Source organism: Dipodomys spectabilis, unplaced genomic scaffold, assembly GCF_019054845.1.
Source record: "Dipodomys spectabilis isolate Male_0828 unplaced genomic scaffold, ASM1905484v1 ptg000091l, whole genome shotgun sequence".
Classification (NCBI taxonomy): domain Eukaryota; kingdom Metazoa; phylum Chordata; class Mammalia; order Rodentia; family Heteromyidae; genus Dipodomys; species Dipodomys spectabilis.
This window is the reverse complement of record NW_024870768.1, coordinates 871,797-942,759: the sequence shown is the minus strand read 5'-3', so window position 1 is coordinate 942,759 and position 70,963 is coordinate 871,797. Positions and strand designations below refer to the sequence as shown.

At 44.1% G+C, this 70,963-nt stretch overlaps 2 protein-coding genes and 1 non-coding gene across 6 annotated transcripts; 2 read left to right on the top strand and 1 right to left on the bottom strand.

Moving 5' to 3' along the window:
* Positions 1–14,636: 14,636 nt before the first annotated feature.
* Positions 14,637–49,498, bottom strand: Itih6 (inter-alpha-trypsin inhibitor heavy chain family member 6). The gene is given in 14 exon segments (XM_042684905.1): positions 14,637–14,848; positions 15,695–16,072; positions 17,387–17,500; positions 17,798–17,833; positions 18,488–18,580; positions 20,894–21,053; positions 21,055–22,934; positions 24,432–24,603; positions 30,091–30,207; positions 35,349–35,518; positions 37,826–38,073; positions 38,883–38,993; positions 46,678–46,832; positions 49,397–49,498. Coding segments are annotated over 14 exon segments (3,948 nt in total).
* Positions 49,499–60,182: 10,684 nt separating this feature from the next.
* On the top strand, positions 60,183–68,476 carry Maged2 (MAGE family member D2). 4 transcript variants are annotated; one of them, XM_042684889.1, is made up of 13 exons: positions 60,183–60,262; positions 61,731–61,817; positions 62,175–62,666; positions 63,456–63,764; positions 63,882–63,945; positions 64,186–64,265; positions 64,744–64,838; positions 65,566–65,645; positions 65,739–65,781; positions 66,101–66,163; positions 67,236–67,350; positions 67,721–68,161; positions 68,338–68,476. In XM_042684889.1, exons 2-12 carry the CDS (start codon positions 61,773–61,775, stop codon positions 68,153–68,155), a joined length of 1,821 nt encoding a protein of 606 aa, XP_042540823.1. In that variant the 5' UTR covers positions 60,183–60,262; positions 61,731–61,772; the 3' UTR covers positions 68,156–68,161; positions 68,338–68,476. The 4 variants fall into 4 exon arrangements, with proteins under 4 accessions (XP_042540823.1, XP_042540825.1, XP_042540824.1 ...); XM_042684891.1 differs by having other exon boundaries at positions 60,186–60,262; positions 61,744–61,817; XM_042684890.1 differs by lacking the exon at positions 60,183–60,262 and adding an exon at positions 60,810–60,885.
* On the top strand, positions 66,914–67,043 carry LOC122112079. Its single transcript, XR_006148089.1, has one exon. It is a non-coding gene; the product is annotated as a small nucleolar RNA SNORA11 (small nucleolar RNA).
* Positions 68,477–70,963: the final 2,487 nt, after the last annotated feature.

Below are 70,963 nucleotides of genomic sequence, written 5' to 3'. Positions count from 1 at the left end.
TTATTAGCTAGTCATGAATTGTTCCAGCCTTTGGTTATCCTTTGAAGTGTTTTTATTTTGCTATTTTTGATAAAATTGTATTTTTGAAATCTCTGCATTTTGAATAAACCATTCTTCTGGCCTTCACATTGTTTCTAATAAGAAGATAATTATTAATACTGACTCTCTACTGTGTATATTTTTTCTTCCTGCTATTACAACTTATTCTTTGTTATTGGCCTTCAGAAATTTGGCAGTAATTTGTGATTTTCTACATTTATCCTGCCTTCTTGAATCGGTAAGTAATTTTAGAAACATTTGGAATGTTTTTATTTATTTATTTATTTATTTATTTAGGTCGTGGGGCCTGAACTCTGGGCCTGGGCACTATCCCTCAGCTCTTCAGCTCAAGGCTCTTCAGCTCTACCACTTGAGCCATAGCATCACTTCTGGCTTTTTTTTTCTGCTTATGTGGTGTGAGGAATCGAACCCAGAGCCTCATGCATTCAAGGCAAGCACTCTACTACTGAGCCACCTTCCTAGCCCTGTTTTCGTTTATTTATCCAAGTATTTTTCTGCCACTTTTTCCACCTCCTTCTTTTCTTTGAATGATTGATGTGGAACCATACATTTTTGAAGATTTGTTCATTTGCCTTCAGTCTTTTCTTTTGTCTTTCAAATTGTAGTTTTTTAAATTTAATTTTTATTGTTATTACAAAGGTGATATACAGAAGAGTTACCATTATGTAAGTCAGGTAGAGTGCATTTTTTTTTGGACAATGTCACCCCTTCCCTGGTTCTCTCCCAGTTTTTCCCTCCTGTTCCTACTCACAAGTGGTATAGTTCATTTTTAACATAGTGTCTAGTACCACTGTTGCATAAGTTTACCCTCAAATTGAAGTTTTGTTCACCTATCCTTGGGTTTGCTGATCCTTTAATGTGCACTTCTTGTTGAATCCTTCTAGTGAAGTTTTCTTTATAGTTATTATCATATTCAAGTTGAGTATCCACTTGTTCTTTAACAAAGTATTTTATAACAATTCTGAAGTATGATAATTTTTTCCTCCCTGCAGAGTGTTAGTTTTTCAAGTTTATTTCTTTGTTCAGTACCTCCCCTCTTCCTCTTTCATGACACAGAACCACCAATGTCTATGTTGTTTTCTTTTTTAAAATAAAACATTGGCTTCCTAGCAATTGTTCTTGTTTCTGCATAGCTTATTGGTAAACCAGTGATTTGAGAGAGGTTGTGCTCAGTTACATTGAGCCATAAGTCTTCTTTCCCAATGTGAATCTACGTGAATCTAAAGTTTAAACTTTTTCAAAATCTATTCAAGTCTTTACTTTCTCATTTGAGCCTCAAGGTGCATTATGAGCACAATCTCAGAGTTGGAAAAGTAGTTTGTGGCCCCTCAGGCTCTACCCAGGAATATGTTTGTCCCAAACATGACTATAACCTCAAGATAACAGAGTCTGATAGCTGGGTACCAGTGGCTCACACCTATAATTCTAGCTACTCAGAAGGCTGAGATCTGAGGATTGCTTTTCAAAGCCAGCCTGGTCAGGAAAATCCGTGGGACTCTTATCTCCAATAAACTGCTCAGAGAAAGCCAGAAGTGGCATTGCCACTCAAGTGGTAGAGTGCTAGCCTTGAGTAAAAGAAGCTTAGGAGCAGCACCCAGGCCTAGAGTTCAGGCCCCAGGACTGCCAAAAAAAGATAGCAGAGTGACTTGTTAGGCTCTGTTAAGTAGTCCCTTCTACTGGCAGTACTGAACATGGTCATTATCTTCTGTTCCAATTGAGTGAGATCCCTTATACAGTGAGTGGTAGAGAAATCGTCAGTGCTTATGGCCTATCCCACCCAGGCAGAATTCTACCTTATTCTAGCTGAAGAGTAGGGGAGAAATATAAGGCCAGAATGCCATAGATTTCCTATGTTCTTATTCCAAGTGCATTAGTTTAAATACTATACACACTTCTTTGGCTGTGTGTGTGTGTGTGTGTGTGTGTGTGTGTGTGTGTGTGTGTGTGTGTGTGTGTGTGAGCGCACCAATCCTGAGGCTTAAACTCAGGGCGTGGGTGCTGTCCCTGAATTTTTGTGCTTAAGGCTTGTGCTCTACCACTTGATCCATAATGCCCTTTCCAGTTTTAAGGTAGTTAATTTAAGATAAGGGCATCACAGACATTCCTTCCCCAGCTGGCTTTGAACCATAATCCTCAGATCTCAGCCTCCTGAGTAGCTAGAATTACATGTGTGACCCACCAACTCCTGGCTAGTATATATACTTCTTAAAGTATTATATGCCTTTAGTCTGAAAAATTGTTTTTTTAATCACATTTTCTCATCTTTATAGTGCCTTTTGTGGGAAGATTTGCTGATCTTCTCATTTAGTTGAAGCTGGAAAATTCTCAGAATTATTTTGGTCATACTTTACATAAAATGGAGAAACTTTAAACATATTAAGGAACATCATTTTCATTCAATTTAATGTAGCATGCATATAGAGAAGTTGGTGGAGTTTGTATTGAGGGGAAGCTAATATCCTCCAAAGCTGATTTTTAGTTTCCTTATTACATGGCACAGATGAACATCTCTTTTTATTCATTTCCAGTTGTTTTTATATCCATCTCTTCTTAACTCATGGAATGTTTCAGGACTAGGGGTCAGGTCTAAGGTCTCTCTTGTCCTCAAACTTGCCTAGTAAGAGTTTTTTTTTGTGAATGATAGATGACTAAATTTACCAACTAATAAAGATAGGCTAAATGCCCATTGGACCCACTGACTTTACCTCCACAGTGTGGATTGTTCCCAGCATGAATTAGCTAGACAGAGTGAAAACTAGCCTTGGTTAAGGACTTGGCAAGGGTGGCTTCTGGTTCTTTTTCTTTCTTTCTTTTTTTGTCGGTCGTGAGGCTTGAACTCTGGGCCTGGGCGCTGTCCCTCAGCTCTTCAGCTCAAAGCGAGCGCTCTACCACTTGAGCTACAGCGCCACTTCCGGTTTTCTGGCGGTTTATTGGAGATAGGAGTCTCACGGTCTCTCCTGCCCGGGCTGGCTTTGAACTGTGATCCTCAGATCTCAGCCTCCTGAGTAGCTAGGATTACAGGCGTGAGCCACCAGCTCCGGGCTTTCTGGTTCTTTTTCTATTACAACTTACTGTGAGAGCTTAAGTAAAGATTTTTTTTTATTCTTCCTGGGTCTCAGCTACTGTATGTGAAAGAGGAGATTGTTGAAGTAAATAGTCTTTAAGGATCCTCGTAGCTCCAAGTTTCTGAAAGGAATAATAACATTAAACCCTATTTATATGCTAGACCTTGAGCTGGGCACTATAAATATGTCAATGTGCACGTAAATACATATATTTCATCCTTATAACCTTGAAAAATAGATCTGATTTTTCTCTCTTTCACAAAGCACTTTGATACTTGAGGAAAGGAATGATCAGAGGTAACACAAAAGTGAAGGAAATGGTGTGTGTCCCCACTCATTAAAATGGGTGACAGTGTCAGAGACTACTGCTGGACCCTCTGCTCTACTATGTGTCTGTTTGCAGTTGGCCCCAGAATGGCTCTTGGGATCTAGTCCTGGAACCCTGGCAGTATTCATTTTACTATCCTTTAGACATTCTCGACAGTTTTCCAGTTCCAACATGAACATTTTTCTTAGATAGCCAGTGACCAGGTAGGGATCAGATAAGAAAAGTTAAGGATAAAGACTACAATGCAATATGTTCTTCCTCTCCTTTTTCTTTCTGAAGTCTACTTATCTTCTAAGGTCCAGAGCAAAGCTTCACTTCCTCGGGAAGCCTTCCTAGTCTTAAACCTTGTTCCAGATCTTCAGTGCTGGGTGGGTAAAACACTCTAAACAGCCTGGGAGAAAGAAATGGAGGATATCCTTTTTCTAACACTCATAATTCCTTTCTAGTGTTACTAGCTTCCCATACTTGGGAAATGCTTTCTGAACAACTAACTTCAGAGTGTGTTATACTACTGTAGAAGTCCTGAGTAGTAAGCCATATATAATGGGTATTTATTACTATTTCTGGTTATCAAATCCTTCTCTGTGCTTAATAATCCACTAGCTTCTGAGAAGAATTCCACCTGATACCCCAGAAAGCTGAAAAGGCTGAAATATAACTACTTACCCAGTCTCCTTTGAAAGTGGGGTCTGAGCACATGAGTAAGCTTCCATCAGTTAGATTAACATTTCTTTTTGAGTCAGGAGTTCATGTCTATGGGAAAAAAGTGAGTTGTATAAAATTGATTCTACATCTGTCTCCAGAGATATAAGTGTTCACTCTCAATGATGTGGTCATTGCAAATATAGTTTCCAGGGGTGTCAGGAGCAACATTTCCTCTAGGAAACTTGAGGTGGATTTGGGGCATCGTTTTTTTGTGTGTTGTTGTTATTTTCCCTCTGTTTCTGATTCTCCAGCCCTTTCAGACTCTGTGAGTATCTAACACCTGTTGAGCAAATTGCTTCTGCCTAAATCAGCCTGAGTGTAGTCTAGTCTTGGCTTAGTCTCAGAATTCTAGTATTGTCTTTGCTATTGACTTATTTTGCCCTCCAAGGAAGTCATGTATAGTCTCTTGGCCTCATTTTATCCTCTGTGAATAGAGGCATTGCCCAATTGTAGGTTTTGCTTGGTTTTCACAAAAGATGGAAGGAATGTAACTACGTGACTATAGTCATTGATTGCCATTAAAAGGATCAACTTTAGAGTCATCATTATGTTGTCACAAGTTATGTTTCTGCCTTGGCTAGCTTCAAGCAGTCATCCTCAGATCTCAGCCTCCTGAGTAACTAAGATTACAAGTAAGAGCCTCTGGCGCCTGACTTTTTTTTAAAAAAACTAGTCCTAGATCTTTTTTTTTGGCCAGTCCTGGGGCTTGAACTCAGGGCCTGGGCACTATCCCTAAGCTTCTTTTGCTCAAGGCCAGTACTCTACCACTTGAGCCACAGTGTCACCTCTGGCTTTTTCTGTTTATGTGGTACTGAGGAATCGAACCCAGGGCTTCATGCATGCTAGGCAAACACTCTACTACTAAGCCACATTCCCAGCCCCTAGCCTTGGATTTTAACTCTTCTGAGAAGTCCACTCTGACTCCCAGGCTAGAATCTGTGAGCACTGGGGTCCCCAGATCTCTGTGCTCCCCAATATCCTAGCATTGGTCCTACTGTACCATCACTATCTATTTCAATGTCTATATCCCCAGTGGGATAATGGAACCCAGGGGACTAGGTTATGTTACCTGTTTTATTCTTAGGATCCAGCACAGAGTCAGGAACAAAAGAAGACTGTGATGAATATTTTGAATGAGTGAGTGAGTGAATGAATGAATGAATGGTATGTATGTGAGCTAGAGATGGAACCTTTGTGTTTGCTTATTCCAATCCACTTACACTTCAACAAGACCTGCTTTCTTTTCTCTATTCTCCTCTCTTTTGCTGGGCTTTCAACAGCCCTTTCTGTTGTCTCAGGCTGTGCTGATTCTACTGCCTCAACAGAAAGCTTACCTTTGTCAAGCATGCTCCCTTCTTCTTCAACACTTTCCTTCTGCCACTCGCCTCCCTATCCAGTCACCACTCTCCCAGAGCACTATCATGCCTTCTCCTGTCTCAGGATTCAGGATGAGACCCCTACTTCTTTCTTTCCTTCTCTTTTAACATTTTGTTTATTATCTTTCAGGAGTTGTATAAAAGGGGTTCAATTCAACATATCAGTTTATAAGTACGATGTATCTTAATCAATGTTTCCCCTATTTCTCCCAACCCCACCCTTAACCTCAAGTAACCTAGTTCCATTTTCACTTATGTGCATCAAATGCAATGACTATATTTTCCCACACTTCTTCTCTCCATTCATCTGCTCCATCTCCCCCAGCCCCCTAAAATGTCTCATGGAAAGCACTCAGTTCTTTAAGACTTAGAATCAAGAGCAGTTCAGAATCTCTGTATCCTATTGTCTGTGTCCCCTACTGCCTGTATGCCCCATTGTCTGTGCTCCAATGTCTGTTCCAGTGACCGTGTGTCCAATTGTTCCATGTTTTCAGTTCTGTGCATTCTGGTGTCTTTAAATCCTAGTGGTTTTGCATTCAAGTACCTCAGTTTTCCAGCAAATATATGTTCTAGCTTTGCTCTCAGTTTTTCCCTCCCAACTGCCCCCTACAAGTTGAATAGTTCATTTTCATGTCTAAGTGTCGATGCATCTTAGAGTTAGGGTTCATATATCCATGCATCTGTATTTATGTCTTGGTGTATATGCCAGTGTTTTGGCTCCTCAGTATTTGCATATCCTAGAGACTATGTTGGACAGTATGTGTCTCAAAGTCTGTCTAGCTCTCCATGTCTTTTTTTCTCTCTTTCTTTTTCTTTGTCAGTTGTGAGGCCTGAACTCTGAGCCTATGTGCTGTCCCTCAGCTCTTAAGCTCAAGGCTAGTGCTCTACCATTTGAGCCACAGAGCCACTTCTGGGTTTTTTTCTTATGTGGTGCTGAGGAATCGAACCCAGGGCCTCATGCATGTGAGGGAAGCACTCTACCACTGAGCCACCTTCTCAGCCGTTTTTCCTCTTTCAATATCTACCAGTGACTGTGCCTCTCAATGTCTTTGCTTCCTAGAGTCTGTATGTCACAAAGTCTGAGTTTGTCCCCCAAACTATTTGGCTGTGTCTGCATGTTCTAGTGTTCATGTGTTACAGTGTCTCTGTGGCAACATGTGCTTGGGTTTATGTGTCCCAATTTATGTGTCTCATTGTCTGTATACTCCAAGGTCAGCTCCTTATCAATTGTCTATATATCTTAGAGGTGTGATTTTCCCCAAAACTCGTGTGTGTGTGTGTGTGTGTGTGTGTGTGTGTGTGTGTGTGTGTGTAACTTTGTGAATCCATGTATGTGTGTGTGCAAGTATTTATCAGTTTCTGTGTCTCAGTTTCTGTGTGTCTCACTGTGTGTCAGTGTTTGTACATCCCATGTACTCATGTTTCCTGTTGTCTCTGTGTCCCAGCATCTTTATCCTCGAGTCTGTGTATCCTGATATGTGTGTGCTAGTGTTTCAGAATATGTGTGTCTAAAAGAATATATATTCCTGTACCTATATTTCGTTTAAAAATTTTCTTGTAAAGGTAATGTACAGAGGGGTTACAGTTACATAAGTCAGATAATGAATTCCTTTTTTTTTTTTTTGGGTCTGGTCGTGGGGCCTGAACTCTGGGCCTGAGCACTGTCCCTCAGCTCTTCAGCTCAAGGCTAGTGCTCTACCACTTGAGCCACAGCACCACTTCCGGCTTTTTTTTCTTTTTGCTTATGTGGTGCTGAGGAATCGAACCCAGGGCCTCAGGCATGGAAGGCAAGCGCTCTACCACTGAGCCACCTTCCCAGCCCCAATGAATTCATTTTTGAACAGTGTTACACCTCCCCTCACTTTCTCCCAGTTTTCCCTCCTGTCTCCTCCCACAAGTTGTATAGCTCATTTTCATCATAGTGTCTAGTGAGTATCACTGCCGAATTAGTTTACCCTTTGTCCCACCCCTTCTGTGTCCCCCCCCAAATCAGATAAACTTACATAAAAGACAAAGACAAAAGGTACAGAAACAAAAACAGTGACAAAGGAGAAAAACAAAAAAATACCAAAATAACAAAAAATCCTCTCGTTTGTTTCCATTTCTTGGAGTTCATTTTGGTAAGTATCATTTTACATGATCACATCCTGTGACTGTATTTCTTGGTGTATTTTCGTCAAACTGTCTACTTCCCCAAATTATGTGCGTAAGAGTGCCTGTGCATGTACCTCAGCGTGAGTATGGCCCAGTGTTTGTATGTCTGGCTAGAATCACACTGAATATTTTTCACGGAACATTTGTGCTGGGTGTGCAGCAGTACCTATGTCTCTGGATGTCTATACCATGTCTTTGATGATTTGCATCATCAATGTTCTGAGTGCCAGCATGTTGCAGTGTGTCTTTCAGCTTTAGTTTCTATAAGTCTGTACTTCTGCAACTTAGGGTCTGTGTGTATGCCATCTGTCTGCCTGTCTGCCTATGTCCTCGATGTGTGTTTTACAAGCTCTGCACATCCTGTTTCCTATTCCCTTGAGTTCCTGTACATCCCAGTACGTCTGTGTTCCAGTGATACTGTCACTGTAAGCACACAGTAGTACGTTTGTGCTTTGCATGCCTTGGTTTCTGTACCTCAGTTTGTGTGTGCTTGTGTTGTATATCCTAGTGGGTTTTTTAAATTTGGTGCTAGTATTGTGTTTAAAGCCAGCATCTCTCTCTCTCTCTGTCTCACTCTCTGTCTGTCTGTCTCTCTGTCTCTGTCTGTCTCTCTCTCTCTGACTTGACTTTTTCACTCAAGGCTGGTGATCTATCACTTGAGCTACACCTCCACTAATTATTTTTTTTGCTGGTTAATTGGAGATAAGAGTCTCATAGATTTTCCTGCCTGGCCTGGTTTTGAACCTTGATCCTCAGATCTCAACCTGCTTAGTAGCTAAAATTACAAGTGAGAGTCACCCACACCCAGCTTCTATGTCCTAAATTTGTGTAGTATCCCAGTGTCGGTGTGTTCCTGTCGATCCCAGTGTGTGGCTATTTTCTTTTCCCTCTGTTCCAGTTTCTGCATAGCCATTGTTTGTGTGGTCCCATATCTGTATATCGCATATCTCTATAAGTCAGCATGTGTAGCTCAGTGCTTGTGTCCCAGTCTTTCTGAGCACCAGAGCCTTCGTTTCTCAGTGTCTGTCTATCTTAACAACTGTATCCTCTAATTTCTCTGTACACCCAACAGTCCATATGCTAGGACTGTAATCCTGTGTTTATCAATGTTTTCATGCCCCAGTATCTGTGTATCTCAATATCGATGAGTTTCAATGTCTGTCTTTACTGGGCACCAACATCGATGTGTACCAGTGACTCTGGGTTCTGGTTTCTGATTACTGTGTGTCACAATGTCTATGTATTTCCCAGTTGGTATAGAGCATAGCCTAATCTAATGCCTAGATGTCTTAGTAGCTGTTTCTATGCTAATGTCTGTATATTTCAACATTTGCATACTTGGTGTCTGTGTAGGTCCAGTACTTAAGCTCTTCAATGTTTGAGTGTGCCAGTGTCTGCATGCTCTGGTGCATGTGCTGTGGTTTTTGTTGTTGTTGTTTGGTTATGGGCTTGAACTCAGGACCTGGGTGCTGTCTGTGAGCTTTTTTGCTCTAGAGCACTACCATTTTGTGCTATAGCACCAGTTTTCTGGTGGTTATTTGGACTTTCCTGCCAAGGCTGGCTTTGGAGATGATCCTTAGATCTCAGCCTCCTGAGTAGCCAAGATTACAGGCATGAGCTACCAGTACATAGTGCTCTGTTCATTTATATATATGTGTGTGTGTGTGTGTGTGTGTGTGTGTGTGTGTGTGTGTACTACCTTTCAGTGTTTTCACAAAGGAGTTGCCATTCAACAAACCAGTTTATAAATAAAGTGCATCTTGATCCATGTCACCACCCTTTTCAACATTCTGTTGATTGTCTCTGTTTTAGCCATTTCTTTGTACGTCTGTATCCATGTGTCACAATGTCTTCATGATCTAGTTCTATGGCATTCCATGCCTGCATGTGTCTACCTCATTGATGGTATGCCCCAGAATATGTGTCCTGCTTTTACGTATATCAGTTCCAGCAACCTCAGTGTTTGTATATCCCTGTTTGCTTGTTTGTGAATCTCATCATCTCTATGTATCACTATTCCTGTGTCCATGTGCCTCAGTGTCTATTTGTTCTAGTGTTAGCATGTTGCTGTATTTTTGGCCTCTAGGGCTGTGTGTGTGTGTGTGTGTGTGTGTGTGTGTGTGTGTGTGTGTGTGTGTGTGTTGGTATTGGGACTTAAATCAGGACCAAGGTTCTTTCCCTTAGCTTTTTTACTCAAGGCTGATACTCTACCACTGGAGCCACATCTCCACTTTCAGCTTTTTGCTGATTAATTGGAGATAAGAGTCTCATGAACTTTTTTACTCAGGTGTAATCCTCACATCTCAGCCTCCTAAATAGTTAGGATTATAGGTGTGAGCCACCAGGGCCTGGCTGTCCTTTCCCTTTTGTATGCTTCTGTTTCTGTGCTGTAGTTTGTTGTGTTCCAGGGGCATATGTGTCACAGGTAATATGAGTCCCTCTGTTTGTATATCTCAGTGTCTGTGTGTCTGTGTGCCTATGTACCAATGTCTATGTGTGCCAATGTCTCAGTGTGTGCCAGTGTCTGACAACTGTTATGATGTCTGTGTGTTAAGTGTTTGTCCAGCCAGTGTGTCTGTGTGCTCTAGTATCTGCCTATGTTTTCCATTGGCTATGAATCTTAGTATGTGAATGGCAAGGTCTGGCTGGGATCCAGTGTCTACATAATTTATTTTCCCAAGATATTTATGTGTCCCAGTGTTACTATGTTGTAGTGATTGTGGTTGTATTGTTTATTTTGGCCCAGTATCCGTATCTTTTGGGTTCTGTGGAAGTCTGAATTTCATTTTTTCATTCTTCTTGTTTTGTGGTACTGGGGATCCAACCCAGCCAGTACTTTATATATGGTAGGCAAGAGCTCTATCACTCGAGCCATGCCTTTAGTCCTTGTGTCCCATTCTTTATATCATAAATCCTACTTGTCTCTGTGTTTCTTTTTCTTTTCTTTTTTCTTTCTTCTTTTTTTTTTTTTGGTCGGTTGTGGGGCTTGAACTCTGGGCTTGGGCACTGTCCCTGAGCTCTTCAGCTCAAGGCAAGCGCTCTGTCGCTTGAGCTACAGCACCACTTCTGGTTTTCTAGTGGTTTATTGGAGATAAGAGTCTCACAGACTTTCCTGCCCGGGCTGGCTTTGAACCATGATCCTCAGATCTCAGCCTCCTGAGTAGCTAGGATTACAGGCATAAGCCACTGGCACCCAGCTTGTCTCTGTGTTTCATTGTCTGTATATCCCTATCTCTGGGTGTCCCTGAGTCTCTGATTCTTTACTTCTGTCCTTGACTCTGTGTCTCTTATCTGTGTGTTTTAGTGTCTGTGCATTCTTGTCCTTGAATGTCCTGGAGCCTTTGTTCTGTCTAGTGTGTCCATGTTCCCTGTCTCTGTGTGTCTATAGATCTGTGTCTCAGTGGCTGGTCATTCAGTGAACCTATGTGTTAGAGAGAAAGTGAGAGAAAGTCACTTTTTTCAATACATAACTGTGGGCTTTTGGTGTCTATTTCTGATTATTTACCTGTATGTGATTCTTTTCATACCCCCAACTCTCCATGTTCATGAATGTTTGTGTGTCCTTAAACTTTTGCATATTACCCTGTGTGTCCCTGAATCTTCACATGTCCTTGTATATTTACCTGTGACTTGCTGGCTATAGATCTTTGTGTTTAAGTGCTCATAAAACTTGGTATTACACTTTGTATTTGTTCCTGTCTTTGAGCATCCCTAAGTTTTCATGTGTCTCTGAAACTTTGTAATATAGCATGTGTGCGTTTCTGATTCTCTATATTTTCATGTCTAGGAGTCTCCAAGCCTCCGTGTTGCTTAGAGGGTCTGCATATTTTTCATTCCATTTGCTCAATTTTGATTAGTCACTGAGCCTATGCATTCCTACAGCTTTGTTCTCCATGTCCATGTCTCTGTCTGTGTTTTGGTATCTGTCTTCTTTTCAGCCAATTTATCTCATATTTTGTCAATGTCTGTGTATTATTGTTTCTTCATGTTACTGTGGATATGTCAAATGATTTTTACTATTGATGTCTCTCTTAGTCCTAGGTCTTTTTCTCCGAATCCCCACAACTGTGAGGACTCGATTCTCTGGGTTTATTTGTCTGGGTATTGCTCTGGAACTGTTTCTCTTTCTATCTCACTCTGTCCCTAGTTTTGTTTTGATCTGACTCATCACCTCTGTGTCCCTGCCTCTCTGTTTGTGTCTAGTGTCTGGATTCATGCTTTTTAATCTGTGAGCAACTATATTTATGTTCTTGGGATGAATTTACTGGCCTTATCCCTTCATTTGTAGCTTTGGTTGCCCATTTGTGTGTCACTGTTTCTGGTCTCGGATTTATCTTGATTCTGTGTCCTTGTACTCTTATCTCTCTGGATAGTGTTTTCTTTTGCCACTGTTCTGCTCATTAGGGTATATTTTGTATGTTTAGATTTCTTTGTCCCTATGTCTATTTTTTCAAACTCTTCTGTGTTTCTGTCCAGAATCTAACCTGTATCCATGTGAGTATTTGATGTTCACATTCCCGTCTGCTTGTTCTAGGGTCTCTGGTTTTGAATTCTTTTTTTTTTTTTTTTGTCAGTTGTGGGGGCTGAACTCTCTGCCTGGGCGCTGTCCCTCAGCTCTTCAGCTCAAGGCTAGTGCTCTACCACTTGAGCCACAGCGCCACTTCTGGATTTTTCCTGCTTATGTGGTGCTGAGGAATCAAACCCAGGGCCTCATTCATGTGAGGCAAGCACTCTACCACTGAGCCACCTTATAACCTTTCCTTCCACTATGTCAAAATGTCACCACTATACTTGGGTCTCACCTTGTCTATCTTTATGTCTGCATTATCTAGTCCAATTTCTATCTGTTTAATGGTGCTTGCCACTATTTAGGTGTCTAGAACTCCTTGTCTTTGTGATCTTGCCTCACTCATTTGTGTGAGTGTGCTGATCCTCAGGCTTGAACTGAGATTTTTTTGTTCAAGGCTAGCACTCTACCACTTAAGCCACAGCTCTACTTCAGCCTTTTTTGTAGTTTCCTGGAGATAAGAGTCTCATGGCTTTTTTTCTGCCCAGGCTCAGCCTCCTTAGTGGCTAGAATTATAGGTGTGAGCCACTGGCATCCAGCTTTGCTTCACTCTTAATATGTTCCTTTGTGCATACCTATGTGTCTAAATCTCTGACACCAAGTCCAGATCTTTGTACTACCTACTTGTACACTTTGTATGTCTCTGGCATTGTTTCTTTATATTCTCTCATCTCTCCCCATGTCTGCAATTCAGAATGTCAGTGTTTCTGCCTTTCTACCCTTGGTTAGAGTTTTAGACTATGGTTCTGACCGGTGTCACCCTGGTTGCTTTTGTGTCCCTATATCTTTGGTGTCTTGATCTCTGCTCCTGAATCTGGATCTCTGTGTGATGCTATCTCTTAGTTTCTATGTTGCTTTATATCAGTGTCCATTTTTGTTCAGGTCTTGGGTCTTAAACTTGAGATCTAGGATCTGTCCCAGAGCCTTTTCACTCAAGGCTAACACTATCACTTGAACCACAGCTCTACTTCCAGGTCTTTTGGTAGTTAATTGGAGATAAGTGTGGACTTTCCTGCCTGGGCTGCCTTCAAATCTTGATCCTCAGATCTCAACCTCCTGAGTAGCTAGGATTACAAGCATGGGCCACTGGTGCCTGGAGGTTTCAGTGTCATTATATTACTTATTATGTTTGTTTCTGAGTTACCTTGTTTTTGTTTCCTTTCCATTTTGTGACTGGGGCAGTCAATCAAGACCATAGGAGTGTGGAGGTCCAACAAAAGAGCATGTTTCTGTTTGTCTAGGTTTATGTCTTTGGTGATGTTATTTTGGACTCTGTCTCCTTAATTGAGTGTCTTTGTGTCCTTATGACCATATATCTTTGAATTTTCTGTGCTTTGTGTTTCCTTCTCTATCTCTATGTTTCTATGTGTGAGTCTTTCTTGCTGTCTTTCTTTGTGTGTCCTGTGTCATTGGTCGAATGTATATATGTGTGTCTATTGCTATTTATGGCTATTTTTGTTCATTCATTCATTTATTCATTTTGAAAATATTTACTAAGCCTCAGTGGAGCTTCATAGATGATTCAGAAAAGGTCCTTTCTCTGACAGAGCTTACAGTCTTAGGGATGTAGTTGAGTAAGTAGATGATTGGAGCATCATATGATGAGTGCTGTGAGCCTAGAGGGGACAAAGAGGAGGGGACCAAACTCAGTCTAGGTGAGGAGCCAAGGAAGGCATAGGTGGTAATAACTAAGCCTCAAAATATGAACTAAATTTACCCATATGGGGCAAAGGAAGAATGTCATGCTGAAGGAAGTAGTCATGCAAAGATCTTGTGGCCGGACAGAATATGACTTATTAGATAATCTCCAGGACCCTTAAATACACCATGAGAGTCAAGGAAAGTTGTGAGCTGGTCTAGTGACACAATCCATTTTTTAAACCATGTCTCTTCCAGTGATGATATGGAATATGAAGTAAACACTGGACATAGGAGAGGCCTTGAGAAGACAAGAGTCTCGCCGGGCGCTGGTGGCTCACGCCTGTAATCCTAGCTACTCAGGAGGCTGAGATCTGAGGATCGCGGTTCAAAGCCAGCCCGGGCAGGAGAGACCGTGAGACTCCTATCTCCAATAAACCACCAGAAAACCGGAAGTGGCGCTGTAGCTCAAGTGGTAGAGTGCTGGCCTTGAGCTGAAGAGCTGAGGGACAGCGCCCAGGCCCAGAGTTCAAGCCCCACGACCGACCAAAAAAAAAAAAAAAAAAGAGAAGAGAAGAGTCTCTAATATTCTAGGTTTATAGGCCTGCATGACTTTATGTGTCCTGGTATATATGTCTTTATGTGTGTCCAGGTCCCCAGGTCTTTTTGTCTTTGGCTCACCCCATGCCCCAACCCCTTGATCTCCCTAATTCAGTTCTCCTGGCTCTGGAGTTTAGGACCCATCACAGGACATAGGCGAGGTAGGGCTGGCCAAGCAACTGTTCTACATGAGAACGCATCACCAGCCAGCAGGAAGTCCAGCGAGGCAAGAGTCTTGGTGAGTCCTTCAGCAGCCTTTTGCCTAGAACCACAGGCACATCTGGGCTGTGTTGCCTCTTCAGGTAAGATCCATTTGGCCCTGTCATCAGGCGGATGTCTATGTGCTGGAACTGCCCTGAAGAAGAAAGATGTAGTGGCCAGTTAGGGCAGTGTCTAGACTCCCTGCACAGAGCTCAAGGAAGAGCCTTAAGGAGGAAATCAAGAAGGAAAAGCAGGAGGGTACAGGGGCAGTAAAGACCCAGAGGAGGGAAAAGGCTGGGTGGGCATCGTGGGAAGCATTGAGAAGCTACATGGGATAGGAGTGTAGGCTAGAAATAGAGGGCCAAGGCAGATGATATAGCAGAGGAAGGAGGAGATGCAGGAATGGAGGAGAAGATAAGGCAGATTGAAAGGAAGAAGAGATAGAAGGAGCCCAGAGGAGGGAAAACTATTTAGTCCACTATCACAGCCCCCAAACTCTGGCATGGGCAGCTGTTCCTAGATTCTGCCAGTGTCTTTTAGCCTACAGTCTGAAGTTCTATGGTTCCATTTCATAAAGGGATAAATATTTAGAGGGAAGTTTATAATATATGACTCCTTTTTGCCTTCAGGATAAATTCAAAGCCTTTATTCTGACAATCATCTCTGATCACTAGTTCTAGCTCCTCCATTGTCCAGTCCTTTCAACTTTCCAGATGGGTAAGTCTTTCTTTAACTACAAGGCTCAAAGAGATCCCAACCTTAGGTCTTCTAGCCTCCTGGGCTGCTTCTTATCTAACAAAGATCACTTCCTGTGATCACTACCCATGTCTGGCTCATTCCTTTCCCCAGATCAGGAGTTTCCTAAGAGCAGAGCCTAGTTCTGATTTCCTCTTTGTAGCTGAGGGTACCAGGTGCTGGAGGAGCATCTACCCTTCCACCCTGACAAAGATCTCTGGTAGGCTAGTAATCTCTGGCTTCTCTTAGCCCGGACAGCACTTACCCATCAGGCCACGGGCCAAAGAGCTGAGGCCTGAGCCATTGACCACATAGAACCCCAGGTGGGGTAGTTGCAAGTTGCTGGGCTGTCTGTAGTGGTGTCGGAGAATCAGGAATTCCAGGTAGGGCCCAAGGCGGAGAGTGAGACGGGCAGCAGAAGTCACATGGAGCTGCAACTTGGGCTTCTTCACCAGGGCAGTTTGGTGCCAGGATAAGTGCAAGGTGCCTTCTCCTCTCACAGATATGGAACTGCGGGTGATGGTGATGGTATAGGCCCGAGGCTTGTCTGTAGTGACTGTGATGATCTGGAAGTATGTGCGTGTCTGGTCCTCATGGCCTGGTCTTGGTGGTGCCCCAAGCAGCTTCCCACTCACATGTAGCCCTAGAAGGTGAGAGTGTGGGCCCAGAGTACAGGCTTTCATATGGTCAACCACAACATAGGCAGAGATGGGATGTCTTGGGGCTCACGGTTTAGTTGAGCCAGTACAGATTTGTTACTGGTAGGTTGGTTTCTGAGAAAATGCTTCTGACATAATCCTTCCTGAGCAATGTGTAAAGATGAGGAGGACATGTATGTGTGTGTGCACTCACTTTTGTGTGGTTATTGGTATGTGTATGTGTGTGTTTGCCTTTGAGTGGCTTGGTTATATTCAGATAAGCATTTCTAAGTACATTAGTGCATTTGCATATGTGAAGAAAGTGACATGTTGAAGTATGTATTTTGAGAGAGTACCAGTCCTGGGGCTTGAACTCAAAGCTGGGACACTGTCCCTGAGCTTTTTTGCTCAAAACTACTGCTCTACCACTTGAGGTACAGCTCCACTTCTGACTTTTTGGAAGTTTATTGGAGATAAGAAACTCATAGACCTTCCTGCCCAGGTTGGCTTCAAACCACGATCACCAGATCTCAGCCTCCTAAGTAACTAGGATTACAGGTATAAGCCACCAGCACCCAGATGGAGTATGTATTTTTGATGGTGTGTTCATGTGTGCCTCTTGACATGTTAGTGTTCTATGTCTTAGTGCAATGGAGTATGTTGTGGATGTCAGGGTGTGTGCTGTATATACTGCCATGCATGTGGAGTGTCAGTATGTGTGCAGGTGGGCATTTCTGTGCACCAGTGATTTTCAGGCCTAGAGCAGCAAAGAATGTGTGCTACCTGTGTGTGCTCAATTCCTGGAAACTGGGATTCATCTGGGGCTATCAATACTTGTGTGCCTGAGTGTGTTGATTTGCAAGCCATTGTCTCTATTTTGACATGTGCTACATGTTCCTATGTGTCTGGGTGCATGCTGGCATATCTGTGGGTGTAGGAATCCAAAAGAATTTACTGTCTGTCACGATGCTTATCTTTGTGTTTGTCCATGTTTTTTTGAGCACTCTTGTATGTTACTGCATGTAACTGAGTTACTAAATATCTTGAGTTGTTAACAGGAATACATCTATCTTTTTTTTGGCCAGTCTAGGGGCTTGAACTCAGGGCCTGGACACTGTCCCTGAGGTTCTTTTGCTCAAGGATAGCACTCTACTACTTGAGCCACAGGGCTATTTCTGGCTTTTTCTAAGTATGTGGTACCGAGGAGTTAAACCCAGAGCTTCATGCATGCTAGGTGAGCACTCTATCACTAAGCCACATTCCCAGCCAAATACACCAATCTTTAATGTGTGTGTGGATGAAGCTCTTGGGGCTCTCACCTGCCTTTGGGTCCTCTATGAGCTGCAGTAGGTCGCCTGGACGCCCATCCACTGTAAAGCATATCTTGTCTTCTGAGTGTGGGATGTGGATCACAAAATGGGGATCTCCATCCACTGTAAGGCAGGAGATGTAACTCTTGAAGTATGTGCTTTGAACGAATAGCAGGGAGAAGAGGGAAGAGAAAGGAGGGGAAGGCCATGCCTATTTCAGGAGGGAGGGAGAGAGAGGGGAGAAGGAGGAGGGAGGGAAGGAGGGAGGGAGAGAGAGAGGAGAAGGAGGAGGGAGGGAAGGAGGGAGGGAGAGAGGAGGCAGAGGAAGAAGGAGAGGGAGAGGGAGAGAAAAAGGGAAGAGCAGAGGAAGAGCTCAGTCCCCGTACTCAGGCAGGAGGGTCCTGGAGATGGCTGGCTTACCGGAAGATGAGAAGGTAAAGATGCTTGGCAATGTGCCTGTAAAGGAGAGAGGGCTTGTGTTGTTGAGGGACTGATCTAACACATTCCTAGCAACCCTGGGATCTTTGAGTCACCTCCTTCCAGGCAAGGTCCAAATTCTTGAATTCAGTATTTAAGGCTTTTCTGGAATTTAGCTCTACTTTTCAATCTTTTCTTGTTTTCATTCCAGTACTGGAGCTTGAACTCAGGGCCTCATGCTCTTGCTTGGCTTTTCTTGCTTAAGGCTGGCCCTCAACTACTCGAACCATACCTCTACTTCTTCAGTCATTCCTTTATGCTCCAACCAAGTGGAACTGACTGGTTTTGGCTTTTTGAGATACTATGTAGCCCAAGCTGGCTTTGAACTTGCAGCCTTCTTGTCACAGCTTCCAGAATGTTGGGATTGCTGGCATGAACTACCATGCCAGGCTCTTGCCTTCTCTTGCTAGTGACCCTTTGTTGCTGTTTTTCCTGCCATCTGGAGTGTGTTCCTTTCCTCTAGCAAGGATCAATTTCTAGCTCTCCTTAAAGGCCAGCTTAATTAGTGGATCTATCAAAAAAGTGACTTTGCCAGGCGTCAGTGGCTCATATGTATAATCCTAGCTACTCAGGAGGTTGAGATCTGAGGATCATGGTTCAAAGTCAGCCAGGGTAGAGGAATTTTTTGCTCACCTTTTGCTAGCTCCACAACACTTTCCTGTGATTCTATGCTGCCTTCACCTACTCCCAGAGTCTCCTCAGAATCATCACCCCCATGTGGACTTCCTGTCAATTACAAAAAAAAAATAAAATAAATAAGTGGAATTGTTCACCCTCTATGGCAAAGATGCCTTGTACCCTCCAAAGGGCCTACCTAGCTTCTAAAGTGACTTACCTCTCTCCGGGACTGGGACCTTATGCTCATCCCAGACTCTTAGTCTCTGACTCATTCAGGTAGTCATTCAGGCATTGCTTAAGCACCAGGATATAGTGGTAAAAAATGCAGACATTTTTTCTTTTTTTTGATGTGTGCCAGTACTAGGGCTTGAATTCAAGACCTTACACGTTTTCTTGTTAGTTTTCACTCAAGGCTGGCGCTCTGCTCTACCACTTCAGCCAAGCCTCCACTTTCCTCTTCTTCTCACTTTTTACTTGTTAATTGGAGAATAGTCTCACAGACTTTTCTGCCTGAGCTGGTTTTGAACTTCAGTCCTCAGATCTCAGCTTCCTGAGTAGCTAGGATTATAGGTATCAACCACTAGCACTCAGATAGTTTGTCACCTGGTAAAGCTCATAGGTCAGTGAAGAAGTCAGGCATTCATAATTACCAATGATGATAAATGCTGTAAAAAAAAACTAGCAGACAGACTAAAGAAGTAATAGAGGTCTAAAGTGGTCTTCAAGGGGGAGTAGGTAAGGAGATCTGACCTAAAGCACAGGCTGGAGTTTTAGGGGCAAAGAAAGAGATGAAGGTGCTAGGAAGAGGCAGGACAAGGCAGGCAAGGCAATTGATTATCAAGCAGAGAGAGTAGATTGAAAGATGTCCCTGAATGAACATCAAGGAATGACCAATGGGAAGAATAGTAGAGAGATTAGAGGTGCTGGGGTTCAGAAAATGGATCAAGGGTGGAAGATTAGACAAGAATGGTATAGGAGTATCTCATTCAGGGCCTTGCAGGGTGATGAAAAGGACTTTAGACTTCATGACAGGTGTGATGAGAAATCCTTGAGGGAGATTAAGTAGGGAAGGGACAATGAGTGGTTTATGCTTTTAAAAGACATCTTTTAGAGCTGGGCACTGGTGGCTCCAAGTCCCAGCTACGCAGAAGGCAGAGATTTGAAGATTTCAGTTCAAAGCCAGCACAGGTAGGAAAGTCCATGAGACTCTTATCTCCAATTAGTTAGCATAAAGCCAGAAGTGGAGGTGTGGCTCAAGTGGTAGATTACCAGCTTTGGGGGAAAAAGCTAAGGGACATTGCCTAGGCATTGAGTTCAAATCCAGGCACTGAGTTCCAGCCCTGGCACTGGCACATACACACACACACACACACACACACACACACACACACACACACACACACACACACACACCTTTTGGCTATAGAGAGAAAACAGCTTGCAGCAGGACAGGAGAACAAATGGAGACACTAGTGAGGAGTGTGGAACAGTTTCATGGATGAGATGCAATGGTGCTCTGCACCCTCACTTGTTCCCTAAGGAAGGCAGAATAGTGGAGTGGTGAAGTACATTTACTTTGGGACCAGATTGTATGGGTTCAAATCTCTAAGTAGCCATGTGACATACTAGAAGTTATTTTACTTCTCTGTGTTTTAGTTATAAATGCATATATCAATAGTTTTCTTATGTAGCTTGAATAAAAGATTATGAGTACATGATATAGAAAAGTACTAACTATAGGAAGAGTTCAAAACTGTTATTTCAAGATCTTTATGACATTTGAATGTAATTACAAAAGATCAGAAGAAATAAAAATAATAAAGGGGGGCTAGGAATGTGGCTTAGTGGTAGAGTGCTTGTCTAGGATGCATGAAGTCCTGGGTCCAACCCCTCTGTACAGTATATATATAAAGCCAGAAGTGGTGCCCTGGCTCAAGTGGTAGAGCACTGGGACAGTGCCCAGGCCCTGAGTTCAAACCCCAGGACTGGCAATAATAATAATAAATATAAAAATAAAGGTAATTACCATTATCTTTCAAATTTTTCACCTCTCTCCTAGTAAGCAGGGCTGTTCAGAGAGCACAGAAAAACCAATCCAAGCTTCCTTGGCCAGTGATACTGTAATTTACACTCCCAAGTTCCTCCCTTGCTTGGGAATCATCAGCATCATGTCCAACAAAGCAAATGGCAACACTATTGTCTGACCTGTTTATTTCTGTTCAGCCTTCCCAGTCTTATCTCCCAAGGCCTCTGATTTTGCACCTAGCTACTGAGATCCAGAGATGTTAAGCAACTAATCCACAGTCCCAAAACAAACAAGAAAGGACGAGCATATCTGCACAGGCTTTTAGACTCCCAGCACCTGGTGTTCTTCATTCAGAACTCCTCACCATGGCTTGTCCCTTTGCCTGTGGTACTCACCGTTTTTATCAGGAGTGAGGAAGGTATAGAAAGCTGGCGGGTTCAAGGACTCCACAAACTTGGACTCCATCATTGATTCAGACAGCAGCTCTAACTCTTCTGGGAGATGAAGCAGACTGATGGTTTCAGGGAGAGTACTAGAAGGTAGCAAGATTGGCAGGATTGGGGAGTCTGTCTTTGGGCAGATGACTAAAACTGTTGAGTAGGGCTATTATTGAGAGTCTTGGCACAGATGGCCTCAATACTTGCCTGGTGCTCTGGGGTCCTATCAGCAGGTCTTGTTGATGCCAGAGCCTTCCAGTGGGCAGCAAAGAAGGCAGAATGGGGGTAAAAGGAGTAGCGAGGGGTTCTCCAAGAACAGAGATGGTCATGGTACTGCTAGAACCTGTGGTGCTTAAGACAGTGTTTGAGAATGTGCTAAGGCTCTGAGGAGGGGGAGGCCTGGGTTTGGCAGGTCTAGGAGGTAGCAGCATTTGTGGTGTATGGGGAATTGGGGTTCCAGGCTTAGAAAGTGATAAACTTGTGGGAGTCTGGTGAGGTGGAGTGCTAGGTTTAAGAAGTGGAGGGATTTTAGGGGACTTGGGTAAGAGGATTCCAGGTCTAGGGTGTGGTGGATTTTTGGAGATCTTGGGAGCAGGAACTTTAGGTCTGGTATGTGGTGAAGGTTTAGAGATCTGAAGTGTGGAGGTAGGTCTGGGCTGTGGTGTGTGTTTGGGGAATTGTGATATGAATACCTCAGAATGGGGATGTGCTAGGGCATCTGATTTAGGTTGTGATGTAGTACCGGGCTTGTAATGCTGTTTCATAGTGCCAGCTTTGGGTTGGGTTGGGATGCCAAGATTCAGAGGTGGGATTTGGGTCTTAGAATTCATGGGTGCTACAATAGAAGGATTCTGCCGTGATGGAGCAGTAGGTTTTTGTGGCAACAGAGCAGTAGAATTTGTAGGCATGAGGGCAACAGGTTTCATCTTGACAGTTGACTGTGCAAAGGTGCCAGAATCTTGTGCTACAGTTTTGGGCTTTGAGTGTGTTGATGTTGATAGACTACTAGAGCTCTGACCCAATGGCTCCCCCTCCTTGGAACTGAGAGTCTTTTTCATAGAGAAAGTGGTAGGTAAGGTTGGTTTCACAAGTCTTGATTTGGGGGAGACCTTGGGCACCAAAGTTGGTCGAGCTGGACCTGTTCCTAGACCATGACTGTTCTTACATGAGGGTGTGACTGTACCTGGTACATCTGTGATAGATGGCTGCCTTGTGGCCTCCTCTCTGGCCTCCTTGAGGTGCACCATTACCAGTGAGGTCAGAGGTGTGACAAAGTTGTATTCAAGGGATAGGTTGAGAGCTTTGGCAGCCAACAGATTGCGAGTGGTGGTGTCACGGGCTTGGAAGCGCGCCTCCAGCAGCTCTCCAATAGTAACATAGGCCCAGAGGCGGCGGATAAAGCCAGCCACATTGAGGGAAGGCTCTCCTGAGCAACCAAAAGTCTTCTGGCTGTTGTTGGTGGCTTCTTCACTGTGACGTGCCACCAGCAGCTGACCCTTGGGGCCACGGGCTGCTAGGTGGATGCCTAGCTCCTGCTTGCCTGGCTGCACCTGGCCAGCCACCACGAGTTCTGAGCCACCAAAGTAGTTGGAGAATAGAGCCCAAGGGGAAGACCCCACCAAACCACCTAGGTAGTCCAGACGCACATCCGCCAGCAGAGGCATGGAGATTTCCTCGTAGATGCCCTCTAGCTGCAAAGCTGCATCTGCGTCCTCATATATTCGTCGGGCTGCTCCTCGATTCTCCAGGGACAGGCGACGAAGCAAAGGGAAATCTGCATCATCCCCAAAGGCCAAGCTGAAAAGGGCTACCCTGTGTCCCAGTGCCTGACGGACATTGGAGAGGATCACACTGGGAGTTGTCACGCCAGCTGTGGGCTCTCCATCTGTCAGGAACATGATAAGAGGTATCCTCCCCACACTAGGGCCCTTTCCAGGCTCCTGGTTACTATGGTTCAGTACTGAAGCAGCGGCCAGCAGAGCTGCATTGATGTCAGTCCCTAATTGGAGAGCAGCAGATTGTGAGACCACCTTCTCTGGTCACTCCCCACCCCCACCCCCGCCCTTTTTAGCTTCCTTTGTAGCTAGGATTTACAGGCCAGAGCCATTGGCACCTGGCTAAGTGCTTTAAGGGAGAAGAAGCTCGGGCCCGAAGAGAAATGTGCTCTAAGATACATGGAAAATCAATTATGCTCTTCCCACAAGAACAGAGAATTGGGAAGGAAATCCAGAGAATATAGGGACATGTTTGTGTAAAATATGTAATAGTGAATTGCACACATATTAGAAGCCACACCAACCTCCCAGACTCAGTCACATCTCTTTTCTCAGGCTGTTTGGGATGCTTATCTTTCCCATTCCTCCACCCACACCCAGGCTTCCCAAGATCTGACAGTGAGGCCCACATGTCCTTGGCTTTTAACAGCTCCCAAACTTAGGACAGTTTTTTACTTGTTTCCTAATGTGTGTGTGTGTGTGTGTCCTTCATCAGATTGGCAGCTACCCAAGGATAGCACCCCTACCTTCTTGCTACAGTGGAAGAAAGGGATGAAATGGCAGGAGGTGGTGGTGGTGGGGACATCAGTGATCCACTGAGAGGAGGTTGATCAAAAGCTAGAATCAGGGCAGCAACTTGATAAAAAGTTTGGAAATAAATATTTAGATTATTAAGATGTGTGCCAGCGACTCACACCTTTAATACTACCTACTCAGGAGGCTGAGATGTGAGGATCATGGTTCAAAATCAGCCTGAGGCAGGTAAGTCCCTGAGACTCTTATCTCCAATAAACTACTTAGGAAAAGCTAGAAGTGGTGCTATGGTTCATGTGGTAGAGAGCTACCCTTGAGCTGAAAAAGTTCAAGCATAGCACCTAGGTCCTGAGTTCAAGCCCCAGGAATAGCATATACACACACACACAACACACACACACATATACAATGTAGATTATTGAATTTAAAAGTTTCAGCAAATTCTTTTGTTTTTGCTTTTGTGGGTATGTGTTTGTGTGCCAGTAATGAGGCTTGATCTCAGGGCTTTGTATTCTCAGCAGTTTACTTTTCTCTAGTCAAGGTTGGAACTCTACCACTTGAGCCATATCTCTACTAGCTTTTTGCTAGTAAATTGGAGATGAGTCTCTTCATATTTGTCTTACCCTGCTGGCTTCAAACCATCATCCTCAGATCTTAGCCAGTTTGTAGCTAGGATTTACAGACCAGAGCCGCTGGTATCCAGCTAAGTGCTTTAAGGAAGAGGAAACTCAGGCCCAAAGAGAAATGTGCTCTAATATACATGGAGAATCAATCATGCTCTTCCCACAGGACAAAGAATTGGGAAGGAAATCCAGAGGATATAGGGACATGTTTGTGTAAAATCTGTAATAGTGACATTTCTGGCCAGGTGAGAAGTGAGGAGGCTGGGGAAAATGAAGAAAAGATTCTGGGAACTTCCCCCAATTCCCCACACCCTGCCCATATGGCTAAATAGGGCTAACACTTACAACCATCTGCTTCCATGTGACTCAGGTGGTCTTTGGCACTGTGAATATTCTGGGTAGTGGCCTGGATAGAGCCTCCGGCTTTCCAGACATTAACTGTGTCAGAAAAGGAGATGATGTTGAAGTAATCATTGGCTCGCAGTTCGCTGAGGATCACATTCATGGCTTTTTTAGTCTGTGGGGGAATTGATGAGGTAAAGAAGATGAGACAAGACTTGAGGTCTATGAGTTTGAAAAGCTCCTTCCATTCAAAGCACTAAGGTCTGTTTGATGGCTTTAAGACTATCTAACTCCATCATTCTGAGTCTAGAATAGCAAATCCAAATACCCTGGATTTCTTTGGTCCAAAGACTAAAACTACACCACTCAACATGGCAGTCATTAGCCGCATGTAGCTATTTAAATTGAAATGTAAATTAGTGAAAGAAAAATTTGAAAATTCTCTTCTTCACATTTAAGTGTTCAATAGTTTGAGGTCAGTGGCTGCTGTAGTAGATGACACATAATTTGAGAACATTGTAATCATCAAGGAAATTCTAGTAGAATGTTTGAAATTCTTTCAAAATAAACAGAAGAATAGAGGTGTGGTTTCAAATGCCTGTAATCCTAGCATTCAGGAAGCTGAGGCTACAGTACCAGGAGTTTAGGCCAGACTGGATTATATATTGAAACTGTTTCAAAAATAACAAAATAATAAGGCATCGGTAGCTCATGTCTGTAACACTAGCTAGTCAGGAGGCTGAGATATGAGGATCAATGCTTAAAACCAGCTAAGGCAAGAAAGTCCATGAGACTCATCTCTAATAAGCCACCAGAAAGCCAGAAGTTGGAACTATGGCTCAAGTGGCAAAACACTAATCTTGAGCACAAAAAGCTTAAGGACAGCGCCCAGGCTCTGGAAACAAAAAGGGTTAGGAGAAAAAATTAAGTGTAATCCATTTAATTGTGTGTGTGTGTGTGTGTGTGTGTGTGTGTGTGTGCAAGACTGAGTTTTGTGACTGTGACATAGAACATTATTGTAAAAAAGTAACAACTGTAATCCCCAAAGTTGAAGCAGATTAATAAAAAACTTCTTAAATATGAAAGCAAATAGAAAGTTGTACTAAAGATGGGTGTGGTGGCACCTACCTGTAAGTAATTCTAGCATAGGGGAGGCTGAAGCAGAAGGATCATGAGTTGTAGGCCAGCCTGGGCTACCATGTCTTAAAAAAGAAAAAAAGAAAGAGGAAAGTTCTTCTGTACAGAAGTAGTCTATATCTATGTTTATTTGAACTAAAGAGTGCTGTGTTTTATGGGTCCAGACCCAATTGCTTAGGATTCAAGAATTTCAAGACCTTAAAGTTTGAGTGTCTTATGATTCCAGGTCTCTGTAGCTGCCTCACAATAACTTGGCATGCTTTGGTTCTCCTCTAACTTACTTTTTATCCTCATATTGCTTCTTCCAGGAGAATATTCTCACCAGCTCTCAGATAACCAAGATTCCACTTTACCTCTACAACTTCAATCTTGTGCCATTTTAATATAATACTCTCTCACTTTAAAAATATGTATCTTCATGGGGTTGGAGACATGGCTCAGGTAGTAGAGCATTTATCTCTGTCTACCTTCAGCTCTCTCTCTATATATATGTATAGATACATATATATCTAGAGAAAGAGAGATATAGTTATATCTATATATAGATACATAGATATATAGCTAGAGATAGATATATAACTATATCTATTACGATCTCCCTATCTATCTATCTATCTATCTATCTATCTATCTATCTATCTATCTATCTATCTATCTATCATCTATCTCTTCCTTAAGTTTCCTATTCTCATCCTTCTCACCCAGACATCCCTTGTCCCAGACTGTTTACTGACTGTCTTGTGTGGAATATTTTCACTATGTAGCCATATATCAAGGCCTCTGAGAACAGGACTTAGAATAAGTCTTCTTCTTATCTTCCTTCTCCATGACACTGCTTAGAAAAGGGAATCAGGTTTGTAAATTCTAGTATTAGGTAGAATTTATGGAACACTTGCTATGTTCCAAATACTGTACTAAATACTTTAGACGTATCAGCACAATTAATCCTTACAGAAACACAACAAAGTCACTAATATCCTTATTTATAGGCAATAAAACAGGGTCTCACAAAGGTGGTGTAATGTGCTCAGATTCACATAGCTGACAGATAATAAATTAGAGACTAAAATCCAGAGACTAAAATTTAAAACGTTTTAAATCCAGTGATAGTTATTTGTACAGTGTTTTACTTTCAGTCATTTTGAAAGGTATGGATTTCAGAGACTGTAGGACATTTGAAACTCACTTTCTCTATACCTTAAATTGGTAAGCAATGCCTGAATGCTTCGAAGGTGATCTGAGTCTTTCTTGTCATAGGAAAAAATCTATCCTGGAATCGAGAGCTGTGTACCATACTCTTATTTCCATTGAGAGGTCTGAGACTTAAGAGAATGGTTTTTCCTTAGAGCAGAAGTACAAAAGTGGGAGTCATGGGAGTCTACAAGTCAGACATGATGTCAAGATGTCAACCAGGGATACGTTATGTTTTTAGAACTATGTGGTTTAATTTTTTAAAATTTCCAATTGCTTTTAAAATTTCCAAGGTATCTTTATGTTACTGATTTCTAGTTTAATTCTACTTAGTCTGAGAGTACACTTTGCATGACTTACGCTGTTTTAGATTTGTTAAGGTGCACTGATGGTTAATCTGATTGATTAGATTGAGAGACAACTAGGAGATTAGTAAAACACGTCTCTGAGTGTGTCTGTGAGGTGCTAGCAGAATAGATTAGCACTGAGTAGACTGTTGAGTACAAGTGGCTCAGGCCTGTAATCCTTTACCATTCAGGAGGTTGAGATCTGAGGATTGCAGTTAAAGTAAGCCTGGGCAGGAAAGTCTATGAAACTCTTATATTCAATTAACCATCAAAAAGCTAGAAGTGGAGCTGTGGCTCAAGTAGTAGATCTCTAGCCTCAAGCAGAATAGTCAAGCTATAGCACAAGAACTGGAGTTCAGGTGGCAGTACTGGCACACCAGTTTACTAAAACAATATTTTAGTAGACTATTGACAGGTTGTGAAGCTGTGGAAGGTGGGACTTCACTGGAGGAAGTAGGTCACTGGGATGGACTCATGAAGGGTACAACTTGTCCTTGGGCCCTTCTATCTTCTCTTTGCTTCTGGGATGTCATGAGGTATTATGTTCTTCCTCTATGATATTTCTATTTGCCACAGGCCTAAAAACAGTGGAGCAACCTGACCATCGTCTGAAACCTATAAAACTGTGACTCAGAATATATCCTTCCTCGTTTTTCAATTGTTTCTTTTAAGTACTTGTCAGAGTAATGAAAAACTTGCACAGGTGTAGATTGTGATCCCCAATGCAGTTTGTTGGTAAATGTTCTAGGTGGGCTTGAGAAGAATGTGTATGCTGTTGTTGATAGGCGAAGCATTCTACAAATGTCAATTCAGTCCTGGTGGTTGAAGGTTATATTTAGGTCAACTATGTATTACTGATTATCTGCCTATAGGATCTGACAACAGAGCTACTTTCATTTGTTGCCATTATTTACTGGTAGAGGGGTACTGAAGTCTCCAGTTATAATCTTGGGTTTGTGTATGTCTCCTTTCCATTCTACCAATTTTACCTCAGGAATTTTGGTATTGTTATTAAGTGCATACAGATGAATGTTTATTATGTCTTTTTGGAGAACTGAACTCTTTGACAAAATATTGTGAATGTGATTTCTAATAATTTCCTTCCATGAAGTATATTTTATCAAAAATACCCCCTTAAGCTTTGTTTTGATTTGGGTTTACATAGTATAATATTCAGTGAACCTCTATGTTTATTCTATCTTGTCTTTATATTTATATATGTGTGTATTATATATAACTTACATTATATGTATATTTCATAGACACAACATATGAATGGGGTTTATTTTATTACTTTTAAAATAGTATTTATTAATTAATTAATTTATTGTGCCAGTAATGGGCCTTGGGACCTTGCACTCACACTTGACTTTTTTGCTTAAGGCTGATGCTCTGCTACTTGAGCCTCATAACCAGTTCTTGAGGTTTGTATTATTATCAGTGCTAAAACTGTCTTTTAATTGGCATATCGAAGACAGTCATATTTAAAATGATTACTGATATTGATGGATCAATATTTGTAATATTTAAAACTACTTGTTGCTCTTATTTTTTTATTTCCACTCCCTTTCTGAATTCTCTAAGTTTAATTGAGCATTTCATATGACTACATGCTTTCTTATCTCAGCGTGTCCACTATGCTTAGAGAAAAACATTTAGTGGTTCAAATCAAGTTTACAATGTGGGTTTACAACGTGTCCAAGTCTGCTTTAAAATACCACTTGATTCACGGGGTGAATATATTATAAAAGCGTATTTTCCCCTTTCCTCTCTTAAAACACCATTCTTGTGAGTTGAATTTATTCCTAAACTATGTTTGCTGAAAACATCATTATTACTATCTTCAGGATTTATGTCACATAAGATAACAAAAATCTAATTTTTGTTTTAGATTCAATTATTCAGTTTCTAAAAGTTTCATTAAATTATATATATACATGTGCTGGATAAGCAGGTAATTATACCTGCTTGCTGAAGAAATAATAATATTTATTGGAAATATAGCTACTGGTGATAATTCCCTAATTTTTTGTCTTAAACTTCACTAAGCTGTATCTTCCACATACCGTGAAGGAGCTAGGCTGGCATAGTGTTAAAGACTAGGGGAGAGAAAGCATTCTGCAGTTCTGAGGCTGGGGCTCAGGCCCTCATCCAGCTAGTATTCCTGTGAGATGAGCTATACCAGGGATCCTGACCCCTACACACCTGAGTAAGTTGGAAAGACTGCAAAGGGCTTGAGTCGGATCTGGCCCTCCCATTGCACTCAAGCTCATTTGAGACACTTCCTGTGAGACCACACGTTGGTTGAGTCATAAAAAAAAAAAAAGCTTAGTTAGCCTAAGCTCTCCAGGGCTGAGAGCATTCTGGATGGAAATGCAGCTTCCAGAACTCCATGACTGACACACAAGGGGCAGGGAAACTAGTGACCAAGGCTCAGGGATAGGAGTGTTGCAAGGAGAAAATACATGGCCCCAGAACTGCAGGAGTTCAAATGCTACAATTTCAGCATTCTAGAAGATCAGGGCTTTAGATTTAAAAATACAATTAACATAAACCCTAGGGGATAGGGCATCCAGAAGAATCAGTCATCATTCCTAAAGGTCACATTGGATCAGGATTCTATGATCACAGGGCTCTCTGTCTTGAAGGTTCAATGAACTGGGGACACATCAAGTCCTGGAAAAGTGGGACTGAAACTCTTAGTGCTTTCAAGCCCCAAAGATCCATGTCTCAATGTTCCTCTGATTCTGTAGCTCCAGGAAGTGTGGCTGCCATGAGGTAGGGCACTAGGTCCCTAGGGAGAGCCCAGTTCATGAGCTCTGAGAGGCTGAGAGAGGCTGAGGTGTCTGGTTCAGGGTGAGGGTGGGGTCTCTGGTCCCATTCATTGTGCCACCTCTCTGTCTCTGTCTGTCCTTCTCTGTCTCTTTGCTTTGTGGGCCTGGGAATATAACGGCAGGACTTAGGAAGGCCCCCAGGGTCATTGGTACCTGCTTCATCTTGGTTCCAAACATGGAGCCGCTCACGTCAATAACAAACACCACGTTCTTCTCCACAGGCTGGAGGCCCCTGGGGGCAAAGTAGTGAATGAAATAGCCCCCATAAATCTGGACAAACAGAAGGGAAACCAAGAGGAAGAAGAAGGGTGAGAGACAATGTAAACCAGACCCTCTGCCTCTCGCCCATAAGAGCCTGCACTTTCCTTCCCAGGACGCATCCCTGCTTCTAGTTCAGTGGCCATGTGTGTGGAGGTTTGCCTCATGTCTGTTTCCCACACCAGAGCTGTGTCTCTGCTGGCGGTTCAGCCCTCCATCCCAGGCCTTGCCCAGAGCTGTGGAGTGAAGAAGACTGGCTTGTGGCCCAGGGCTCCAAGGACCAGGATCTCTGTAATATGTGAGTTCCTGTCCGTGAGAGAGCTGGGCTTACACAGTCTTGAGGGTCCCCCAGGGACGTTTGCCTGGGCTCCAGGAACTCCAAGTATTGTTTTAACCTCCCTCCATAGAATGAGCCTGGGGCCCAGCTCCTTGCTGCCAAGGGCTGGGAGTCTGCAGGGCCTCCCTCTCCCCCTCAAACCTCCTTTCTGCTGTTGCTGGGCAGAGCAGGGAGAGGAGGAGGCAGCAGAGGCCAATTGAGCTGTCTGTACAGAGGGGATTGGTTGCACCAGGTACAGATGCCTGGGGCTGTCCTGGATGTGATTGGCTGCTGGCCCCCTGCCCCCTCCACCTCTCCCTCTCCCTCTCCCTCTGCAAAGCCTGGGGGCTGGGCCAGCTGAGGGAAGGGAAGGGGGCTGGGAGGCCCCTCAGGACCAGAGTCAGCTCAGCCCACTGATGTCTGGGCTTGCTGAGGCCCTGGGCTCCCCTGAAGCCTGTGCCTGAAGCCTGAAGGAACTGCAGCAGTTCTCTCTGCCCAGGGAAACAGTTCATCCTCCTCTCTGCCCTTGGGCCAGCTGAGATCACCAGAGGAGGTGGAAGCACATGGTGGCTTCTTGCTTCCTCTGACTCCCAAGTAATGGGCTGTGGATGGGAGGTCTGTGCTTCCACCCAATCCTAGCACTCTTTCCCAGTTCCCCAAGGCCTCTACCAGTCAGCCTGCCATTGCCCGGGCCATGAGCAGCATCCAACTGGCAGCCTGTGTGCCTGTCAGACCTGGGTGTGTGGCAACTGGGGAAGCCCTGCCACGCGGCCCTGCCCCTGCTCTCTCCAGACCCAGCTCCTCTGTGAGCCCATTCCTCTGGGGCAAGGACACACTGGCCAGCCCTCCTCAGTGTGCTCATCCCATCCACACCCTGCCAGGGGGAAGGTGAAAGGTGTAGATCCTCCCATGGGCGCAAAACCCACCCTGAACTTGGGTAGGGTAGCCATTTCCATAGCCTTTTCCCTCTGGTTAGTGCCAGGCAGCTCCACAAGTGCCTTCTGCCCTCCCCATCGGGCGGCATGCTCTGCCTCCTGTCTCCCACTCAGCACCTCCACAGCACCCACCCATAGGATGCTCTTCACTAGGCATCTTTACCATCCAAGTCTACAACCCTTTGTCCCCAGTTTCCTCACACTTTTTGAATTTTTTTGGTCAGTCTTGGGGCCTGAACTCTGGGCCTAGGCACTGTCCCTCAGCTCTTCAGCTCAAGGTGAGCTCGCTGCCACTTGAGCCACACTGCCACTTCTGTTTTTCTGTTGGTTTATTGGAGGTAAGAGTCTCATGGACTTAGCTGCCCAGGCTGGCTTTGAACCATGATCCTCAGATCTCAGCCTCCTGAGTAGCTAGGATTACAGTAGGCGTGTGCCACCACCAGCCAGACACTTTTTGAATTTTTGTGCTGGTCTTGAGGCTTGAACTCAGGTGCTGGCACTGTCCCTGAACTCTTTTGGTCAATGTTGTCACTCTATTACTGGAGGCACAGCTGCATTTCCAGCTTTTTGGTAGTTCATTGGACTTACGAGTCTCTCAGATGTTCCTTTCCTGGGCTGGCTTTGAACCGTGAACCTCAGATTTCAGCCTCCTGAGTAGGTAGGATTACAGGTGTGAGCCACTGGCACTGGGCTCTTCCCACTTGTAACTAGGGTCTTTTGCTGTCCACAGCATCCATGCTAAGAATAATCAGGATTGCCACTGTCTCACCTCCAGTTCAATCCTGTAGAACTGGCAAGCCCCTGGGTCATTCCACCTCCAGTTCCACTTCTCACCAAAGGTAACTAAGACGACTGGATGTGTCCAAACTCATTGTACTCATGTGTGGAACTTCCTCAGGAGGATCTTTGTGTTGTAGGTGACAGTTGACTTGGGCTCCCATTTTCTCCAAAGGCCTTGGTCCTGAGATGCTGAAATCATCAACTCTTCGGATTTAGGTCTCTAAGCAAGTTGTCTGCAGGTAGTGGAACCTACTAAAGCCTGAAGTCAATGGCTGTGGGAATTGGAGTTACCTTGGAGTTGTTGCTATCAATACCTTATCATCCTTGCATGACCTCCGTGACTCTCTTGTGTTGTACCTCATATCACCACTAGTAACGCAATGTCTCCCTCCCCTGTCTAGGCACCTACATATCCCACTTCCCCACACATTCTGGACTGTTTAACTGGAGGGTTGAAGATGACTTACTGGCACCTGGACAAAGAGGATATGCATAGTCTACATCCCTGAAGTCCTTGTGTGTTTTCCAGTTATATTTTGTCTTTCTTTTGGAGGTACTATGCTTTTGAACTATTGGATTCTGGGTGTCTAGGCTAGAGGGAAGGCCTCCAACTCTTTGTATGTTATTATTATTGTTATTATTATTATTATTTTGTTGTTTGGGGTTGTGGGACTTGAAATCAGGGCCTTGGCCCCGTCCCTGAGCTCTTTCAATCAAGGCTCGCACTCTACCACTTTGAGCCATAGCTCCACTTTGATTTCTGAGTGGTTACTTGGACATAAGATTCACATGGGTACTTTCTGCTTGTGTTGGCTTTGAAAAGTGATGCTCAAATCTCAGCCTCCTGAGTAGCTAGAATTACTGTGAGCCACTGGTGCCCTGCTTATACATTATTCTCATACAGTCCACCTCTGACCTGAGGCTCACTCCTCTCCATACCTGAGTGTCACCTTCAGGTAGGTTGGATCATTATTCTGAACCAGGCCTGCCTCCATTGTATGTTATTTTCATGCCAGGCACCACCATCCCCAGGCTCACTGCTCCCCAGTCCTGAGGGTCACCTTTAGTTCTCCTGTGCCCTTGCAAGTCAACTACCCCCTCCTGTTGCTTTTTGCTCTTGCACACTTTGTGGGGTGCTGAGCTGTTCATTCTGAGGAAACCCTGCTCAGACTCAGCCTTCACTTGCCTAAATTTCTCTGACTCAGTGCTTACAACAACTGCACAGGCATTGCAGTGTCATTTCACCTATAGAACACAATCCAGCCACTTTGTGACTCCACAGAATTCTGTGTCACCTCATTTTCGCTCACCTACTGTATTGTATTTTAAATCCATCCTCCCCACTCTCCAGACAAAGTGGAAGCCAGGCATAGGTCTGACAAGATTCAACCACTTCCCTGTCATCCAGCAGTCATCTCGGCTCTGGGGTTTTCCCTGCCCTCAGAGCCTTTCACAAGGGCCATTTCTTTGTACTTTCAAAGTCCCTTGACAGCCACAAAGCAGTCCTTGATCCTCTTAATTCCCTTTATTTTGGTTTCCACCCCATCTTGTCTGTGATGCAAAAGGCATGTCACTAGCTCCAGTCAGTGTCCACCCTGCCCTTACCAAGAGGCAAGAAGTGGCACCTAGGTGGGATTTCCTTCAGTGTCAGGCAGCCCTGTTTATGACAGAGAAAGGAGACTGAGTGAAGGCGCGGGTGGAGGTGGGGCATTTGACAGATAAGGCTCCCTGCCACACAGGAAGTGGGCCAGGAGCTCAGGGCTCCAGGGGGGATGGCAGCACAATCAGTTGAGTGTGGGGGCATTGAGTGTGCTTTTTATGCTCCATCCTACCTTGACAAAGCTTGATCCTACCTACATTTCTTCTCTAGGCAATTGTGGAAAAGGTAAAGAAGAAAGCCCCTGACTCTGCCTCCATGAACAAAACACACCCACCTGGCAGTGCACTAGATGATGCCACCTGCTGGCAAGGTACCCCCCCAACCTGCTCATAGGAGAGGGAAGTTCCACTCATTCCTCCTTGAGGCCCTGCTACATCTTTGTGTCTCTGCATATGCTGTTCCCTATCGCAGCATGCTTTCACTCTGTACCCAGAATCAGAAAGTCCTACTCATTTCTTCCCAAGGCCAAGTCTTTGAGGAAATCTTCCTTCTATTAGACCCTTTCATACTCTGCCACATATATTTCATTTGCTTAGGCAGGATTACAAAAGAGGAAGGTACTAGCCAGTGGAGAAGGAGGAAGAAGGCACACTTAGGAAAGCTGCTACTCTGAGCAAGCTAGCCCGTATGTGAGGGGTGCTTGTGGAGAAAGGCATAGAATGGTTGGGAACTGTGAGGAGATTAGCTTGTATCAGGAAAGTGGGAGGGAAAAGGGGTGAGAGCAGACCTTTCAGGCTCTGTCCTCCCCTACTTCCTCCTTATCCTCCTTCTCTTCTAGCCAGGAGCCCTGGGTCCCTGGTGAGCTGAGCTGTTCCCAAGAAGCATAGAATCTCCTCGCTGTCTTCACTAATTCAGAACTGAAGGCACATGGCTTAAGTGAAGAGAGGGTCTTTTAGAAACCCTTGTAATGGGCCATTACCTGAGATACTAACATCTCAGCAGGCTGAGATCTAAGTATCACTCTTCAAATGAAGCTTTGACAGGAAAGTCCATGAAATGCTTATCTTCAATTAGCCACCAGAAAACCAGAAGTGGAGCTGTGGCTCAAAGTTGTAGAGTGCTAGCCTTGAATAAAAGTTTCTCAGGGACAGTGACCAAGACCTTAGTTCAAGCTCCATGACTGACAAAACAACAACAACAACAACAACAGATAAATCAAGAAAAAAAAACTGCACGGAAATGTCAGAGCCTCTGGCCCACCCGCCTCCCAGACTAAGGATGCTCCAGAATGGGCCATCACTTCTCACATTAAGGTCGGTATATGAAGACCTGATTTTAGTTTCTACAGTCCCAGGTGTCCTGCCATTTGGGGTGCTCATATGTGTGTGAAGCCAGGTGTCTTTACACATCTATCTACCCCGATCACACAATTCATTTATCCCTTAGGAGACTCAGATAGACAACTTGTCCACACCAGCACATTGCTCAGATCCAAGTTCAATCCACTTCCCTGAGGCCGCACCTGCACGTCCCCAATGATGTCCTCCATGGTCACGTCATACTGGACTATGAAGTCAGCCATGATGCCTGAGCTGGAGGAAGCAGACTGTTCTTGCATTGTTGGGGAGAAGGTGACTCGAACACAGGTCTCTCCTCTCTCAATCCTGGTGGATGGGGGCGAGTCAGCCTCACCTGGAGGGTTGGGGAAGGTCACAGTGGGGTGGCCTGGAGGGCTCAGCCCACAGAAAAGACACAGGTGAGGACAGCTAAAGGGACAACTGGAGGGGAGGGTGAGAAGGGGAGCCCTCCCATCACCTGCAGTTCTCTCTGGCTGCTAGGTCCTTCCAGCTGCTCCAGTTTCCTGCTCTGCCCCAAACCTTGCAGCCTGCTCCTGCTCTGCCCCCTGCCTCCCTGCCTCACACACCAAGCTCTGCCCTCAGCCCCAGCCCTGGAAGTCTGTTCTCACTCACAACCTCTCCCTGCCCCACTATCCATCCAACCTGGCCACTCTCCACACCACTGGCAAGTAAGTCCTCAGGTCCATTAGGAGCCTGGGTCTCCTCCCAGAGAGGTAGTATGCTGGGTGTGAGGACAGGGGCAGGTATACACACACACACACACACACACACACACACAAGCCTGGGTCTCTCCCATCCCCCTCCTGACTGTGGGAACCAGCAGTGCAGCAAGGTTTCCCTCTGGGATGGAGTTGCATGTGTTTCCTCCCCTCTGCCTCTCACTCCCAGCATCACATGGGGAATGAGCCTTTTAGTGGCTCATGAAATCACTGGTGACTTGCTGGTTCCGGAAGTTTGCTGAGCTGGCCACAAGAGCAACTGCTCTGGAATTTTAGTCCATGACAAGCGTCCATTTAGACATGTTCTCTCTGGGCTTCCCTCCCTCCCTCCTCCCAGAAAATGGAGACTTGGGAATTCTGCTCCCCCTCCTTCCTGCTACAGCTGTCAGGAAGCTTAGGGGCAAAGGGAGCCCCATACTCCTGAGCGCCTGCTGACATACATTCCCTGGGCTTCCTTCCTTCCAGAAGTCTTTGTTTGGTTTGATCCCCTCAGGATTGCTTCTCTCCTCTCTTTCAACCTTTAAGGAGAAGGGGGAGGGAGCTGCCATTTTTAGCTTAGGGCTTAAGAGCAGAGTCTGCAGCACTCACATGGCCTGTGGGCCCAGGTCCCTGCTGCTGCCCTGAGGCCCTGGACCAGCCATCCCTCCCTCCCACCCCCAGCCTCCCTGTCCATAGCCTAGCACTGACCATGTCTCCTGCTTCCCAGGCAGTCCATGTGGGCATGAAACTCCAGCAGGACCATGGATGGCCCATGTGCGAATCTGTGCATCTTGTGAGTGCCAAATAGCACTCGCTCTGAAAGCCAGCATGCAGTATTCACTGCTCTGCACCATAAATTTGGGGCGCATTGTTACCTAGTCCTCCTGGTCCTGGGCCACAGGTGACATCTCCTGCACCCAACTCCTCTTATAGATGGGAAAAGAGAGACAGAGCAATGGGCTGACTTGCTGTGATGGCCCCACTTTAGCAGGGATGGAACTGGTCTGTGTGTCTGTCTCTCTGCACTGTGTGTTCCCCACTGCCTGTCTGGTCAGCAGGGTCAAATCAGCCAGGGCGCCCAGTGTTGCAGAGCTTCGGGAGGGTGGCCATGGGGGCTGGCACACCCCTGTGCTGTCCCTCAGCTCTCATGGGAGCTGTGTTTGCTGCTGAGGTCTGGGGCCTGGCTGGGCCTCAGGTTCACCTGCGCTGGTTCAGGACTGGCATTGCTGGGCTCCTCCTCACCCTCTGACCCCAGCTGTAAGCCTGGCAGCCAGGATGGCTCTGTGCCCACAGGGCCTGCAGTGGCCCCTCCAGAGCAGCCTGCATTCCCTGCCTGCCCATTTTCCTTCAGCCCTTCATGGGGGTTCCAGGGCAAAGCAGGCTTCTGCCAGCCTGGCTGCTGCCACCCTTACATTTTTATTAATTAATTAATTAATTTATTTATTTATTTTGGGTCCGGTCGTGGGGCCTGATCTCTGGGCCTGGGCGCTGTCCCTCAGCTCTTCAGCTCAAGGCTAGAACTCTACCACTTGAGCCACAGCACCACTTCTAGCTTTTTTCTTTTTGCTTATGTGGTGCTGAGGAATTGAACCCAGGGCCTCTGTCATGCATGGCAAGCACTCTACCACTGAGCCACCTTCCCAGCGCCCCCCCTTACATTTTTAAATTCAAGAGTTCATTGTATTAAAATAACAGCCCTTTTCCAAATCTGACTCCTCTTAATGAGGGATATATCAAGCCTTGGTTGGTTTATAACGTGCCAAGTTCATACTGGTGCCAATGACTGGCCAGATGTTGGACCCCAAATATCTTCTACTTCTCGCATGCTCTCCTCTCTCTGAGTTGGGAAGGAACTTGGCAAAGAATGTGGGTAGCCTTGTGGAAAGGGCAAAGTTCCTATTCAGGGATAGCCAGTATGGTGGTTGACCACTCTGCCCACATACTTGCATGGTCGTTGGTGCGCAGCCGGCTCGTCCTCAGTGGTGGCACATGCACATAAGCGATCCCTGTTCTTTCTGACACTGTGACCTCTACACTCAGCCTTGTCACCAATTGACCAGGCCTCAGGCTCACCACCAACTGGTACCGGCCTTGCTGTCGCTGGAGCAATTCCTCATAGGATAGGGCAAATATCACTTCTGTGTTGGCTGCCAGACTAGTAGAGATTCGGAATTTCTCTGATTCCCGGTCCCTGGAATAAGAACATTGGATTTCCTGAGAAGTAGAAGAGCTGTTAGGAGATGTTTTTGCTTCAACCCAGAAGACCAGGCCAAGCTTCTGTTTCAACCAAATGCCTGACCCTACAGTCAAGTGATATAGACATTCACCCCTAACCTGTTTTCCTCATTCATTTCCCCTACTGAGAAATTCTCTCAAAGGTTGCTCCTTCTCAAGGAAACTGTTTGTGAAAACCTGGAGCTAGAACAAAAGAACTAGGGGCTAAGGCTTCAGTTTGTGAAAGGAGTTTTTTTTTTTAACACAATGCTCTTACCCTTCAAACAACTCTGTGCACCCACTCTTGCCCCATGTGATAGACTGAAGCTTGTTTATGTGGCAGTAACTCAGTTTGCAATAGCCAAATGTGAAGTTTTCCTGCAGGACCAAACTCTCTTGGAAGTTGAGAGGAAACATTGAAAGAAGACAAGCCACTTTTGACAAGTGAATAGAACTTAGATAGGAAACAAGACTCAATTTAGAATAAACAAAATCTCACTTGCACATAACCTTTCCAGAAGGTGCCAATACTTAAACAAGCCACATTAGGCTAATCAACATAAAAATGGAAATGGGGACATTAATTCCCATTTATTGAACACTTACTGGTTACACACTTTGATATTCACAAACTCACACAATCACATGTAAGCCTATAAAGGCAACTTTATTGTCTCCCCACCAACACTTTATAAAAGTAGAGATTGAGACCCAGAGAGAACATGCATCTCCCCTGGACACTCAGATAAGATGACTTGGTCATATTTCAGATTGATGGAACCTTACCTAATGCCTACATGAGCAGCCGTCTTTCCTTGCTTATGAGCTTCCTCATAAATTTTCTTGGCCTGGTGCTTCTCTTTGATTTCTGCAACATAGACTTTATTGTTGATGGTCCTGATGGAGCAGAAAAGGGACAGTAGAGACAGAAAGGGATAAAAAAGATGTTCAGAGAGAGAAAAATATATATACAAAGAAAGAGAAGAGGTAGAATAGGGATTAGAAGAGAGAAATAAAAAATATAGCAGGAGAAGAGAAGTGGGGGAGATAAAATAGGGTGCAGTTGTTATCATGATATCCATTTGTCATATGGGGAAATGGAGCCTACCTAACATCTGGTGGATCTGGCACTAGAGCTTTGTGTTTTCCGGTTTTTTTTGTTGTTGTTGTTGGTCATGGGGCTGGGACTCTGGGCCTGAGAGCCCTGTCCCTCAGCTCTTCAGCTCAAGGTGAGCATGCTACCGCTTGAGCCACAGTGCCCCTTCCAGTTTTCTAGTGGTTTATTGGAGATAAGAGTCTCATGGAGTTTCCTGCCTGGGCTGGCTTTGAACCGTGATCCTCAGATCTCAGCCTCCTGAGTAGCTAGGATTACAGGCATGAGCCACCAGTGCCCAGCTAGCTTTGTGTTTTTCAAAGTGTTGAATAGATCCTGCCATTTAGTACACAAAACCTTGTTCTTTTTTCTTTTTAAATTATTTTTTCTTTTTCTTTTTTGCTGGTCCTAGGGCTTGAACTCTGGGCCTGGGCACTTTTCCTGAATTTTTGTGCTCAAAGCTAGTGCTCTACTACTTGAGACACAACTTCTCTTCCAGCTTTTTTAGTAGTTAATTGGAGATAAAAGTCTCATGAACCTTTCTGCCCTGCTGGCTTTGAGCTGTGATTCTCAGATCTCAATCTCCATAGGAGGTAGGATTACAGGCATGAGATATCAGTACCTGGCACTTTAAAAAATTTTAGGTCAGAGACCAGGACTTGAACTTGGTATATGATGCTTTTGCGCATTAGCTAGTGCTTTACCAACAGAGCCATAGTTGTTATACCATTTATTTAAAATTACAAAACATTGGAATGAGCATGATGGTGCAGAACTGTAATGCCAGCATTCAGAGACTGAGGCAGGAAGTTCAAAGTCAGTCCGGTCTGCATAGTGAGACCCTGTGTTAAAAAATACATATTGTTGCTTAGGATAAAACTAAACTATTCTTTTAAAAAATATATATATATATATTATTGTAAAGATACTATACAGAGGGGTTACAGTTACATAAGTAAGGGAATGAATACATTTCCTATCGAGCATTGTTACCCCCTCCTTTGTTTTTCCACTACCATCTCTTCCTTCCCCACTTCCCCAACTCCTCCCTCCTCCCTGAAGTTGTAAAGTTCAAAACTAACTTATTCTTGAAGAAATATGTCAGTTTGGGTAGTACATACCTATAGTCCCAGCTACTTAGGAGGCATAGATAGGAGGCAGCAATGTGAGACCATAAGATTCAAAGACCGAAAGAATCAATACATAAAAGGGCTGTAACTGTGGCTTGAGTGGTAGAGTACCTGCCTAGAAAACTGAGGCCCCTGAGTTCAAACCCCAGGACTGCTAAGTGCATCTATTTAAGTAAATTATATTAAGGAAAGGAATATGATGGTAAAAGTTGTGGCAGTGGTGTGTAAATTATTACAGCCCTCTGGACCTCACTTGGGAGGGAGCCTTGTTCTCAGGGAGCTCCAAGATACATGTGACAAAAAGCTTTATCTCCAGTTTCCCAGTTTGTTTAAGGAAGATAATTAGTTGTGAAACAAATTTATAGCCAGGCTCAGTGGCTCATGCCTCTAATCCTAGTTACTCAAGAGGCTGAGATCTGAGGATCCCAGTTCAAAGCAAGCTTAGGCAAAAAAGTCTATGAGACCCTTATTTCCAATTAATCAACAAAAACACAGACGTAGAAATGTGGCTCAATGGTGGAGATACAGCCTTGAGCAAAAGGCCAAGTGAGGGCACAAGGCCCAGCATGCATACACACACACACACACACACACACACACACACACACACACACACACACACACACACACACACACACACACACACAAGTTTACAGAAGGGGGAAAATACTTTTGCCCAAACCTTCAGGAAAGGGTCTTAAAGGACATGGCTTTGGATTTGAGCCTGAATGAATAGGAGGATTTGGGTAAGTAATCCTCACTAGTCATGCCATCTTAGGCTCCTTTGTTAGCAACTTCTCTTCCTGATTCTAACACTGGAACACTCTAGATCTTGGTTCTTGACCTCTTTTCCTTTCCTTTTCATCCCCCCTCCCCTCCCCTCCTCTGTTTTTTCTACATTCACTCCTTAGGTGATGTCATCAAGTCACATGGCCTTAAATACTATTTATACACAGCTGACTCCCAATGTATCTCTAGGATAGATCTGTCCCCTGAACTTCAAAGTCATATATCCAATTGCTTCCTTGACATCTCCAGTAGAATGTTCCATTGGCATCTCAAGCTTAACATATCCCAAACTTTGCTTCTGTTGTCTCCTCTTCCCAAATCTGCTCTTCTCTTTGCTCTTCCTTATCTCAGGAAATAGTTGCTGGGCTAAAATCTTAAAGTCATGCTTAACTCCCTTCTTCCTCTCACACTCCACGTCCAATCCATCAGGGATTGGCTCTATCTTTAGACTACAGTTACAATCTTTCCACTTCTCACCATTCCCACAATAACAACCAACATTTCTTTCCTGGTAAATTTAGTAATATACTAGCTGGTCTCCCTCTTTTTTAATTTTATTTTTAATTTTTTTTATTGTGAAAATACCATACAGAGGGGTTACATGGGCAAGGTAATGAGTACATTTCTTATCAAGCATTGTAGCCTCCTCCTTTCCCATACCTTCCCATCCCCCCACCCTGTGCCAAGGTTGTAAAGTTTGTTTTTCGACATAACATCTTGTATGTCTCATTGTTGTAATGGGTCCACTTGTATTCCTACTTAAACAATTTGTTTTTTCCCTTCCCCTCCCCAAATTATACCAACATCAAATACAGTGAAAACAGGGGTTATACCGTGGGGGAGGGACATACAAAGCAACAAAGAAATCATCTTATAAATATGTTAGAAACAATCGCAAGAAAGAAAAAACATGGAACCAACCCAGATGCCCCTCAGTAGATGAATGGATCAAGAAAATGTGGTATATATACACAATGGAATTCTATGCCTCCATCAGAAAGAATGACATTGCCCCATTTGTTAGGAAATGGAAAGACTTGGAAAAATTATATTAAGTGAAGTAAGCCAGGCCCAAAGAAACATAGGTCCCATGGTTTCTCTTATTTTCAATAACTAGTATATGTCTGAGTCAAGCTGGCCTCCCTCTTTATTTATTTATTTTTTTTGGTCGGTCGTGGGGCTTGAACTCTGGGCCTGGGCGTTGTCCCTCAGCTTTTCAGCTCAAGGCGAGCACTCTACCACTTGAGCTACAGCACCACTTCCATGGCCTCCCTCTTTAAACCCTTGCTCCTAATAGTTTACTCTTCTCGAAGCAGTAGAAAGACCTTGTTACCCTTAAAGCAGACCAAGTATATCCTCTGCTCAAAATTCTGTGACTTCCATCTCAACTCAGAGTGTAAGTCAAACCCCTCACCAGGCCCACTGTAAACTTACACAATCTGGCTGATAGTTCAGTTTTTAATCCCATCTCTCCCTACTAGTCAATCTTGCTCTAGCCAACTGGCCTCCTTGCTACTTCCCTCTTTCTCTCCTTCCCTCCCTTCCTTTCTTTCTTATTCTGGGGATTGAACCCAGATCTTCATGCATACTAAGTAAATACTATAGCATTGAAATACATCCTAGCTCTATTTTATCTATTAATGTTTTTCTTTTTTGTTGCCAGTACTGAAGCTTAGACTCAGGGCCTATGCACTCTCTTAGCTTTTTTACTAAAGGCTGGCAATCTACTACTTGAGCCATTGCTTCACTTCTGGCTTCGTTGGTGGTTGATTTACTTCCTGGGCTGGTTTCTAACCTTAATCCTCCATGTCCTGAGTAGCTAGGATTGCAGGTATGAGCCAAGAGCACCTGGCCCTTTTTTTCTGGTTTTAAAAATGTACAGTACATAATGATTATTTGGAGTCACAATACTTGCAATAATTCCCCAGAGCTTATGCCTCCTGGCTAACTGCACCTTAATATTCATCAATAAACCTTTCCCCATCTCTACTTAACCCCGTACTCAGAACTACCATTAGATGTTGTATGAGATCAATTTTTTTTGGATTGCACATAAGAATGAAATAATGAGGTAATTGTTCTGTACCTGGCTTACTTCACTTAACATAATGTCCTCCAGTTCTATTCAGGTTGTCACAAGTGGCTGGATAGAATTCGATTTCCTTCTATGTTTATTATTAGTGAATGCACATTTAGGTTGTTTCCATTGCTTGGCCTTTGTGATTAGTGCTCCTTGCTATTTCTTTTCTTTCTTTCTTTTTTTTTTTTGGGTCCGGTCATGGGGCCTGAACTCTGGGCCTGGGCGCTGTCCCTCAGCTCTTCAGCTCTAGGTTAGCGCTCTACCACTTGAGACACAGCGTCACTTCCAGTTTTTTTTTTTTTTGCTTATGTGGTGCTGAGGAATCGAACCCAGGGCCTCTCGCATGCAAGGCAAGCGCTCTACCACTGAGCCACCTTCCCAGCCCCTCCTTGCTATTTCTTGAATGTGTTTAGTACATTTGTGTCTCAGAGCCTTTGCAACTACTATTCCTTCCTCCAGATCTTTGCAAGTGTTCACACCCTCTTTCTTCAGATCTGTTTAAACATTACTTCCTCAGAGAGATATCTTTGATTACTCTAAAATAACATCTTCCCCTCTCTTGCTATACTCTCCATTTTTGGGTAGCATTTCTTATTAACAAACTGACATATTTATTTGTTTTATGTCTTGCTTTCTCTAAAAGACTGAACATCTTGAAGGCAAAGTTTTTTTTTCTTTGTTGGTTGTAGGGCTTGAACTTTGTTGGTTGTGGGGCCTGGGTGGTGTACCTGAGCTCTTTTGCTCAAGGCTAGTGCTCTACCACTTTGAGCCACAGCATCACTTCCCGTTTTCTGGCGGTTAATTGGAGAGAAGAGTCTCACTGACTTTCCTGCCTGGGCTAGCTTTGAACCACAATCCTCAGATCTCTGCCTCATGGTAGCTAGGATTATAGGCATGAGCTACCAGCACTGGGCATTGTTGTGGGTTTTTTAATTAAAAATTATCCTTAAGTAGTTGTACAAAGGAGATTTTGTCTGTTTTATTTGTTGCTGTATCCTTAGTGCCTGGAATAGAGTCTGGCCCACAGGAAGCACTCAGTCATTATTTGCCAAGTGGGCATCCCAACCAGCCAGAAAAACCCAGAGCAGTGGATGGCATGGGCAGGGAGAGAAGGGTAGAGAATCAAGGGCTTTGAACCCAGTACTCAGTAAGCTTATTAGGGCAGAAAGGACTTTTTGCCATGATGAATGGAGACTCATGAACAAGTCTCAAATGTAGAGGGGGTATCAGAGGTGGCCTCTGAGAAGTGAGAGAGTGATGTTCTAGAGAATATTAGCACAACTCTATAGGAGTCAAGTATAACTGTCTCCATTTAGCAAATGGGGTAACTGAGGCACGGATAAGCCTCTTCCTCCAGGAATACTGGGGGAAAGGATCCCTAGCTGGCAGAAGAGACCCCTCAAGCAGGGAGTATTTCAAGGCAGCTGAAACCAAGTTGCTATGGCTGGGCTAGTGCGGGGGTGGGCCGAGCTGGCAGGACCCCAAGGTCTCCTGGGGGTTGGGGGGGGCCGGGTGGAGCTGCTCTGGCAGCAGCACACTGGGGCCTCTGTGTGTGCTGTCTCTAGCCAGCATACTTTCCACAGATTCTGCCCAAGAACATTTCCTCCAGCCTGCTTTGCTTAATTAAAATAAATTCTTTTGGTGTTTCTTTTTTGTTTGTTTGTTTTCTATTGAAACAACAAAATCCAAATTCTGCCTGACTACTTGACCCTTACCTCAAGTGACGGCCCTTACCTCAAGTGACTGCAAACCTCTCAGGTTAGCTTCCCTATTCCATCACATTCCTGGATTTTTGTTTTCTAGTTTGTTTGTGGTATGTGTGTGATTTGTTTCTGTTTTTGTCTTTGGTTTTCTTGGAATAATCTTGTTCCCTTCAAATCTTACTCACATGGAAATCTTGCTACCAGGAAGCCCTCCATGACTACCCTCAATGCTTCTGTCTTGTATATCTTGACTCTGACTTCACCCAATCACCTTCTCCTTTAAGGCAGGGCCAGAAGTTTCTAATTGGCACAATGTCAGCTCCAGGCTGTAGGCTGTTTATGGCACAAGGGCCTTCTTCCAATGCACAGGGGTGAAGGCAGTTGAGCAAGGGCAGAAATTCTCCCTAGGCTGGGCTAATTTGCTAGGTCTGAGAGTGGCTATTCCCAAACCTAGACAGTGCTTTCTAATTCACACTGAGGTGTCATATTAGCTAATGGGGCCCCGGCTAAGCTTTCCCTTCATCTCAACCAAGGTTGATCAAGTTATCTCCCAGGTCTGACAAGCTGAGAAAAGGCAGTCATTGTCTATTTGCTTGCTCCTCTCATAGTTCCAGGTTGTTTCTCTCTCCAGTGGTCTCTCAAATCTCCCCTCCTCCCCCACACTATCCTGTCCCAGCCTCCAGCATCCCTTAAACAGACTCTGTGGCTATTTCCTTATTTGGTCTCCTAGCTTCCTGGCTGGCCCTTTCAGCCCACCTACTTCACTACCATCACTCATTGCTCTAAACCTTGCCACGTGGCCTCGCTGTTGGCTACAGTTATTTCCAAAGGGAATGTGCATCCCCCTGGGGAATTGGCTGGAGACCAATCAAGAAATTAGCACTCTGCAGAGTTTTTCTTCATCCTTTAATCAATTATCCTCCTATGCTTTATAGTGTATCTAATCTGTTTGCCTTGTAGTATATTTAATAGAACATAAGGTTTAATAAACACATGTATTTGGGGAATAATATCCAAGTATTCTCTTTAGCTTTGGAAGCTGTCCACAGCTTAGTGGTTCCTTGCCCCTCAAATCTCATTTCTGACCACTCTCCTACCCTTTGTCCTTAAGACTTCAGTGACACAAATGCACATACAGTTCTTATGAGGGAACACCTTCAACTTGATTCTTTAGCCCTGCCTTCACATACCTAGTTGGTGGACATTTCCTTTTTCAAACCTCATTTTAGGAGTCTTTTATCCAAGGCTTTCTTTAACTGACTGGGGGAAGGGAACTGGCCACTGCCTCTTACTATTCCCATTCTTCTCTTTCCTCCTAGCATACTTTATTTAAACCACCTGCTTCCTTTTTTCATGGCTCCCTTATTAGACTGGACTTTAGGAGCAGGGAGTATGTGCAACTAACCTTCCTCTTTCACTCATACCTAGCACAGTGTAATCATACATTCAGAAGCCTGTTTCCTTGATTTTTTTTAAAAAGCTAATAGTGTCAAGTACCTATTATGTGCCTGATACTAATTTTAGCATAGATTTTCACACATATTAACTCATTTAATCCTTGCAAGTGGGTTGAATTTTCTCCCCCATTTTATGGAAAATTGAGATTCAGAAGAGAAGGAATGTGTTCTGAGTCCCATAACTGGCAGAGCTGAGATTCAAATGCAAGAAGCTTGATCTCAGAGTATATCCTCTTAATCACTACGTGCTGCAGAAAGAACAAATAAAAGATTGCCCAAATGTAGGCACAAATGACTGAAGGGTAAATGAAGAGGTGAAGCAGACTTACATGGTGAAATTGGAGATAAAGGCAAGGCGAGGCAGATTCAGGTCAAAGATGGCTTCATGGGCCTCAGGATGTGGATTGAACAGGACAGAGGTGACCAAAGTATGAGCATAGCGAGACACCACAGTGGAACGTATGGAATAGCTTGTCATCAACAGCTGAGAGAAAAAAGACAGGAAGTGAGTTAGCTAGACTTGATTCCTGGCCCAGATGCATCTGTTCTTGAAGACCTAAGATTTCCAGACTGTTATCCAAGTATATGTGGAGAAACTGAGACCCAAAGAGGGAAAATGATACCTTCTGTTCATGTAGTGAAACTCCTTGATATTTCACTAAGACTCAAAGCAGAAGATAACTCAAAAGACCTCTGGGCCAGGTCCTGGTGGGTCACGCCTATAATCTTAGCTATTCAGGAGGCTGAGACTTGGGATCTGAGATTCAAAGCCAGCCTGGGCAAGAAACTCAGTGAGACTCTTACCTCCAATTAACAACCAAAAAAGCCAGAAGTAGATGAATGGATCAAATGATAGAGTGCCAGCCTTGAGAAAAAAAAAAAAAGCTAAGGGACAGCACCCAGGCCCCTAGTGTAAGCACAACACACACACACACACACACACACACACACATACACACACACACACACACACCAAACAAAAAGAATCCCCTCAAAATCCAGAATCTGCATTTTAAGAAGATGCTGTGAGATTTGTATACATATAAAATTGAAGAAGTGAAATTTTGTACAGAGGCCTGTGTTTATATGCATGTGTGTGTGTGCACGCCCGTACCATTACTGGGGCTTGAACTCAGGACCTGGGCTCTTACTCTTAGCTTTTCTTTGGTGCTGGTCCTGGGGCTTGAATTCAGGGCCTAGATGCTTATTGCTCAAGGCTAGCACTCCAGCATTTGAACAATATCACTTCCAGCTTTTTACTGTGATTTTAACAAAATGGAGATAAGAGTCTCATGGAAAACAAAAAAGTACTACAAAGTTTGCCAGGCACAGGTGGCTCACACCTGTAATCTTAGCTACTCAAGAAGCTGAGATCTGAGGATCACATTTTGAAGCCAGCCTGGGCAGGAAAGTCTGTGAACCATACGTGGCACTGTGGCTCAAAGTGATAGAACATGAGCCTTGAGCAAAATAGCTCAGGGACAGTGCCCAGGCCCCGAGTTCAAGCCCCATGATGATCAAAAAAATTGTGTCATGGGCTTTCTTGCCTGGGCTAGCTTTGAACCATGATCCTCAGATCTTAGCCTCTTGAATAGCTAGGATTATAGTTGTGAGCCATTGATACCCTGCCTCATTCTTTGCTTTTTTACTTAAGTCTGGTGCTCTACCACTTAAGCCACATCTCTACTTCTCTTTATTTTGTGGTTTAATTGGACATAAGAGTCTTATAGGCTTTTCTGCCCATGTTGGACTTGAACTTCAACCCTCAGATCTCAGCCTCCTGAGTACCTAGAAAAAATTCTGATTTAGCACATCTGGAGTGAATATTAAAATCTTACCTTTTGTTTTGTACTGCTACTGGGGCTTGAACTAAGGCCCTTCCACTCTTAACTTTTTCACTCAAGGCTTGCACTCTACCACTTGAGCCACACCTCCAGTTCTGAGATCTTACTTTTCTAATAAGTTCCCAGAAGATGCTGATCCATGGATTTCATTTTAGAGCAGATATGACACTTTACCAGGTTTTAGAATGTAGCTGAATAGTTCCATTGATTGGGCTTTACTCTGTGCAAGGCACTCTTGATATATTCAGTTTTTTTTCTTTTTTCAGGTCCCAGGCATAAAGAATTGATCATACTCATGCAATCATGCACTCCAAGCATGTAAAGCATCTGACATCATGATCATGAATTCACACAACAGCTCATGAACTAAATACTATCAATTGTTCACATTTCACAAATGTGTTACGTGAGCCTCAGAAACTGTGAGGTAACCTATCAAGTATATGATTTTCTTCCTCACCTTTTCTGAAGGTGTGTGTGTGTGTGTGTGTGTGTGTGTGTGTGTGTGTGTGTGTGTGTGTGTGTGGCGCGCGCCAGTACTGAGTCTTGAATTCAGGGCCTGGGCACAGTCCCTGAGCTTTTTCCCTTGTGACTAGTGCTCTACCATTTGAACCACAATTCCACTTCTGGTGTTTTATGTGTGTGCATGAGTGTGCTCGTGTGTGTGTGTGTGTGTGTGTGTGTGTTAATTGGAGATAATAGTCCTATAAACTTTCCTGCCCAGGCTGGTTTTGAACCTTGATCCTCAGATGTCAGCCTCCTGAGTAGTTAGGATTTTAGACGCGAGGCACCAACACCTGGCACCTTTTCCAAAGTCCAGATCCATTTATATACCCACAAATCATGCATATCTAATTCGCTGTATATGCAGTAGTGAGAAATGGAAGCAATCTGGGATCAGATGTCTGTAGGTTCAAGTTCTAATTCTCATACTTCCTGTGTTTTAACCTCTGAGCTTTTGGTCCTTTCCAAAGAGGGCATAATAATAGAGGCTGGCATATAAGGATCCTATGAGAACTGAAATAATAAATCTTAGACCCTTATTGCAGGTTCTGACACTTGCTCAGCAAACAGTGTTTCTTTTCTCTAGCCCTTGCTTCTCAGCCTCGGATTGAAGAAGCACACTATGCCTTCCCATATTCCTCCCCAAGGAACTCAGTTTCTCACATATCCCAGAGCTTTGTTCCCTTATCCCCAAACTGACCTTTGTGCTTGATGAGGAGGGATCAGGGGGTCCCTGGTATGTCAGTTCAAGGAGAAATGTCAGCAAAAAACTGACACAGATGAGGCACCTCCACTCAGACATGGTGCTACTTCTGGTCTGGGTCTGTTCACATCCAGAAGGTCTAAGGCTGATCTCCAAACCCTTGCTCTTTTAAACCTCCAGGTATCCCTTCTCTTGAGAGGGAGGGACCATCCTGAAGTGTGGAGCAGGCTGTGAATGTGGCATTGAGGCCCATACAAACCAGGATTGTCTAAGAGCTGGGGCTGGCATCTTGCCTGGAGAAGGGCCAGTTCCATGCCTCCCTTTTTCCCCTCATCCAGCTGTAAGATGAATGGAAACTAAACATACCAGAGTGCTGGGGCTGTCTGTTTGCTATGTTGGCTCAGGGTGGGGTTTTTCTTTCCTATAAACATCCACCAGAGCTTAGTAACTGGGGCCAAAAAAAGGTCACTCAGCTCTGATCATCTTAAAAAGGTAGCAGAGATGAAAGAGAGGTTGGAGAGACAAGCCTATGATCTTAGTTCTTTCTGGTATTGACTTTTGTCTTAAGCTGGGAGAGACTAGCTCAGGATCCCATAACATTTTAGGGGCACCACAGACACAGAGTTATGATCTCTAGCGCAGTCAGAGACGAAGGCAGAATTAAGCAGAGACCAAAAAGAGAATGTAGTTTTCAATGCTGGTACTTACTGATTCTGTGATAGTAATCAAGTTGACTACACTCACTGTAACTTCAGTTTCCTTATCTATAAAATGCAAATAATAATAGCAATTCTTTTGTAAAATTGTGAAGATGAAAGGAGTTTGGTAGCTTACACATGTAATCCTAGCTACTTAAGAGGTGAAGATCTGAGGATCATGGCACAAAGCCAACTGAGCAGAAAATTTCACGAGACTTTTATCTCCAATTAAGCAGCCAAAAGGTAGAAGTGGGAGGTGTGGCTCAAATGTTAGAACACCAACCTTGAGCAAAAAAAATCTAAGCTAGCATACAAGGCTCTGCGTTCAAGTCCCAGTACCAACATACAAAAGCAAAATAAAAGAAGTTTGTATTTCTGGAATGCTTGGCACATTGTATATATCTGGTAAATAGCTGCTAAGATGAGAGCTGGACAGAACATGGCAACGATAATAGTATGGCAGCCAGCCATAGACAGCCTAGCACACTGGAGGTGGAAGCAGGATGATGATGAGGTCTATACCAGCCTGGGCTACATAGATAGCTCTCTGTCTCTTTGGAGAGAAGAATGGAGATGACAGGCAGGAGTTTCCGGGATCAGGGAGATGCCGAGTTTCAGTACTCTGGGCTCAGTGCCTATAGGTCTTATGAAGAGGACTGAGGCGTGGGTCTGGGGAAAGAAAAGTACTTGGAAGTTCACAAAGGGGTCACTAGTGTGGTTAGAACCTTTGTCAATCTCTCTTTTTTTTCACATAAGAGCTTACACAGCTCTAGCACTTACCCAGGACAAAGCCTAGAGGACATTTTACAAAGTCCATCAGCTCCCCAGGCTCTTTCTCTTGAAGATGAATAGTTGCCCAAGGACTCTTAGGCAAATTAAGGAATCCTGCAGCTTGAAAGCAACAGACTAAAATAAACAAATAGAACAACAGACTGCAGAGCACTCTGGGAGTTTGAGAAACAAAAGAGAACTTCAGAAGGAGAAATGATAAATAATCTCAGTGCTATTCAGGAAGATATGACAGCATAAAACAAGAACAAGATGCCTTAAAACAGGAACACTCAGAAAAAAGAAAGTTCTCAGAAATTGAAAAGAAGTTACTGAAATTTAAAACACAATCAACAGAAACACTAGGAAATAGCATTGAGGAAATCTCTCAGAACATAAGGCAAGAAAACCTAAGAAACAGAAAATGATGAGAGAAAATATATGAGTTACAGATCAATCAAGCAGGTTTGACCTTTAAACAAAAAGAGTCCTAGACACCCCCCACACCAAATGAAGAAAACTTGAAAAAAACATATTGGAAGTGAATTTCCTACAGCTAAAGAAAGATTACCAGTGCCTGACTCCATATTCTTTTAAAACTCTAGTCAAGCCAGGCACCAGTAGCTCATGCCTGTAATCCTAGCTACTCAGGAGGCTGAGATCGGAGGATTGCAGTTCAAAGCCAGCTCAGGTAGGAAAGTTCTTGAGACTCTTATCTCCAAAAACCACCAGAAAACCAGAAGTGGTGCTGTGGCTCAAGTGGTAGACACTCGCCTTGAGCTTAAGAGCTGAGGGACAGCGCCCAAGCCCAGATTTCAAGCCCCATGACCAAAAAAATAAAAACCAATTCTAGTCAAGGTTGGTACAGGTGGCCTACACCTGTAATCCTAGCTCCTCAGGAGGCTGAGATCTGAGAATCATGGGAAGTACATCTGACTTTTATCTCCAATTGTCAGAAGTGGCTCAAGTGGTAGTGAATTAGCCTTGAACACAAAGATTCAAGGACAACACCCAGGTCTTATGTTCAAGCCTCACAACTGAAACAAAAAAAAAAAAACCCAAACTCAACATCAACAACAAAAATAAAATTCAAGTCAGATCTCTCCTTTGTGAGTGAACCTTACCTTGACTTACAAGACCCTAAGTGAGCATGGATAACTAGGATAACTTCATCACCTTTCCAATCTCATTTCTTATTCATTCCTTTCCTCCTCTTCCTCCCTCACTTCATCACCTATGGTCTTACTTTTCTTCAGATTGCCAGGAGTGGGGGAAAATGCCATGCGTGATCCTCACTGGGAGCCTTTGCATGGAATGTTTTTCTGCTTGGAATGTTCTCTCCCAGGTATCCAGCTATCCACTTGGCTAACTCTCTCAGCTCATCCAAGCTTTTGCTCATAGGCTACCTTTTCATTGAGTCATTCATTGACTAACCTACTTAAAACCTCCCTCTTCACTGACCTTTTCTGCTTACCTTTTACCCGGCTTTTCCCCCATAGCATCAAATCACTCATTTTTAACTTGTTATATCTTTTACTTATTTATCTGATTCTTGTTCTCTCTTTGTCTTGTTAGAATCAGCTCCATAGGGAGCCAAGTTTTCAATTTGTCTTCTTCACTGCCCTATCTTCAACTCTCAGAACGGTATTCAGCACATAGTGAATATTCAACGAATATTTGTTGAATGAGGGAATATAATAAAAGCATATGAATCAAGGGAAGAGAGAAAGCTATTAGAAACTCTGTGTGTACCATTACACAAGAAAGTTGTAGCTCAAATATAAAGCAAAATAAAATAGCATATGATTATAAGCAGCCGATGGAGCATTAGAGAGAGCATTTGACCTTGACTTTAGAAACACTCTTATTTTGAGAGGACCAAAGACCTGTGACATTGGACTTGTAGAGAAGGAAATATATTCCTGGCTCACTAGTCAGCTGGATTTTGAAAAATATTTACATAGTCATGATAATGTAAATGCTGTTCTCAGATATTAGATTCAACTTGGAGAGACAAAGTAGGGAAGACTTGGTTGTGGCTGTAGAACAGGATGTAAATGTTAACAACTTGGATAATATAGAAGGAAAGATGAAACTGACAGTGTGGTACCTTGAAGAGGCAGAGAGAGGGTAATGACCCTAAAACCCTTGTTTTACAAAGTAAGTCATTGAAAGGATCAGAAAATGGATGCTATAGGAAATAGAAATCTGAGTGTCTTTCCCTTTCCTTCCCTTTTTCCTTTCCTTTCCTTCCCTCTTCCCCTCCATATCTTCCTCAGCTTGCCTCCCATCCCCTTCCCTTTCTTTCCTTTTCTTCCTTCCCTTTCCTTTCCGTCTTTCTTTTCCTTTCTTTTTGTGCCAGTATGAAACTTGAACTCAGAGCATCACACTCTCCCTTAGCTTTTTTGTTCAAGCTTTGGTGTTCTACCACTTGAGCTACAACTCTACTTCCAGTTTTTGGTGGTTAATTTGAGATGAGTCTCATGACTTTTCTGCTCAGCCTTGCTTGGAACCTTGCTCCTCAAGCTTCTGAGTAGCTAAGATTACAGAAGTGAGCCACCAGCGCCTGGCTCTGAATATCTTTTTAATTTACAAAATAAACCAATAACAAATATATGTTGTTGTTGATCATTTCAGAGGAGTAGAGGGAAAAGTGAGGAAGTAGTGCTCATAAAACAAACCCTCATTGCTGTCTTGGAGAGTCAATAGGGTATGGTTTAAATTTTATAAATGAAGAAACATTATAAGAATCACTACTTCCCATTTCCTTTATGATTCTCTCTTCCATTTCTTCCTACTTTTACCCTGTTGTACTAAAATAAATCTTTGCTAAAACTAAAAAAATGAAACATTACACATATATTACCTAGAATCATAAAGGCAGTCAGTGATAGAAAATTCCTAAAAGATGGAAAAGGCAAGGGACTTTCATTTTATGCTTTTCTCTAATGGTTGATTCATTGCCTTCTACAATAATCAAATGTTTAAAACTTTGTGAAGCTAAACAGCACTAAGTAGTCATATGAATATGTAGACTTTCATTTATAGATAAAAATCACACTATAATGTGCCTAATGTGTTTACAAAATGGGTTGCTGTGTCACTTTGTTTTGTATTGGTATAAGAAAATACTTGAGGTTGATAGTTTATAAAGTTAAGAGGTTTATTTTGCTCATGATTTTGGAGGCTAAAATCTAAGATAAGATGGCTCCATCTGTTCCACTTCTGATGAAGGCTTCTTTGGCTGCATCACAACATGGTGATTGGCATCATGGAAGAACATAATCAAAATGGAGAGAGCATATGCAGGGACATGAAGTCAGAGGAATGCATGGGTCAGGTTAACTCTAAGACCAACTCTTCCAGAAACTGAGCAGAGTCCCATGAGAACTACATTAATCCTTTCCAAGGGTGGTGCCCTCCCCCCCGCCCCCCCCCCCCCCGCCCCGTGACTTAATTGCCTTCCATTAAGCTCCATCTTTTCCATGAACCTTTTGGAGATACACACAATCCAAACCATAGCAGTTGGAAATAACCTTCTGGAACTTAGAACAGAAGAAGTCTAGTGGTTAAGGCTCTGGTATTTGGCATCACACTGACCTGTATTCAAGTCCTCCCTGCCATTCATTAGCTGCTTTAGGCAAGTTACCTTTGTCATCCATAATCTTGCCCTGTATAAAATGAAGCTGGTGCTCATGCAATACAAACTGTAAGTCCTTCATAAACAAGGACCACCTCTGAAGAGATGTTAATAAGTAGTTGCTCCTTATTTTTTATTGAATGGACTAATCCTACCTCACAAGCTTGTATGGAGGCAGGTCTCACTGTACAAAGAGACAGAAAAAAGCAGTGTCAGACCTGAAATGGGTACCAGGTTTTCTTACCTAAGGGAAACTGTGCCTTTTGTTTAATGAAATGTAGTCATTTGATTGTGGATGGCTAGCCCTTGAGGCTTGCAGTAACAAGTGAGTTAAATCGTCTTATATACAAGAGGGAATGAATTGGATTCCACCAGTAGCTCAAGAGAAAGGACCTGGAAGCTTGGAAGTAGAGCTGCCAATATGTTAGAGGATAGAAAGGTTCTGGGTGTACAGTCCATGAGAAAAATAGTTTATAGGCCTTTTTGAATGGTAGAAAGGCCGTGGAAATGTAAAAAAACAAGTCTTGATGTCCAATTGAAAATCTGCTGAGCTGTTCAGCTTAGATGACTGAAGAACTAACAAGGAAGTCTTAAAGGGAAATCTTTTTCTTGTGTAGAACTTTTACTCAGGCCCTAGTTGCTGTTCCTTAGTTCTGTTGCTCAGTGGTGGCACTCTATTACTTGAGCTACAGCTCTACTTCTGACTTCTTGGAGGTTAATTGGAGATAAAATTCTTACAAACATTTCTGCCCAGGCTAGTTTCAAACTGCAGTCCTCAGGTGTGAGCCACTAGCACCTGGCTGGGAAGGGAACTGTTTTGGTACTGTCTCCCGAGGTTATCAAAATTCAGAGGTATTGATTCTGTATAGTCTGAGAAGCTAAGACAGGAGTGGTGGTGAGGATATTCTGGGCTTCCCATTTGAGCATCAGGAGGTCTGTTCTCTTGGTGCTCTGGGATTATTTTTCACTAAGCAATCGTTCTCCTCTTTTATAGATCGAGACACATTTAGAGTCTATAATTCAACACAATTGACTGAGTTTTCTACTTCTGTGTCTCCTGGTTTTTTGAGACAGGCTACTATGTACTCTTCCAACTCACAATCCTGTCTCAGTTTCTGAGTGCCAGGACTACATGTATGTACCACCATGAAGATGTTTGGTGATAACTCAGCTTTTCATCTTTCTCTCTAGTTGATATATAGAATCTGTCATTTCAGGTTTTTTCTACTATTCTATAGACACTGAAAATAGGCTTGAGACTGAGTAACTTAGGTTCTTCACAATTTTGTGAATAAATGCTGATAATCAAAAGATTCCAAGAGTTGGCAGAGAAGGTGGGAAGATATCTCTCTAGTCAAAGTGTGAAGACTGTAGACTAAATGTGTCTTTTCTTTTGTAAAAAATAAAGTCCTGTGCTCTCTGAATCATAAGGTAAAGGATGCACTGTGTTAAGAAAGTGGTGGAATGGAGAAGGCAATGAGAACGCTTTCAGTTAGAAAATCTTTAGGAATTGCCTCTACCATGGACTTGGATTGAAAATTTTCCCTCACTGTTTTGAATCCAACAACTCCTAAAACCTGATTCTGTTACTTCAGGATCCTAAAGGCCGCAGTTGGAAATAACACCATGGAACTTAAAACATTGGAAACAGTAACAGAAGGTAGACATATCAGGGGTAGAGGTAACAGAGAGTGTTCAGTGTGGAAGAAACCGCATGGGCACATCTCATAGAGGTAGGGCACATTTGGTAATAGGGACACATCTTGTTTAAGGAAGATACAGACAGCCATGCATAGAAAAACAGTTGAAAGTTAACTTTACGACTTGGAGGTGAGGTGGGGGTGGGGGTAAGAGAAAGTGGGAGAAAAATGAGGAAGAGGGTAACAATGTTCAACAAGAAATGTACTCACTACCTCACATATGTAACTATAACCACTCTGTATATCACCTTGACAATAAAATTAAAAAAAAAGAAAAACAGTTGGCTCAACCCAAAATCCTAGCTACTTAGAAGGTTGAAATCTGGGGATCATGATTTGAAGCCAGCCTGGGCAAGAAAGCCCATGAGACTCTTATCTATAATTAAGCACCCAAAAAAATATTGGGAGGTGGAATTGTGGCTCAAGAAGTAGAGGACTAGGAGCTGGGGAGGTGGCTCAGTGGTAGAGCGCTTGTCTTGCATGCATGAGCCCTGGATTCGATTCCCCAGGACCACATAAGCAAAAAGAAAAAAGCCGGAAGTGGCGCTGTGGTTCAAGTGGTAGAGCGCTAGCTAGCCTTGAGCTGAAGAGCTGAGAGACAGCGCCCAGGCCCAGAATTCAGGCCCCATGACCGGACCCAAAAAAAAAAAAAAAAAAAAGAAGTAGAGGACTAGCCTTGGGTATAAAAGCTCAGGGACGTGCCTAGGCCCTGAGTTCAAGCCCAAGGACCGGCACACACGCACACAAACATACATGTACACACATGATTACTTTACCTGCCATTCATATCTCAACTCAGCACAATTAAGAAACTACCTCATGGAATAAGCTTCTAAACAACAATGATTTAAGTAAGACATACCGTTATTTACCTCACTAAAGCCAGAGGTAGGTAGGCCATGGTAGCTTGACAAACTCATTAGGGATCCTGTGTTTTACTTTACTGATCCACCATTCTAGAGTTTGATTTCACTCCTTAAGTCTTTTAATTGAAGGGGAATACAACCCTTGGTTGTATTTATCTACAAATTAGATGTCCTATTACTAAGGAGGAAGAGAAGAATGAATTTCTGAATAAGTCCCTAGCTGTTGAAACCACAAATAGTTACACTGATAATGTTTCTTCCAAGGTCACTAGAAATCACTACTCAATTGTCAAAATTCCTTTAATTTTTTTTAGCCTTTGCTCTTCTTGACTTCTGGGCAGCATTCAACAGGGTTGATAATATTCCTCCAAGGTCAGTAGAGATCGCTACCCAATTGTCAAAAATTTTTTTAAATTTAATTTGCTTTTCTTGACTTCTGGGTAGCATTGATCATGATTAACAGATCTCTGTGTGTCTCTGTGTCTGTCTCTCTGTGTTTGTCTCTCTGTGTCTCTGTCTCTGTCTCTGTCTCCCTCTCTCCCCTCTCCCCCATACTGGGAACTCTGCATCCAGGCTATGTCCCTTAGCTCTTTCACTCAAAGCTGGTGCTCTACTACTTGAACCACAGCTCCCCTTCCAGCGTTTTGGTGCTTAGTTGGCAATAATTTCTCGGATTTGTCTCTCTGAGCTGGATTTGAACTGTGATTCTCAGATCTCAGCCTCCTGAGTAGCTATAGTTACAGGATTGAACCACTAGCACCTAGCTTCCTTTTAATTTTTCCCCACTCTTTCCTGAATCCAATTACTTCCCACTACCTCCTCTGTCACCATCATAGGCCAAATAACAACCATTGCTTACTCAGATGACTTCCAAGGTCATCACTTCTCTCCTCATTTCCAAGATGACAGCTGATCTACACCTCCATATAACAACTTAGATTGTTTCTTCTAAAACACAGTCTATGTTGCAACTATCCTTAGGGACTTTAAATAACCTCTCAGAGTTCTTGGGATCAAGACTGAGTTTTTATGCCAATAAACAAGGCTTGATATGATTTAGAAGGGACAAAAATTTGGGGCACTAGAAATGGAAGAAAAGGAGAGGCTACATTTGTGTGGTTAGGGGAGAGAAGCTAGGAGGCAAGAAAGTGATGAGGTGAAATTGCAACCTGGAGGAAACAAAATTCAGAAAAAGGAAACAACTATGGAAGCCCACCTTCAATAGGGGTGTGTGTGTGTGTGTGTGTGTGTGTGTGTGTGTGTGTGTGTGTGTGTGTGTGTGTGTGTGTGTGTGTGCACGTATTTGAGAGAGAGAAAGAAAAAGAAAGGAATAAATAAATTAATTAATTAACTGTATAGCATAGGGAATTGTGATAGTTTATGGCTTAGTAAGGAAAATATGACCTCACAAAGTAGATTTGTAAAATGATTTAAATCACATTTAAATGTAGGAAACGGACCCTGTGTTATGTTGTACTATGGTTTCTACTAAGTTTTTAATTGAGTTTGTTTACTTTCTATTATTTTTACATTTTATTTTGTCTCCTGAACACACCCAACTACTTATGTGAATTATTATATGGTAAATGTGCTATTTCAAACAAGTAAGGGAAAAGATGGTATTGTTTGTAAATTATATATGATATTGGAGGGTAATGCAGGTGAATTTTTACACAGAGTAAAACTTTGGATGATACAACATTTAAATATAAATAATAAAAGCATAAAAGTACTTTAAAAACAAAGATTATTATACATAAAAGTGGTGAATGCAACAAGAAGCCGAATTCAGTTATGAAAAAGAAAAAAGAGGGCTGGGAAGGTGGCTCAGTGGTAGAGTGCTTGCCTTGCATGCATGAGGCCTTGAGTTCCATTCCTCAGCACCACATAAGCAGAAAAAGATGGAAGTGGCCCTGTGGCTCAAGTGGTAGAGCGCTAGTCTTGAGCTGAAGAGCTGAGGGACAGCGCCCAAGCCCAGAGTTCAGAGGCCCCACAACTGACAAAAAAGAAAAAGAAAAAAAGAAAAAAGATGATCACCTTTGTCTACATAATAATTATCCCTTTTGTATAGTCAAAATTATCACAAATGATGCAAAAATTATTTGTGCTATATGAGGCAAAACATATGATAGACATTATTGAAAATGTAATTTAGGGGAGTAAGTTGATACATGTAGCATCAAAATGAAAAACCATTGATGGGCATCTAGCTGGTTATGAATAGCGAAGTGACAAACATGCAAACAGGTTTCTCTAGAGTAAGCTGACTTTAGACAGACTCAAAAACACAAACATGAGGTGGCGTTCTCATATATGGAATTTACCAGCTACTAAGGACATAAAAGGGTAAAGGATGGGTCAGAAAAGGCAACAGATTGGTGAATCGGATCAGAGTAGAACACATGCATATATGTAATGTGTAATGAAATCCACTACTTCATATGATGAAGTAAGAAAATGGAAGACTTGTTTTGGTTTTATTTGAGTTAGCAAAAAATACCATGTTGCTATTACAATGTTCCTCATAGCATTTTTATATCGAGAAAAGGGGGAAAATCCAAATGTTACATATGCTGGACCACCTAACTAATTTTATGGAACATATACAAAAGAAAAGTTTGTGCAGCTGTTAAGAAAAAAGTACACTAAGGGAAAGATGTCTAACTACATCACAGAAGAGAAGCAGGTCACAGAACAGTAGATATAGTGTGCTGTGTGTAAGGAGAAAACCCAAATAATTAATACATGAATAAAAAAATCTGGAGGAATGTATATCAAAATGTTAATAATGGTTACTTCTGGGCAATGAGATAAAGGCAGCCTTTCATTGGTCTGTTACATATTTCTTCATAATTCTAATTTTCACCACGACAACACATTACCTTTGTAGTAAGAAAAAATAAGGATATAAAAATAAATAAGTTCAATGAATGAACCGCTTTCAGGGGGTGGTTTGAGTTGGAAAGGCTTCAGACCGAGCCTGGTACAGTGGCATAAACATGGGCTTTGGCGTCAGACAGCCCTGAGCGGGGCCCCATTGCCCCACCCCCGAGGAAAGCGAGGGAGGGGGGTGGCAGGGGGCTGCGGAAAGGGGCTGGGCTGGGCTGTCTGCAGCTTTAGTCTAGGAGGCTGAGACTTCGAGAGGGACTGAGGGAGAGAGCAGACGCCTCTGGGACTCGCTCGAGGACAAGGTGAGGGGAGCTGTGATTGGGGTTTCTTGGGAGCCAGACACTGGTTCTAACTCCTTGGAACTCACAGTCAGGCAGGTGGGCATTTCTTTCTATACTACTTCAGCTGGAGTAGAGGTGACCTGGACTGGGGTGTAAGCACTGAAGACGACTGAGAAAGTAGACAGTTTATGACCTGGACAGTAGAGAGTAACGGAGGAAGAAAGCAAAACAGGGGACGGTGCACGTTAGGTGTGGGACGGGGAACACGAAGGAAGAGGGGAATCTTGAGGGGGGAGTGGAGCTCCAGAGAAGAGACTAGTGAATGCAGAGAGGGGTCAAGCAGTACTGGGGGGAGGGCGCGCACAGGTAATACAGAGGAAGGTGTAAGGAACGGGAAGAGGAATTATGCAGAGTAAATAGGAAATGCGATAAGGGAAAAGAGTAGGGAGCTAAGCAGAGGGAATAGGGAGGGGGCATTAGGAATGAGCAGCAGGGAGGGGGAGGGGCAGACTGGCTGGGACAGAGGCCCCCTAGGGAGGCGGAAAGGGGCGGGACCACTTCCGGCCCGGAGCGGGGAGGGCAGTCTCGGAGTTTCAGAGGGGCTTGTACAGAGTGGACACACTCGCGACTTGGAGGTGGACGAGGTGAGCCGCGGGGCAGGGCTTTGGATAAGAGCCCGTTAGGGCTCGGCCCCACCCTCTGGGATCTGGAGAAAAATCTGCTCTAAGGATCGGATCATACTGGATCCATCTGGTCGAAAAGGGAGGGAGGGGATCAGACCCCTTTTGGCTGAGTTCAGGATGGAATCACTAGTTCAACACTGAGTTGAGGGGGTGTTAATAGGGAAGGGGTGGAACCAAGATGCGTTCTGCAGTCCGGAGGGGGCGTGTTAGGAAAAAGGGCGGGACCTGGAGGCTGTGGACTTGGTATGGTTGATGTGAGAAGGGGAGGGGCCAGGACCACCGGACGCAGCGATAGTTTGGAAGGGAGGCTTGTTGAGGAGGGGGCGGGACCGAGTGGCCATGCAGACCTGGAGAGGGGTGTGTATTGAACTGAGACGGAGAACATTGCGCATGCGGATTTTGTATCGCTAAAAAGGGGCGTGTTAAGAAGGGCCAGCACCGGGCCCGCTGCCTAATGCGCATGTGCACGGTGGACATCAAAGAAAGGGCTTGTATTGGGAAAACAGGCGGAGCTGAATGGGTCCTGCGGTTTAGGCGCATGCGCACTATCGACCTGCGACTGGGGGGGCTGCACTGGGAAAAGGGGCGGGGTCCTCAGTGCTGCCGCGCTGGCACATCTTCCTGGAGAAGGGGAGGGTGCGGCCGCAGAGAATTAGGACCTAGACGTTTTGGATTTCTGTGCCTGAGAACCGAGTTGTTGGGGGTGGGGGAGGGGTTGGGGATTGGGGCCCTAGGGAAGGTGAGGATCAGCTTCCAGGGAGCACAGAGGAGAGGACGTTGTTCATTGGGTTCTCCACTTGATCCAGGCCTTCTCTTCAGGCTCAGCTCTTGCCAGGCCAACTTCAGACATGTCTGACACAAGCGAGAGTGGTGCGGGTTCAACTAGCTTCCAGGTAAGACCTCTTTCTCCCCCCACCTTCTCTCTCTGTTGATGCTTCTTTCCAGCCCCTATAGCTTCTTCAAATCCCTTGGCACTTCCCCTCCCATCCTCATCCTCCACCCACTTCTTGCCTGGGTGCCCCCCTCCCCTCCGTGGAGGGAGGAAGAGAGGGGAGGAGAGGGGAAGAAGACAGAGTGGGCGGGTCCTTGTTTAGAGGCACGGGAGGCCTTGCTGGATGGACCTAAGTGGTCAGAGCACACTGCAGGTAGGAGTCAGCACAGGTCAGAGAAGTGTAGTCTTGGAATTTGGGGGGCATTTTGCTTAGTTGGGAGTGGGGGGGCCAGTGAGTTTTCCCTGCTTACTTTTGCAGGCTACAGCTTCTGAAAAGGGCAGTGGCTCCAGAATGCCTACTCTGTTGACAGTGACCCAGAACTCAGAAGTCCCAGAGACACCAAAGGCCTCAAAGGCTCCAGAGGTCTCCGAGGCTACAAAGGGCTCAAAAGCCTCAGGGGTCTCAAAGGCCACAAAAGTCTCAAAGGCCACAGAGGCTCCTGAGGCAGCTACCACCAAGGCCTCACCTGCTACACAGCTGACTGATACCCAGGTTCTTGAAACTGCAAATAAGAGCCCAGCAGCTGACAGCAAGGCCCAGAAGGCTGACCTGAAGGCTGTGACAACACCTGCCACTGAGACCAAAAAGGTCAGCTGTGTGGCCGATAGGAAGGCCAATACAAAGGCCCCAGAGACTGAGGCTGCTGCCTCTCAGGCTCCGAAAGATGAACCTGAGCCTGAGGTTGCAGCTGCCCAGGTTCAGGAGAATCAGGATACTCGACCCAAGGTCAAGGCCAAGAAAGTCCGAAAGGTAAGACCTGTATGACCACTACCCTTGCTTTTCTACTCCTATCCTAACACTTGGGTTATTTGTTCTGCAAATATTTAGAAAGATCCCTGTGCTTATCCTGGTCACCAGGGACACAGAGGAATGTGATAGAATTCCTATCTGCAGAGAGCTCACAGACTGCTGGGAGATGAGATAGGAATATACATAGCTGCAATCTGAATGTGATGCCCTCTGTATTTACATAGTAACTGCCTGTGTGCTAGACCTTAAGTGAGGCATATTCATATAGGTTATCTTATTAAAACATAAAAATAACTCTTGTGCTATTACTGCTGCTTGAACTCAGGGCTTGGGCATGATGTCTTAGCTATTTTAGTCAAGGCTGCTGCTCTACCACTTGAGCCCAACCTTCACTTCCAGTGTTTTGGTGATTAATCGGAAATAGGAAAAACTCTGACATTCTTTCCTACCTGAGCTGACTTCAAACTGTGAAATCTTTAGATCTCTGTCTCCCGAGTAGCTAAGGTTGCAGATTTGAGCCACTATTGCCTGGCTTAAAAATCTCAGTGTTATAGAGAAGCAAGCTAAATCCCAGAAAGGTAAGTGATTTGTCTGGAATGGTCAAAACAGAGCCATTGGGGATGGAACTGTGGAAAGTAGTGGGAAACTCAGGACTCAGTATGGTCAGTGTCTAGAGAGTCTGGCTATCATTACAGAAGTAGTATTAGGGCAGGATTCCTGAAAGAGATAGTGGGAAGAAGGACAACCTGTTTTATCTGGTAATGTTGAACTTCCTCTCTGTTGATGCAGGTGAAGCATCTGGATGGAGAAGAGGATGGCAACAGTGAGCAGAATCAGGATTCTGGGACTACGGGTGGTCATAGGGTCTCAAAGGCCCTAATGGCCTCAATGGCCCGCAGGGCTTCAAGAGGGCCCATAGCCTTTTGGGCCCGAAGGGCATCAAGGACTCGATTGGCTGCTTGGGCCAGGAGAGCCTTGCTCTCACTCAGATCACCCAAAGCTCGCAGGGGCAAAGCCCGTCGTAGAGCTGCCAAGCTCCAGTCATCCCAAGAGCCTGAAGCACCACCACCCCGAGATGTGGCCCTTTTACAAGGGAGGGTAAGTACTTCATCCTTTCTATCTTGCCTTTGCTATTGCCTTGCCTGCCATCTTCTCTGTCATCTCCTGGTTTTCTGCAAACATTTTTTTTCTTTTCACCTTTTCTTCCACTCTCAGGCAAATGATTTGGTGAAGTACCTGTTGGCTAAAGACCAGACAAAGATTCCCATCAAGCGCTCAGGTAAAATTCTACTAAATTTTCCCAACCCATGCTCTGGCTGGATTCTAAGGGACATCCTTTACTCTTATGCTCCTGTCTCCTTTTCCAAAGTTCTACTTTGGTAGTGTTAGCACCTCCACTTATAAGCCCAGAACCTGATGATGCTATCTGTGGCTTAGATGACAAAGGATCTATAGCTTGGGTACAGGGGCCACCTGGCATCTCTTTAGCCCCAATGCTTGCAACACTCTCCCCTTGCAGACATGCTGAAGGACATCATCAAAGAATACACTGATGTGTACCCTGAAATCATTGAACGAGCAGGCTATTCCTTGGAGAAGGTGATGGGGCAGCCCTGGGGGATGGACACACTGGGGAAGCCATGAATGAAACACAGTTGTACAGTGGCCCTTTAGGAGGAACCACAGAAGCTTATTAATACAGTGCCATTGCTGTGCACAGTGGCATAGGGAATGGTGTGTAGACCAGCCATGGGTCACATAACAAGTCAGTGGTAAAAACAGATCAGACCTAAGCCCCCAGCTTATGACTTTTGTCTACTGCTACTGCACATGTCCTGTGTTTTAGATATTCACTTCCGTGTCTCCCTAGATTCCCAGAAACACAAAGATGAGGTTGATGACAATCATATATTTGTTGTGTGTTTACTGTGTGCCAAGTACTTAGTTTTGTGCTTTATACACAGTCACACTGACTACTCATACATGCAAAACCCTTACGAACATGGGGAGCTGCAGGATGCCCAGGAAGCTCATTAAGACCTAAGCTGATCTCACAAGCTATTCTCTCCATTCACAGGTATTTGGAATTCAATTGAAAGAAATTGATAAGAATGACCACTTGTACATTCTTCTCAGCACCTTAGAACCTACTGATGCAGGCATACTGGGAACGTAAGCTGAGAAAGTGCTGGGGTGGGAGGGGGGCTTCTGCTTTTATCCATACCAGTACTTCTCCCTTCCCTCTCTCCCTCCATCCTTGGGGGTCAGGAAAGACAGGGCCTAAAAAGCCCCTGCCCCAGTTCTTACACATGGTTCAAACCTTGTATATAGTAGTGGTGCCTGATTATGACTGACTAAAGGATGTAGAAGCCTGGGATGGGGCATTCCTGCCATCAGGTTTCTCTTCTCCAGAAACTTTGCAAGCAAGCATGCCTGTTGTTACTTGTCTGTTCCTTTCGAGTGCCTGGCCTGGTCTTGATAGAGTCTAGTTCAAGGGAGAGGGAGCTTCTCTCTCTCTGGGTGTGGGTATGTATGTAATATGATGTTTGAGGGGTAGTAGTGTCATGGAGGCTCTGACTTGAAGTCTGTCAGGCCTGTGGACTCTGGGAAAGCAAGAACTCACATTGACTGGCTGCTTGTGTTGTACCTGGTTAACTGGCATTCTTCCATTTTCTTGACAACAACCCTTGGAGTGAGTTAGGATATCCTTTTTCCTCTATTGAATCAGAGACTTTGGCTCAAGAGTCTTCAGTTCTTTGCCTTGGGTTACAGGGAACTGGAAGCATAGACTGAGATGCATTCTCCTGTATCTGAGGAATCTGGACAGGGCTAGTGAACTGGCTTGTGTATCTTGGAGATGACTCCTAGACATAAACTTTCCATCCTATTATTCTCTTAGGACCAAGGACTCACCCAAACTGGGTCTCCTCATGGTGCTTTTGAGCATCATTTTCATGAATGGAAATCGCTCCAGTGAGGGTGAGTGGCTGGGCATGCAGCTGAATGGGTGACTGTGGTCTGAATTCCACATGCTCATTTTCTGTCCCTGTTTCCTCTTGCCTCCCCTTGCAGCTGTCATCTGGGAGGTGCTGCGCAAGTTGGGGCTGCGCCCTGGGTATGATTGGGCTCTCAGCGCTTGCTGTCCATGTTGCCCTTTGGCAAGAGAGGATGGTCTCAGTATTGCATCAGTTTGGTGGTCTGGTAGAGCTGGTGGGGGGTTGGGCTGATTTAGAGGCCCCAGGGTTCTGACCTGTGTGAATTAGGGAAATGTTCTGAACTCTGTCTTCCCTTCTCACAATCTCTTGAGCTTCCGTGGAGTTCCTCCCTATGTTGAAAACTTCTTTTCCATCTTGGAAATGCCTACATGTACACATGGGAAATCCCACAGTTCCAACTGTACTTATTTGTTCTTTTTCTCTCTCTTCTGCTCTCAGGATACATCACTCACTCTTTGGGGATGTGAAGAAGCTCATTACTGATGAGTTTGTGAAACAGAAGTAAGTGTGTTTGGTGTTGGTGTGTTCCAGGTATTTTTGCCTGTTTCAGAACTGAGTGATGAAGCCATAATACATGTATGGAGTAGTAGGTTATTTCCAGGCTGATGATGGATCAGGTGTTACCTTTATCATCTCTCCCATGGGTCTTCAGTACCACTCTGCAGGGAGGAATTAGTGTCACCAGCATTGTACACATGTGGAAAACTGATGTTCAGAGGGGTGAAGTCATTTGCTCAGTTGCACAGGTAGGAAGTGAAAGAGTTGTGTTTAGAATGACTGGGTTGTTCTCTGTGCTAATCAGAGCTTCATAGAAATTAATTTCCATAAAATTTCTCTAGAATAGGCTAGGTTTTGTGCTGGGGACTTGACCTATATATCTGACTTGATTTTCATAACCACCTTGTATAAGATTACCCATCCATCTTTTACACTTGGGGGCTTAGGTCTCTGGGCAGGGATATTTGAGCTTGGCCCACAGCTGATAAAAGACTCATTTTGGCCTGGAGTCTAGCCTTGTTGACTTCCTGGCCAGAGTCCACCCTATTGTTTGTCTTTGGAGAATATGTGAGCACTCACATAGACAATTACAGGTTTTGTGAACACACAAATACACGCATGGACATACATCAGTAATATACATGGATCGTGCTGCTATTGGTTGGCTATTTCCTTCCTTTGGTGCTCTCAGGAATTTTCTATACTGCATCTTTCCAGGGCTCAGCTGTGCCTCCTTCATGTCCCTTTTGCAATGGGGTGTGCTCAGAGCAGAGAAGCTGAAGAATAGCTCCTCTGTTTACAACATACCCAACAGGAATCTGGGGCAGTTGTAGTGAGGGGGCACAACACTTGTGGCCTCCTTATGAGCAAGTGCCCTACAGGTGTCCCCTCTGCATCTCTACATGGCTTTCAGGAAGGGCCATTGGAACAGGGCTCAACATTGTGTGGGGAGAATATTTAGTTGGACTATTTAGTTGGAGAGGTGCCAGCTAGAGCCTCTCTGATCTGAGCATAGTGGAGTTATGATTGGGCTCTTTATTCCTAGGAATAAAGATGTTGAACCTCTCTTTTTAAGGTACTTGGACTACGCCAGAGTCCCCAATAGCAATCCCCCAGAGTATGAATTCTTCTGGGGTCTGCGCTCTTACTATGAGACCAGCAAGATGAAAGTCCTCAAATTTGCTTGCAAGGTAATTGGAAAGTTGCCTGAACTTGGCATAGGAAGCATATGCAGTGTATCTGGGCTGAGATAGTCTGTGCAGATCAGCCTGCAGTTCATATCTGCACATTCGAAAGCCTGTTAGTTGTCAAGCACTGTGGCAGACACTTTATCTGACACTATCAGACACATTTAATACTTCCAACTGATAACACCACCCTGTATTGCAGGAGAGAAAACTGAGGCCCAGAGAACTTGCTAAGTGATATGTCCAAATAATGGAACTAAGGGTCCATGTAGGGATGGAGTAGTATGTGCAGCATTTAGAAAAGTGTGTAGTGAAGAGTACGTGCTTAAGCACCTGACTGCGATCCTTCTAATTGTTGTTATTCCCATTTCAGGTACAGAAGAAGGATCCCAAGGAGTGGGCAGCTCAGTACCGAGAGGCAATGGAAGCAGACTTGAAAGCTGCAGCTGAGGCTGCAGCCGAGGCCAAGGCGAGGGCTGAGATTAGAGCTCGAATGGGCATCGGGCTCGGCTCTGAGAATGCTGCTGGGCCCTGCAACTGGGATGAAGCTGATATTGGACCCTGGGCCAAAGCCCGGATCCAGTCAGGAGCTGAAGCTAAAGCCAAAGTCCAAGAGAGTGGTGGTGCCAGTGCCAGTACCACTACCAGTACCAATGCCAGTACCAGTACTGGTGCCAGCGCCAGCGGTGGCTTCACTGCCAACAACAGCCTGAGCGCCACACTCACATTTGGGCTCTTCGCTGGTCTGGGTGGAGCTGGTGCCAGTAGCAGTGGTAGCTCTGGTGCCTGTGGTTTCTCCTACAAGTGAGATCAGGTATCTGCCTTTGTGATGATGGAAGTACCTGGGCTTTGTGGGGATGGGAGGAAAAGCTGAAGCCTAGGTTGGGGAATAATGGGGACCTTGTGCAAAGATACGGTTTTTGACAGTTTATTCCTTCCTCTTTGGTGGCTATCAATTGACTTTTTATTCTCTTTTACTTGTGTTTGCAGATACTGGTAATCTCAGCAGTCTTTCTCTTCAAGTCAGGGTGCACCTTCAGAAACATACTCAACACAGCACTCTAGGCAGCCACTATCAATCATTGAAGTTAACACTCTGCATTAAATCTATTTGCCATTTCTGAGTTCATTTTTTTGTTTGTTTTTTGTTTCTGTTGATGTGGGGGTTTTGTTGGGGGGTGGTTGACACATTCTGCTATCACATTTTAACAGGAATTGGGAAGGTTTCCATCTCAGTTGATGCTATGTATCAAGTACTGCTGTCCTTGATCCTGTGATATTTTTGTATTCCTGGAAGCATGATTATCACAGGTCTCTGGGCTAGGTTGGACCCCATTGCTAGGCTTCAGCCTTTCTGAGGGGGTGGAATCACTCTTTGAAGATGCACCAAGAGGTAAGTTTGGAGCTGAAAACAGAGGTAGAGGAAACTGGACATCATATGTAGACATGAATGAAGCAAGTAAGAGGTAGGTAGTTAAGACAAGAAACAGGAACAAGGGAACATTTTAATGGGGAAAGAGTGCATAGCTTGCATGGCAAGAGCCAGTGGGGAGGGAGAAGCTGGGTCATGACTCATGAAGCCCCAGCCCTGAGCAGGTAAGAGGGGATGGGGAGGAGGTAAGGCCTCGAAGGAGGTACTGTCTAGACAGGACTTCAAGAGAGGACTGTAGAAATATATGTAGAGTGTTGTAAAACATGAATAGGCTTAGAAAAGAATGAGAGAAGGTGAGATAAATTGAGGACAGGGTGGTATTTGCAGATAGAAGTCTTAGTGAAGGCCACGAATGGGGAATAGTGTTAAGTATCCTGGGTGGATACTGCATGTCTGACAGCATTATGCGTTATCTGGGAGGGGCGAGGAGAAAACTAAATTTGAACTGGGGGATGACAAGGTCCAAGTAGTGAGTGGTTGAAGGAACAAAGATGGTAGTTCCTGCAGATGACAGGCTTGGTAGGCCAAGGTATTGGTTGGGCTACCCATATGGACAATCAAATCACCTGGATGATGGCAGGGAATTGGGATTGAGTGGCTTAGGAGTCAGGTACCTAAATCCCTGCCTGTGATTGAAAGCAGTGTTCTCCAAGCTACACTACCCACTAAGGGACAGGGCTCTCGGGCTATCAGAAACTCATTCCTATATTTTAGGGGTACTGCCCTGCACCTTTAGGAAGCTCTCACCACTTCATCTCTGTATCACCAGGTTCTTCATCACTGGGCTAGTCTGATGGAAAATGAGGCCCTTTTCATGGCTACCTCTTCCCACTTGTAGACCCAAGAACCAAAGGAGAAATGTGGATTAAAGCTTAAGAAGTAGGTTTGGGGGGGGGGGGAGGTAAGCCTCCATCAGTGGCTTACACTTATAATCCTAGCTACTGAGAAAGCTGAGGATCATGGTTTGAAGCCATCCAGGGCAGGAAGACCATGAGACTCTTATCTCCAAAAATATAGTAGCAGGGCTGGGAAGGTGGCTCAGTGGTAAAGCGCTTGCCTTGCATGCTTGAGGCCCTTGGTTCGATTCCTCAGCACCCATAAGCAAAAAAACAAGCCAGAAGTGGTGCTGTGGCTCAAGTGGTAGAGCGCCAGCCTTGAGCTGAAGAGCTGAGGGGCAGAGCCCAGGCCCAGAGATCAGGCCCACGACCGGACCCAAAATAAAAAAAAAAATATAGTAACAGAGCTGTGGCTCAAGTGGTAGAGCATTATCTTTGAGCTGAAAAAGTGCAGGGACTATGCCCAAGGTCCTGAGTTCAAGCTCCAGAATTGACCGAAAATAAAAATAGAAATAAAAACAACCCTCCAACCAGAGTTGCATGGTCGCTTGCCTGTGGCCACCAGTTGAGACTTGTTTTTCACTACTGATGTGGTCTTCACTAGAAGATCTTCAATTGATACCCAGTCCATGGTCTTCTCAAGGTGTTAGGCAGTGCCCAGGGCAGGTAGACAAGGTCAGAGGCAACTTGGGCCTCCGAGGGAGGACTCCCGTGTATACTGCCTTAGGTTACCTCAGATTGCTAATTATCCCTAATGAAGGGATGGGGATAGTGGAGGGTGGTGAGGAAACTCAGGGACTGTGATTTTTGTAACAAAAATTGAGTTTGAAGTACTTCATAGAGTTAAGGGGGAGTCATAGTCATGAAGAGCTCTGTCCTCACGATTTACATTCCTTCCACAGGCCACTGATCTTGCAGGACTCCCCACCTCTTCCCTCCCACAAAGCCTAGAATTTGACAGGACAAAGAGTTGACTTTGCCTCCCTTCTCAGGCCTTAGAGCAGTGAAAACAGTTGGCCAGAGAAGGAATAAGTCTAGTCCATGGCAAAGAGGAGGAGTGTTGGAACATGGCATAGCCACCATTGCCAGCCTGGATGCCATTACTAAAGTGAATGGATTCCCACAATTTCCAGTTGTTTCTTTAAATATTAGTACAATCAATAGTAAATCAATACAATCCACAAGAAGTATAGATTATATCATGTACTTTTCCCTTGGCTAAGAGTGGGCAAAGCCCCTCGAACCGTTTCTTTACCTATTTATTACCCTTTAAGAAGCCTTTAGACATTTGTGTCCCAACATCTAGTATCATGGATATCAAATCACTGTGTATAGTTATGCTTTGTAC

Bases quoted from the DNA above. Each gene is read 5' to 3' on its own strand.
- Maged2 (XM_042684889.1), top strand. From the start codon at position 61,773: ATGTCTGACACAAGCGAGAGTGGTGCGGGTTCAACTAGCTTCCAG. The intron at 61,818-62,174 runs GTAAGACCTCTT...TTACTTTTGCAG, and splicing joins CGGGTTCAACTAGCTTCCAG to GCTACAGCTTCTGAAAAGGG. The intron at 63,765-63,881 runs GTAAGTACTTCA...TTCCACTCTCAG, and splicing joins TGGCCCTTTTACAAGGGAGG to GCAAATGATTTGGTGAAGTA.